This window comes from Emydura macquarii, unplaced genomic scaffold (assembly GCF_026122565.2).
Source record: "Emydura macquarii macquarii isolate MOO-44397 ecotype Brisbane River unplaced genomic scaffold, CSIRO-AGI_Emac_v2 contig_1836, whole genome shotgun sequence".
In the NCBI taxonomy this organism is placed as follows: domain Eukaryota; kingdom Metazoa; phylum Chordata; order Testudines; family Chelidae; genus Emydura; species Emydura macquarii.
The window spans coordinates 258,576-324,932 of NW_027131973.1; the positions used below are offsets into that span (position 1 = coordinate 258,576).

The 66,357-nt window shown below is 45.0% G+C and overlaps 2 protein-coding genes and 1 pseudogene across 3 annotated transcripts; 1 reads left to right on the forward strand and 2 right to left on the reverse strand.

Annotated features, from left to right (window-relative positions):
- The first annotated feature begins 25,644 nt into the window (after nt 1–25,644).
- On the forward strand, nt 25,645–31,926 carry LOC137159289 (olfactory receptor 51H1-like; annotated as a pseudogene).
- Nucleotides 31,927–35,106: 3,180 nt separating this feature from the next.
- LOC137159290 (olfactory receptor 51G2-like) lies at nt 35,107–36,042 on the reverse strand. Its single transcript, XM_067557447.1, has one exon. It carries the CDS (start codon nt 36,040–36,042, stop codon nt 35,107–35,109), a length of 936 nt encoding a protein of 311 aa, XP_067413548.1.
- Nucleotides 36,043–43,404: 7,362 nt separating this feature from the next.
- On the reverse strand, nt 43,405–49,948 carry LOC137159282 (olfactory receptor 51G2-like). Of its 2 annotated transcripts, none has more exons than XM_067557442.1 (2): nt 49,940–49,948; nt 43,405–44,346 (listed from the first exon to the last, which is right to left on the reverse strand). In XM_067557442.1, exon 2 carries the CDS (start codon nt 44,338–44,340, stop codon nt 43,405–43,407), a length of 936 nt encoding a protein of 311 aa, XP_067413543.1. In that variant the 5' UTR covers nt 44,341–44,346; nt 49,940–49,948. The 2 variants fall into 2 exon arrangements, with proteins under 2 accessions (XP_067413543.1, XP_067413542.1); XM_067557441.1 differs by lacking the exon at nt 49,940–49,948 and adding an exon at nt 44,790–44,820 and having other exon boundaries at nt 43,405–44,345.
- Nucleotides 49,949–66,357: the final 16,409 nt, after the last annotated feature.

Consider the following 66,357-nt stretch of genomic DNA (forward strand, 5'->3'; position numbering starts at 1 on the left):
TGTGCGTTGTGTGAAGAAGTACTGCCTTTTGTTTGTCTTTAACATGCTGCCTATTCATTTCATTTGGTGACCCCTAGTTCTCATTCATTTCTCTTCATGTGGAAGCAGTTCCATACCCCTAATCTTTTTAGTTGCCCTTTTCAGGACCTTTTCCAATTGCAAGGTATCTTTTTGAGAGAAGGCGACCAGATCTGCTTGCAGTATTCAAGATGTGGGTGTACCCTGAATTTATAAACAGGCAATACAATATTTTATGTCTTACTAGCTATCCCTTTCCTAGTGATTCCCAAGAGTCCGTGAGCTTTTTTGGTTGTCACTGCACACTGAGGGGATGTTTTCAGAAAACTATCCACAATGACTCCAAGATCTCTTTCTTGAATGTTAACAGCTAATTTAGATGCCATCATTTTATTTTTATAGTTGGGATTCTCTTTTCCAACGTGTATTACTTTGCTTTTATCAACATTGAATTTCATCTGCCATTTTGTGGCCCAGTCTCCCAGTTTTGTGGGATCCCTTTGTAACTCTTCACAGTCTACTTTGGAGTTAACTATTTTGAGTATTTTTTCATCATCTGCAAATTTCACATTTCACAGAACTCTTGAGTGAATCCCATCTGTTCCTGGTAAGTTATTACTGTTTAATTTATATATTTGTTTCAATACCTCCTCTAAGAACAACTCATTGTGGGAAAGTTCCTCAGATTTGTCACATAAAAAGAATGGCTTAGGTTTGGGAATCTCCCTCAGGTCCTCAGCTGTGAACACCGATGCAGAGAATTCATTTAGTTTCTCCGCCACAGTCTTATCTTCCTTGAGTACTCTTTTAGCATCTTGATCATCCAGTTTCCCCACTGTTTTTATGGCAGGTTTTTTACTTTTTGAGCCTTTGGGTAACAGTTCTTCAAATTCTTTTTTGGCCTTCCTAATTATCCAATTATCCAATAAGGAATACATCCGAGAGTGCTGAGGGAGGTGGCCTACGTGATTGCAAAGCCATTTGCCATTTTCTCTGAAAACTTGTGGTGACTGGAGGAAGTCCTGGAGAACTAGAAAAGGCAAATATAGTGCCTATCTTAAAAAAAGGAGGATCCAGGGAACTACAGACCACTCAGCATCACCTCAGTTCCCAGAAAAATCATAGAGCATGTCCTCCAGGAATCGATTTTGAGGACTTGTAAGAGAGGGAGGTCATCAGGAACAGTCAGCATGGATTCACTAAGGGCAGGTCATAGAATCATACAGTTGGAAGGGACTTCAGGAGGTCATCTAGTCCAACCCCCTGCTCAAAGCATGACTAACCTCAGCTAAATAATCCCAGCAAGGGTTTTGTCAAGCCGCAGCTTAAAAACCTCTAAAGATGGAGATTCCACCACCTCCCTAGGTAACCCATTCCAGTGCTTCACCACCCTCCTAGTGACAAACTTTTTCCTTATGTCCAACCTAGACCTCCCCCACTGCAACCCCATGTCTAGCTGGCAGCCAGTAACAAGTGGAGTGCCCCAGGGGTCAGTCACGGGGCCACTTTTGTTCAGCATCTTCATTAATGATCTGGAGGAATGGGTGGATTGCACCCTCAGCAAGTTTGCAGATGACACTAAGCTGGGGGAGTGGTAGATACCCAGGAAGGTAGGGATAGGATACAGAGTGACCTAGACAAATTGGAGGATTGGGCCAAAAGAAATGTTGATGAGGTTCAACAAGGACAAGTGAAGACTCCAGCACTTAGGATAGAAGAATCCCATCCACTGCTACAGACTAGGGACCGACTGGCTAGGCAGCAGCTCTGCAGAAAAGGACCTGGGGGTTACAGTGGACAAGAAGCTGGATATGAGTCAGCAGTGTGCTCTGGTTGCCAAGAAGGCTAACAGCATATTGGGCTGCATTAGTAGGAGGATTGCCAGCAGATCAAGGGAAGTGTTTATTCCCCTCCATTCAACACTGGTGAGGCCTCATTTGGAGTATTGCCCCTTCACTCTGGTGGACCATTGCGGAATGTGATTTCCAGAGTTTGTGGCCTGGTCACTTGCCCCTAGACATCAGGTGGACAGACTCACCAGGCACAGCAGTACGTTGGAGGGTGGGGTGTTTCGTGGGTCACTTTCTTCCCCAACCTCCCAAAGGCTTGCGAAGAACATAGTGTGGCAATGGCAGAGCCAGAGAAAGGAGCCAGTCCCAGGTATCTGCATTGTCCCTCTTTGAAACTTGATTCAATGTAAAGATGGAGAGAAATGGGGAGATGCCTCCGCGATTGCAGGGGAGGAAAGGGAGAACGGAAGGAAAAATTGCATCATGTAACAAAATGGGAAAGAGCCCTCCTGGCTCATTGAATCCAGGTCCCGGTTCTCGCAGGCAGCCCACTTTTTGAGACATTCGTGATTTGAGTGTTTTTTTATGCAACAGCCTGTAATTCCTAGTGTTGTAGTATTAGATTATAAACTGTTAGGGGAATGGTCGTCTGGTTCTGTGTGTGTACAGCACCTTACATCACAGGAGCCCAACTGCTGACTGTGCCTCTGAGCACTGCTGGAATGTAAATAATAGCCAGGGGAAGGCTGGTCAGGTTACAGGGCAGTGAGTCCAAGAGGCCAACATTCTGCCCCCAGGGCTGATGCTGCGTCATTGTAAGACATCGGGGGAGTGACTTACCTTCTCTGTGCCTCAGTTTCCCCCCATGTAAACGGAGGACAGGGCACTGCCTGGCGTGCCGGGGTCATGCTGTGAGGCCAGCCTCCCTGGGGAAAATTCAGGCTCCATAGAGGATTCAGCAAAAACTGGACTGTCGCTTTGGCTGATAGCGCTACATAGAGAGGCCAGAGCAGAAAGAGCTCACACGCCCTTTGTGAAAGGGCCTCCCCTTAGTCCATGGCTGACGGTTACAGACATTCCATTATTTGTGCACTTTCGGTGCTCATGGACTCAGTTACTTCTTTCAGTTAGCGTGAGGGATGAGGCTCAGAGGCAGGGTGCCAGGCTAGCAGTGCTGTGCTTTGTTCCTGTGCACCTCAGTGAGCCTGGAATCTGATCAGGGCAGTTTGGATCAGGATCTGACCCCAAACTTCCCCAGTGTCTGATCTGATCCAGTAGCTGAAGCACGAAGCACTTTCTGTCTCAGAGAGTCTCCATGTGCTTGCACTTATGATAGGCATAATTCCCTGACCTTATTCCAGTGTTAATAGCCATAATTGCAGCCACCTCTAGGGCAGAGCATGACCGCTGTTTAACCTGCACACAGCAACATCACAAACCAGTTTACGCTGGGGAGAGAAGAAGAATACTGTATCCCATTCAAACTGCTGGGGGAATTTAGGAAGGCTGAATATACAGAAATTCCCCAGATTGGAATCAGATGAGGACATCAGGGCTGACGCTCCCTGCCATCTGTATGTGAGACTGAACATCCGTTTCCATCCTGCCTTTCCTCTGAGCACGTGGTCATCCGAGGGTTTGAACACCGAGCGTGGAAGTCACGAGAGGGACGTAAGCCCAGCATTTACGTGCCATTGTCATTCACCAAACTCTGCTCAGCTGCCCCCTAGTCTGTAAGTGCCTAAAGTCCTTAGATGACTAACTGTTGGCAACTGGACATGTGTTCATCCCTCTAAGTCCTAACACGGCACAGATTAAAGGCATTAAAATCTGGCTAACTGATAGGTCTCAAAATGTAACTGTCAATGGGAAATCATCATTGAATGGGTGTTTCCAGAGGTGTCATAGACTCTAAGTCCAGAAAGGACCATTCCATCATCTAGTCTGGCTTCTTGTACAACACAGGACACCAGCATCACCTGCACATGAAATCCAACAAGCAAAATTAGCCCGGAGCATAACACTGGCACAGGGACCGGTTCCTGTCCCTGCGCTATTTAACATTTTTATCAATGACTTGGAAGAAAATATAAAATCATCCCAGATAAAGTTTGCAGATGTCAAAAAATATGAAGAGCGGTAAACAATGGAGAGGACAGGACACTGATACAGTGATCTGGATCATTTGGTGACATGGGGGCCAGCAAACTATATGTTTTCAATATAGCTAAATGTACATCTACGTTTAGGAAGAAAGAATGCAGGGCCCACTTACAGGGTGGGGGACTGTCTCCTGGGAAGCAGGGATGCTGAAAATGATTGGGGGTTCATGGTAGATAATCAGCTGAATGTGAGTTCCCAGGGGGACGTTGTGGCCCAAATGGCTAATTTGATCCTGGGATGCAAGGACAGAGTAATCTCAAGTAGGAGCACTGTGGGTATTTTAGCAGTGGTACAACCATTGCTGGAATCCTGTGTCCAGTTCTGGTGTCCACAATTCAAGAAGGATGTGGATACGTTGGAGAACTATGAGAATGATTAAAGGATTAGGAAGAAATGACATAGTTCTTCGCCTGCAACCCTTCAGGCAAAGCTGTAGACTCTGGCAGGCTGCTTACATTTTGCCAAGCTCTTTGATCTGCTGACGGGGTTTAGAAGACTGCAGGCTGCACCTAACAAGAGAAAGGGGAAATACTATCAGAGCTGCATGGTGCACCACCTCAGGAACCCTTGACATAGTCTGTAGCAATGTTACCCATGGTTCCTCGACCCCGTAACTTTTAGTGTCTGAGAGTTGGTGTCAGGAAATAAACCAAAGGAAACACAGTACCTCTGCCTGCTATATAGGTGAAAAAGACAAATCCAAACCACGTGCTTTTAATCTAAAGCTTTGCTTCTGGTCTCCAGCAATGCCAGTGGAAGCTTTTACCGCAGTCTTACGCACATACACATTCAATAGGTGATTAAAGTACCCCAAAACTTCCCCCCACAAGTCTGAAGCAATCTTTGGGCAGATTCGGGTGAATCACTCACAGATTTCCGGGTGGCCAGTTCTTCTGTCTGCACCTGGAACCCTTCCAAATGTGTCCATGAAGCGATCCGCTGACTCAGACTCACTACCCCCCTCTTATACCCCAACAGTTCCAGAGACATGTCAGTCAAGAAAACGTTACACAGCTGACCAAACAGATCAATCCCTGGGCAGAAGCAGGAGCTACAGACACGTTACTAAAAAAATTGTTAAGCAAGTCTAAAGCTGTAAGTCCTGCAATAATTTCCCCATCGCTGCAGTTCTGGAATATATCCAGAAGTCCTGTTTTCCAGAGACATTTGCCCCAGCACATGCAGAGAAAGAACACATAGAACCAGGCTCACCTCACATGTACCTGCCTAGTCCCCTCCCCCTCAGTTTGCCTAGTTATGCTCAGTTTCTGCAAAGGCCTGAAAATGGCTAAAAGCAGCAAGCAGAATAATTGACAGTACATTCCCATAATTGGCTGTGGCTTGGACAGCTGGCTGGTTGCTGAAATGTCCCTATACATGAGCATATGAAGAAATGTCCTCATTTGCCCACCTTTAACACATTGTTACACCACCTGAATCAGGACTGTCTTCATAGACTCCTAGAAGATGAGGGTTGGAAGGGACCTCAGGAGGTATTTAGTCCAACCCTGCTCAAACAGGGCCAACCCCAACAAAATCATCCCAGCCAGGACTTTGTCAAGCCATACCTTAAAAACCTCTAAGGATGGAGATTCTACCACCTCCCTAGGTAACCCATTCCAGTGCTACACCACCCTCCTAAGGAAAAACATTTTTCCTCATATCCAGCCTAGACTTCCCCCACTGCAACTTGAGACTGTTGCTCCTACTTCTGTCATCTGCCACCCCTGAGAACAGCTTAGATCCATCATCCCTGGAACCCCTTTTCAGGTAGTTGAAGGCTGCTATCAAATCCCCCCTCATTCTTCTCTTCTGCAGACTAAACAAGCCTAGTTTCCTCAGTCTCGCCTCATAAGTCATGTGCCCCAGCCCCATAATCATTTTCATTGTCCTCTGCTGGACTCACTCCAATTTGTCCACATCCATTCTGTGGTGGGGGGCCCCAAACTGAACACAATACTCCAAATGTAGCCTCACCAGTGCCGAATAGCGGGAAATAACCACTTTGCTCCATCTGCTGGCAATATTCCTATTAATGCTGCCGATGCCAGGGTTGCCAACCTTGCAATTTGGTGTTTACTGACATGAAGATCTGAAGTTTATTTTTTTTATTGACATCACTAAAAATACCATAAACAATACAATATGTCACAAAAGTGTTTATTCACTTTACAAACATTTTCACGACCAAATTACCTGTGGTATTATTACAAATATAAACATTGTGTTCGTGATATTCCATACACAGAGATTCGGAATTCTGCAGTTGTTTTAGCTGCAGTTAATTCATCGATCGGGTTCTTTAGGCGTGTGCAATAATACAAAACAGGAAATTGATAAAGTCATGGTCTATGTACTTTTATGAAACAAGAAGTGATTCTGAATGATGACAATAAATGTCAAAATACGGTATGTTTTATTTCTCCCAATTTCACGGACATTTCCATTTCTTTATGACCAGTGTTAATATTGTAACTTTTTTTACTGACTGTCCAGAAATTTACGGATGGTTGGCAACCAGTGTCATGCTGGGTAGATGCGGGGGAGAGCATTTGTCATATTGGTTAACATCAGTTTGTCAAAATCAGAATAATTCATGTGAGATACGCCATGTCAGGTACTATTAGAAAGGTTATAATACGCTAAGTCAGATGATGATATTTATTCCATGTGTAATATGTGAAATGGAAGTTATAGATATATTTGAAATATCTGTATTTCAAATTGTGCTGCCTGGGCAACAACCCAGATTGAATGGCGGGAGAACACTAGCCTGCTTAATGGCCCATTAAGACACTCAGGGATGCAAGGGGCCCAGGAAGAAACCAAAGGCAGACCTGAAGAGTTACCAGGATTGGCCCATGTGACTCTGGACTCCATTTTATTTCTTGTAACATTCCACAAGACAGCATGGTCAGGGCCAGAGAATATATAAGGCAAAGCCACAGAAACCATTTTGTCTTTGTTCCTGTTGAGCTACAGACACACACCTGCCTATGGATCAATTCACTTGCAACTGAACCCAAGGACTTAGACCCATGTGGATTCAGAAGCGCAGTTTGTGGCTGGTTGGGGAGCCTGACTTCAGTGTCACCCACCAGTGCTGGGAGAATCTGCTCCCTTTTAACAGCCTGCCCTGACCTTGGCATCATCAGGTGGCCGCCCTGGGCGTGGGATGGGTCAAAACCAGCTTGCAATGGAGAGAATTAAGAACTGCTAGCTGTAGAGATTGAGGAGACAGTGGGTTGGGAAGCTCTTCCGAGTTTAAAGCTATTACTAGATGCCCCCAGCACCCATATCTTTTTGGTGTTTAGCTCTTTAAAGCAGCATTAAGAACTAAATCCGCGAAGGGTGTAAATCAACATCACTCTATGGACTTCAGTAGAGCCACAGAGATTTACTCCAGCTGGGAATCTGGCCCTGAGTCATACAAGTTAGTAATGGAAACCACTTTCAGACTCCCTGTCTCTGTGAAGGCAGGACTGAGCCCATGTGAGTTTTAACAGCCTGCATTTAACAGAGCTGAGCTTTCTGCCCTTCCTTCGGGAGATTCTTTCGTTCATTAATAGAACAAAGTTCATGTAGTTCATGAAGTTGGTGCGATATCAAATCCTAATTTTGTCTCACTGAAGTTCATCCCCAGACTTTCTAGTCAAGCCCATGTGTACCTCCCTCTGCTGTTTATACCCTGCAGATAGTTGTAGAGTTTTGGGCTAACTTTGGGACATTAAGCACCTAACCCTGCTGCTAGTTTATTTTTAATGCACTTTATGCAGGGCACCCTGAAAAAAAGCCCTCTCTTGGCTATGTCTGAGTAATAGTTGCCTCTCTGCTTCCTTTAGAAAGTGAAATGACCTACAGAGATTGCTTATGTTTGTATTTTTCTCTTCTGCTGTTTGATTTTCCATCACAGGGTAGAAAGCAATCAGCTTTGAGATCTCTCCGAGGCAGACACTCTCTCTCTTATCTGCATTTGCTCTCTCCTCTACCGTACATATCACTGTTGCAGTTAAAAATGTCAACATTTGCGAGCAGAGGGTTTGGTGTATCCACGATGAGGTGGGAGGGTTGCACTGCTCTAGCCATACCAGTATCGTTAAAGCGGTATTGTTTTCATATGGACACAAACCCTTAATTTAAGTCAAAACTGTGGTCCTTTGATACTGCTGCAGGCGATCTTTTGGCAAATTCTTGACTTTTCATAACAGCCACTAAAACCATTGGTTTATTTGTGTATTTATTTATCTTTGGATTTCACAATGATCAGTGTGCTCTTTCCTACTTCACAGACATTGGGGTAAATCCTCCCTAGTCAAACAATACTGAAAACAATTGCACGTTCAGTAGGGAAAATCATAGAATCATAGAAGATTAGGGTTGGAAGAGATGCCTACTTTCTTTTTGGAATCAAGCAATGGGTCCCATTCTGACCTGATGTACAGCTGCAATGTCCTCCATTACACCACTGATATCCATCTAATTGCAGAGGTGTGACTGGGGCAGTTCCCTGATGCATGAATCAAGTTGGGCATGGTAATCAGTATTAAGAAAACAATTGTCATGTCACATGGCACTAACGTCGCACCTAAAGTCTACGTCAGTAATGAAGGTCTGGATCACTTCTGCTATCTTGGCTCAATGTTAACCACTTCACTTAGCCTTGATACAGAACTTGATGCGAGACTCAGAAAAGCCTCCATCACCTTTGGCAAACTTTAACTCACGTGTCTGGAACAATAAACTTCTACCCCTGAATAGTTTACTGACTCGTGTTCTCAGAATCCTCCTTTACAGCTGTAAAATCTGGGTCGTATATTCCAAGAAGGAGTGGAGATTGAACAACTTCCACCCTCGCTGTCTCAAAAAAATCCTTAGAGTCTCTTGGGACCAGGGGATCACTCATAACAAGATCCTTGAGAGAACCGGCCTACAGTCCATGTAGAAAAACTGAACGATTGCAGGCTTTGCTGGCTGGGACACGTGGGGCGCATGCCTCAAGCTCATCTGCCGAAGGTTGTGCTCTGTGGCCAACTCAAGGACTACCTGCGACACAGAGGAAGGCCAAAGCTCCGATACAGCGACAATGTCAAGAAGGGTCTTAAGAAATTCAGCATTCCCCGAAAACGGGAAGAGCTCAGCCCACAACTGCTCAGTCTGGAGAAGCAGGGACAAGGCTGGTGCAGTCATCACAGAGAGTCATCAGAGAGCCAAGGCTGAGGAGCATAGGCGAGCCAGGAAGCAGAATGTGCTCCAACCTCTATCTGACAAATGGACCTGTAGCCACTGTGGGAAGGTCCTGCTGCTCGTGCATTGGTCTCTTCTCCCACACTAGGCCAAGTACCACTGACTGACTTCGTCATGCTCCTTTCATCTGCCATATGAACGGGGACAGCACAGGAAGATTTCAGCCCTTCTGTTCAATTCAGTACCTTGAGAGTGAAATAAATCATATTTTAGGCCAACATTTTCTAATTGGATTTCAGGCGCCCAACATGAGACACTTTAAAGATGCAAGACTTGCAAAAGTCCTGAGGATTCACTCGCAGAAAATCAGGTGCCTTTAATGAGTTTAATTCACACTAAGCCACATCCTCAGACAGTGTGAATAGGAGTAGCCCCTTTCACATCAATGGAAGGACATCAATTTCCACCACCAGAGGATCTGGGCCACTGACATCTAACAGAGACATGAAGCTGTACTACAGCATTTTTGGCAGTCTTTACGGCTTGTGGGTCTATATGGTGAACAATATTTTTATTTCAGGGCTCTGACACCGAAAGGAACGTTACCGGGACATTATGTCGACAGTCAATAATAGCATCTTCACTCATCAGATATTCATCCACATAGGTGCCCTTGGAATATGGGAGCAGAATTCCTGGATGGCTTTCCCGCTGTGTGTCCCATACGACCTGAAAGTGGTAGGGAATGGTAACTATCCTCTTTGTTATCAGGACAGAGCAAAGCCTCCATGAGCGCTTGTACATTTTCCTTTTTTACTAGCCCTTGTCAATCTGGGCCTACCTTGCCAACAATGCTGAGTGGCATGTATAGGTTTAATGCCAGGGAAATTGCTTTTGATGCCTGCATCATCTAGATATTCTTCATCCATATCTTTGGATGAATGGCCTTTGATTGTTTCATTGCACTACATGATCCTCTGAGAGAGACCTCGCTACTCCCCAATTCAGTAATAAGGAAAATAGGAGTAGCAATTTTATTTAGGGACATCTGTGTAGTCTTCCAACTCCTCTTCCTTATTAAATGTTTTCCCTTCTGCAGATCCAATGTGCTCTCCCACTCATATGGTTTGCATCGGGATGCAATGAAACTTTCTTGTAACAGACAGGACAGTCAACAGCTTGTATGGCTTGATTATAGTCATTTGCACATTAAGATTGAACGCCATGATCATTCTTCTGTCCTATGTTCTGATCCTCAAGACAGCGATGAATCTTGCATCCCAGAAAGAGCATTTCAACACCTTGGATACCTGTGTATCCCACATTTGCCCCAGATGGATGCCGTAGATGGATATGCAAAATTCTCCATGCAAAGAACATCCAGTCATAACACTTCTTCCAAAGGAGAGATTGTTGTCAACGGAAAGGGAGAATTTCTTTTTGTAGATACTGGTCAAACAATTCACTGTCTCAAATTATTTCTGTTTGTAGTTGTTTTCTTATATTTACTAATATTTTTTCTGTGTTCTGTTGTCAATCTACCTTTCAGAAAGCATTTTCCCAGACAATTTTTGACAGGTTTTGAAGCACTCAAAGTGAGATTGTGTTTGGATCCAGAGTTTTGGTTTACATTGTTAGAGAGATGGGGGCCTGATGTGGGTTTGCATTGAGAAGACACCAACGTTTGAGGAGGATCAGAGCTGGAGTTGCCCTCTGGCATCTCTTCTCAATTACTTTCCAAAGCAGAACTATGTAATAAGATTTCTTCAGAGAATAAATTTCATTTTGGTCAGGTTGATAACATTGCACTGATATAATTTAAGGAAGTCATTGCAGAATCAGTGCTCCTTTCCCATTTCTTTGCTGTTGTTGCTAGGACATTGAACATGATTTATTGAAAATCATGCTCTAAATAGGAAGGCAGTTCTGTTTTTCCCAAGACAATGTTGAATGTAATCTCAACAGCTGTAAAGATCACTTCAGAGCAGCTATTGAAAGATATGAAGAGGGGTTTGATCGTTGACTTATTATTAAGTATCAGTATTTGTACTGCCGTAGCACCAGCTAGCTGTGGTCATGGACCAGGACCCCATTGTGTGAGGCACTGCACAAACACAGAGCAAAAACACAATCCTTGCCCCAAAGAGCTTGGAATTTCTGCACACAAAGCTCCCATTGCCTTCAATGGTGTCACATGAGGGGTAGATTTAGCCCATTGGGACTTATACTCTCACATCAGTGAAAATCGAGAAATAACCTCACTGAACTTAAAGGACCAAATTCTGTTGTCAGTGACACCAGAACAAATCCAGAGTCACTGCATTCACTTCAGTAGCATTACACTTGACTTACACTGGTGTAAAGGAGATTAGAGTCAGGCCCAAATTGTACTTTGAATCTCATGTGCATGCACAGGACACTGCTTTGCTTACACCCAGCAGGGGTCAGGAGTGTTACTCAAGGAGAGAAGGAGGGCATAAAATGAGAAATGTCTTTTTCATTACCTCTCTCCTCCAACATCTCTACTGAACCAAGATTGCTTGAAAAACTTTTAACTGGGGAGATTGGTCCCAGACTGGGAAGGAAATCCATCCTGTGTACCAAGATCTGTGAATTGCATGCACCATTCAATGGGATGAGAAAAACAGTTTGCTTCAAATCTTACTTCACTTGGTAAAGTTTAGGAATAAGACGGCGTGTTTATTTTTTATTTCTTTCCCAACCAATATTGACATTTATTTCTCATGATTTGTGATCACTTTAAATCCTTCTTGCTGTAGTTAATAAACTTGTTTCACTGCTTTATCCTAACCAGTGTGGTTGGGTCAAAGTGTGTGGGAAACTCTGCTTGAAACAGCAAAGCTGGTGCATAATTATTATCCTTTGCTGGAATAACGGATTGACATGAGCTTGCTTTGTACAGTGAATGGACTGGACAGTACAAGACACACATTTCTGAGGTGCAAGGCTGGGCCTAGAGAAGTGGCAGGTGTTGCTCTGTGTGCAGTTCATGAGGGGCTGGGAGAGCGTTCACGCAACCTTGCATGCTGAGGGCTATGAGTGACCAGAGCCTGTCGGGTTCTGTTCTTCATCAGCAAAGCAGTGCAAAAGCCACACTGAGCTGGAGAATGAAGGGGGCACAACCGTTCAAAGAGTCCAGACTGTACCTGGGGTATGTCACACTGCGGTATACATACAACCCTCCCCACCAGGTGCACACACAGCCAACCCAAGGGCCCTGTAGCCTGCAAGCGCTGGGCCCAGCTCTGGGAAAGGGGTGCCCATCCAGGGGCTCCTACCCTGTGCCAGACTCCAACCGCTTCTCCCGGCTGGGCTATGGAGGGGCGGTACTTCCTATTTTCCTGCATGGGGCTGCTCCTGGGGCCAGATCAGATCCACTTCCAGGAATCTCTCCTGGCTTCTCAAAGCTCCATTTCTGATTCCTGCCCTCATCTTCCCAGACTGCAGGGGGAAGTGTCACTGTACGGGGAGCTCCCTTCACGTAATGAGCCAGTTTCCTTAAGGACAACCCTGCATATCATCAACACAGAGCTGGATGGCTGGAGAGTGGCTCATGCCACCCTTTGTATCAGGTGGGGTGGCTATCGGAGGGGGTTAAGTCAAATTTTCAGGAGACTATATACCCTGAAGGGGCTCCCAGAGCCAACCCTAACTGATTTTTTGGTCCGGTGGCAATTCTGAAAAAAATTTAAAAGAATGTTTTAGGCTGAACCAAATCTTATTTTTTTCTGAATTTCTAGTGACTCCATTTCAGGTTTGGTCAAGCGGGGGGATTTCAGTCTGGGCCTTCCCACAACCCACATGAGTACTCTACTCACTGACCTAAAAATTATGCTGGGTGATTAGAGACAGCCCCACCACCTTCCCCCTCACCTCTTACCATTTCTGTGAATGGCCAAAACTATTTTGTCAAATTAGCAAATCATTTGAGTCAGCTGAACCTGCATTTTCCAGCAGATGAACCATTAGAGTGAAAAATTTTACCTAGCTTTGGTGTGAACCTGATTCTTTCTTCAGAGAGGATTAAATGGAATTAAAACACAGAGGAGAAGTTGCTTAAGAGTTGTTCCAGTTACTGGAAGATGTTTGTAAACTCTCATCAGACAATGGAAATAAATGCCATTTGCGGCGTAACTATTCCTAGATTTTAAGGCCAGAAGAGACCACTGTGATTATCTAGTCTCACCTTCTGTAGCACACAGTCCCTAGCAACTCACTCAGCCATTTCAACATCAAACCCAATCTTCTGGCTGAACAAGGAAAATGCACACCTGTATGCAACAGGAGCACAAAAAGGAGAAGTGTTTTCATCACTTTAAGTTCTAGGTCGTGACCCTGTGCTCCTATCCTGTGGCTGGGAAAAGATAGGAGGGTCTTGTGGGTAAGGCAGGACACCAGGATTTAGGCAACACACAAAAAATTCCAAACTCTGGCACACACATCCTGTGTGACCTGGGACCTTGACCCACAGAGCAGTGCACAAACCACAGGACCAGCCTCTCAGCCTGTGAGGCTGGATTCTCGCTTTCCCAGAGCTTCCTCCTGCAGTTTGAAGACTGGGGATAGCAAGAAGCCAGTTACAGGCGTTTGATTCTATGGAGCTGGGTGATGAACTGGCCCTTCACTTGGCGAATGCCCTGATTATCCTCACACGAATTGCTTGTGTTTTCACACTGTAAACGATTGGGTTCATCAGGGGTGGGACCAGCATATAGACATTGCCCAGGACAAGCGGAAGTATCGGAGAAGGGTTCTTCATGAATCTATATATCACAGCTGAGGCAATGTCTGGTGTGTAGAAGAGAAGGACGACGCAGACGTGGGAGACACAGGTATTCAGGGCCTTGAGGCGCTTCACGTGGCATGCAATGCTTAGCACTGATTTAAGAATCATCACATAGGACATGAGGATGAGCAGCAAGTCCAACCCATTTGAAGAGACTATTAAAAATAAACCATAGATGATGTTGACTCTGAAATCCGAACAAGCCATCGTCATGACCTCCTGGTGCAGACAGTAGGAATGGGACAGGATGCTGTCCTTACAGTATCGATGCTGTTTTAGGAGAATGGGGAGTGGTAATATTAGGGTTACCCCTCTTAGCAGAGAAACCAGTCCCATCTTAGCTATTCTCGAAGGGGTTAAGATGGAAGCATATCTCAGCGGGTTACAGATCGCCACAAAGCGGTCAAAGGCCATGGACAAGAGCACAGAGGATTCAATTAACGTAAGCGAGTGGATGAAGAACAACTGGGCAAAACAGGCATCGTGGCTGATCTCCCTAGAATGAAACCAGTAGATGCTCAGTGTCGTTGGTATGGTGGATAACGATATGCCTAGGTCTGTAACAGCCAACATGGAAAGGAAAATGTACATGGGCTCATGGAGGGATGGATCTGTTTTTATAATGAACAGAATGACTGAATTTCCTAATATGGAAATAACGTACATTAAGAAGAAGGGGATGGAAATCCAGATATGGACGTCTTCCAGCCCAGGTATTCCGGTGAGAAGGAACACTGCAGGTTGGAATTTGGTGTCATTGACAGCTGGCATGGTATCCTGTGGGTCCAAGGAGTTTTGAACTTTACTTCCTAAAAGGAAAAGTAAGAGGAGACTATATAATATTGAAGGAGACATCATTCTGCTCTCAGTGCATATCTAGAGTCAAGGAAGATCAACAAAAACATACTCTTGGATTTACACATGATGATTACCTGTTCTGTTCATTCCCTCTGAAGCATCTGGCATTGTCCCTGTGGAAGACAGGATCCTGGGCTAGATGGGCCATTGGTCTGACCCTGTGTGGCCATTCCTATATTCTCACATACACCACCGATAGGGAATCCCAGTCTGGATCAGACCTGTAGTGCATTTAGCCCCTTTTCCTGTGGCTAGGAATAGAAGTTTCAGAGGAAGGTAGAAGAAGCCGTACAATAGACAGCTGTGAGATAACCTGCTCCCAGGGGAAAATTCCTCCTGACACAGACATATTTTATGGTGTAAATCAGGAAGGTTTATGACCCTCCCAAGCTATTTGAAAAACCCCTAACTACTGTAATTGGATTTTCTTGTTCCCCATATCAACCTCCAGTCCTTCTTTGAATCCTACTAAACTCTTGGTCCCATTCATGTCTTGTGGCCGTATGTTCCACAGCCTACTTGAGCACAGTATGATTTTACAGTTGTGATCTTCGGAATGCATGGTGAATATGGTCATTTTATTTATCTGTCCTGCACTGATGCTATTTATAAATGTGTTTCATTGCCTCATTATATTTTTCTTATTTTCTCTATTCCCGAGAGCCCAAATTACACCACTGCCTCTTTGTAGTACACAGGAAAAATTCTAAGGGCTAGGTTCTGAATTCAGAAACTTTGAGTGAAAAAGCATCACTCCAGATTAACATGTGTAAATTTGATGAGTTTCGAGCTCAATTAACTTTCACTTACAAATACTCTCAGTGATACATTGTGCCCCAAAGAATCCCTCCAAAACAAACTGAATGATTTGCCTGGCCAGTGTTGACTGGATCCAGATATGTCAACCATCCTAAAAGCTTCTCTTTATCCTGATAGGACCCGCATCCTCCCTCATGCAAGGGGTCTGTAGATCTTTGGAAAGCTCCAAGCTAACACAATGAGTTACTTTATCTGGGTGGGGGAGGGATTGGAGCCCAAATGGTGAATAGTGCAAACACCAGTGTGACAGGGTGCTGAGCAAGAACTGCTTAGTCTGCCCTCTGTCATGCCAGCTCCAGTTTAGGGATGTAAATTGGAGATGGATGGAGAGAAACCTGAGCCTAATTAGAGAACCAGAGACAGCTGCCCACCCTGTTAGCTTTGGGGCTGCATTAAGTGCTGAGAGGAGGGAAGCCAGAAGAAGGAGGCAGGAGGTGGAAGTAGAGCGATAGCTCCTCCCTCCTGGGTGCAGAGGGTAGAAGGCAAGCTTGGTACGGTGAAAAGGTGGTGGGAGCACAACTTGTAATTAAAACTGCACCAGTGGTTACAAAATCCGAGGGTCTCCCACTGACTTTGTGAACACAGCAGAAGCAGAACTGGTTTTGCATTAATATCTACTTGAGAGTATAAGTTAGTTCAGACATTTTCATGTAACCGGCAATGGGTGTAAATTGCATACAACCACCTTATAATCCCTTGACTGCACCTCATCTCTACTCTTTGCTGAAACACAGACCAGTGGTTCTCTTGTTTCATGACTTTTGCGAATGTTTTGCACAATAATAGAACAATTATTGTGTGCACGATTCTGAATGAAAATGTTACAAACAGCTTCTGGTCTGTTACGAGGAGACATAATCATACAACTGCTCACTGAATGAAGAGTTAAGAGCACAAACCCATTGCAAACAGAGTTTGGAATACCTCTGAAATATTTTCTAAAGCAAAAGCCGTTAAGTAGTACAGTTACTCTTGCACCAACACCTCTGCTGCTGCCTTTCGATAGACATGCATGTAATGAAAATTCATTTTGTAGTACTCGTATCATGATTTAAAGTTTTGGCATAACATTTATACTTTTATACCATACCTTAGCTCACATATGTGAACCCATTCTTTCCCTTGGGATGTTTTTTCAGGGATGATTTCTCAGGTTAGAGGGGGACCTAAAACGTAATGTATGTCATCTTGATTTCTTGAGAACTTGAAAAGATTCTAGCCTGTCGGCCCTCATTCAATTGACTATCAGCAAACAAAAGATTGGGGAATCCTTTGCTGCTGCTACCTTCTCTATCCCTGGCTTCATAGCTGACTGGTTCTCTGCTGGTTCTGTGATGTCAATCTGCAGCCTTTATCCGCAGTGGTGCAGGCTTTGGGATCAGCATATACAATATTTATTCCCTGGGCTCCCACTTTCTAGTACACTGATTTTCAACCCTTTTTCATATCCGGACCCCTACAAAATTTCAAATGCAGGTGCGAAGAACCATATCATACATTGTACAGTCCCCCGTGTCTGGTCTAGTCCACTGTACAACCACCAAGTACAACCACTGCTCTAGTACATTGTAACCTAGCACCTGTTACTCAGCTATGATGAGGGTTTGCAGGAAGCAGGTTTCAATGTGAAATGCATGAGTATGCATGGAAATCAAACTTCATTTCACAAATGAAAGTCATCTATTGCTCTCTCTCTCTCTCTGACTGTCTGTGCACTGTATTATATAGTCCTAGTTTAATAGCAAGCTTCTGGAAAACAAAGAGGAAGAGAGACAATAGCTCAAGAAAAGCCAGCTCTCACTGCAGGGAGATTAAGAGAGAGCACCTGAGCTTCATGCTGAGACCATCCTATTTCCAGGCTCCAGCCAAGTTACACAGCTTGTTTCGCCAGTGCTAGGAGTCAGTTCAATGGTTGGGCAGCCGGTGCTGAGAAATTCTTTAAACTCTCTCTCTGTCTCTCTCTCTCACACACACACATGCACACAAAGTGTGGGGAAGTCAGAAGATGTTCGTTCTGCCTGAGTCCCAAAGGAGTGGGGGTGCTTGAGATAAGAGTCATGTACAGACTGTTGTTTTAAACCCTTTTATTCTCCCATGTGACACTTTTTTCGAACTGTTCAGATTAAAAGATAATTTGGTTTAAGAAGACCGGCTTGTCACCACAAACTCCCAAAGGGAAGAAGCAAAGTTGCACAACAAGTTTGACCTGCTGGGCAAGCCCAGTTGACCCACCCTGTTTTGTAGCCCAGGATCCAGTCTAAGGTGTGAAAATGTTGTGAATCCACCCCAGGAGAGGAAAAGGGATAAGGCTGACATCTGGCATTCGGAGACCAGAGATGGGGGCAGAGATTAAACTAGCCCTGTAACTGCGAGGGGTTTCTACAAGACAGAAATTCCCATAAGGAAATAAACTTAAGGTGGTTTGGGAAAACCTCATATTCCAGGGGTCTTCTCTTGCCCAGAGCACACGGCACCTCTGCAAATGGGACCAATTGAGAAATCCTGACTCAGGGCATTGGGGTATTCACACTCCAATCTCCATTTGAATCTGATATTTCTGTGTACCTGGAATGATCCCCCATGGACCACGGGCACATGGTGAGGAGGGTCCCCCAGCTCCCTAGTGCTTCCTGTGCCCCAGCCTCTGTCACTGAGTCACACCCACAACCCAGCACAGTCAGCTGCCGCTGCACAGAACATCTGCCCATCTCAACAGCTGGCAGCCTTTACCCTTCCCTTGGTGTTTAAAGATTTAAAGACAGAAAAACCTGCCAACGTACCCAATGCCTGCGAGAAGGGGAGCAGCTGCCAAAAGAGATCTGCACCCTAACGGAGAAGGAGTCAGCGGAGAGCTTGCACGGGCAGCAGGCAGTGTCTGCTCAGACAGGCTGCAACTGTCCTTATGAAGCATGTTTGCTCATTTCCTTGGGGCCCAGTTGGTCACCTGGGACCCTCAGCTGATTGGTTCAGTGTGTGCCAGCTTTAACCCCGTCATGGCCAATGGCAATCTGCTGGAAGCCCAATCACAGGGGATTCTCGGTGATGCCACTAAACTGGACAGCAGCGCAATCCCTGCCGCAGGCTCTATTCCTGCAATCCAGGCTGTCAGTGCTGTGCATTCGGCTCAGAGGAGTCACAGGGCTCCCTCGAAGGCAGCCGACTGTTACCGATGATTCTGTTACAGGTGTAATCTTTCTGCAAAGCAGTAAATCAGACTAATAATAGTTATGTAGGGTCATATTTCTCCACAGCAGCCCCCTTTCCTGCAAACCCAGAGTGCAGGATAGGGGAGGAAGATTCCACACTGCTCCTATCTGGAAATTTCCCTCAGATTGTTCCAGTAGGGCAGGTCCCTTCCCTTCTCCCTGAGATATAAACAGGTCAACCCAGCATCCGTGGATCCCCAAAGCTATGAACAGATCTCAGTGATCCCCTGATAGCCGGGCCCTCCCACCCACAATCTCTGTGCCACCACAACTGCTCTAGGACCCTCTCCAGCTACGTGGGAGCACAAGTTCATTGGCGATGTGCTACTGGGGCCTGTCACAGTAGCTGCTGCCCACAGGATCAGCTGAAGGGGCCATTGTAAAAGGCAGAGAGGACTGCACAGAGAGTGGAAGGCTGGTTAGCATAGATGGTGAGGAAAAAAAAACCCAGCCATAGTCTGGGCAGGAAATTTAGACCTTTCCATACCCAGAGTGCAGCCATAGACTCAAATCAGTGCAACCTTCATTGCTGTTACAATGAAAAGACAGATGAAAAGGCTCCCATTTCTCTAAGGGAGCCAGGCAGCTGCAGCTGGGGGGGCACCATGGCAATGGAGTTTTCAGTGAAAAATGATCAGTTTTCTGTGAAAACCCACCCCCAAAAGTGGATGAAGGGAAACATTTTTATTTAGGTCAAAATTTCATCCACTCCCAGCTTCTGACAGCCAGAGCTTGAGGGACCCCAGAGCATGGGGTTGCCTCCCTGAGCATCTTGGCTAATAGCCATTGATGGATCTCTCCTCCATGGACTTACCTAGTTCTTTTTTGAACCCCCATTATGGTTTTGGCCAACAATTTCCACAGGTTGGCTGTGTGTTGTGTGAAGAAGAGCTGTCCTTTGTTTATCTTTAGCATGCTGCCTATAAATTTTATTTGGTGACCCCTAGTTCTCATTCATTTCTCTTCATGTGGAAGCAGTTCCATACCCCTAATCTTTTTAGTTGCCCTTTTCAGTACCTTTTCCAATTTCAATATATCTTTTTGAGATGAAACGACCAGATCTGCTCGCAGTATTCAAGATTTGGGCGCACCCTGAATTTATAAACAGGCAATATAATATTTTCTGTCTTATTAGCTATCCCTTTCCTAGTGATTCCCAACAGTCCCTGAGCTTTTTTGGTTGCCACTGTGCACTGAGTGGATGTTTCCAGAGAACTATCCACAATGACTCCAAGACCTCTTTCTTGAATGTTAACGGCTAATTTAGATGCCATCATTTTATTTGTATAGTTGGGATTCTCTTTACCAATGTGTATTACTTTGCATTTATCAACACTGAATTTCATCTGCCATTTTGTTGCCCAGTCACCCAGTTTTGTGGGATCCCTTCGTAACTCTTAGCAATCTGCTTTGGAGTTAACTATTGTGAGTAGTTCTGCATCATCTGCAAATTCTGCCACCTCACTGTTTACCCCTTTTTCCAGATCATTTATGAATTTACTGAACAATACTGGTCCCAGGACAGACCCCTGGAGGACACCACTATTTATCTCTATCCATTCTGAAAATGGCCATTCATTCCTATCCATTTTTTCCTATCTTTTAACCAGCTACTGATCCAGGAGAGGATCTTCCCTCTTATTCCATGGCTGCTTACTTTGCTTAAGAGCCATTCGTGAGAGACCTTGTCAGAGGCTTTCTGAAAATCTAAGTACACTGCATCCACTGGATTATCCTTGTCCACATGTTGTTAACCCCATCAAATAATTCTGATAGATTGCTGTGCCATGATTTCCCCTTTGAAAAACCATCTTGGCTCTTCCCCAACAAATCATGTTCATTTATGTTTCTGGTGATTCTTTTTTTTCCTAGTTTTTCAGCCAATTTGCTTTGCACTGAAGTTTAGCTTACCCACCTCTAATTGCCAGGATTGCCTTCGGAGCCTTTTTTAATAATTGGTGTCACCTTAGCTATCCTCCAGTCATCTGGTAAAGAAGCTCATTTAAATGATAGGTTACATACCACAGTTCGTATTTCTGCAATTTCACATTTGAATTCCTTCAGAACTCTTGAGTGAATCCCATCTGGTCCTGGTGATTTATTACTGTTTAATTTATGTATTTGTTTCAATACCTCCTCTAAGAACAACACATTGTGGGACAGTTCCTCAGATTTGTCACCTAAAAAGACTGGCTCAGGCTTCGGAATCTCCATCACGTCCTCATTCGTGAACACCAATGCAGAGAATTCATTTAGTTTCTCTGCAACAGTCTTATCTTCCATGAGTACTCTTTTAGCATCTTAATCATCCAGTTTCCCCACTGTTTTTTGGACAGGTTTTTTACTTTTTGAGCCTTTGGGTAACAGTTCTTCAAATTCTTTTTTGGCCTTTCTAATTATCCAATAAGGAATACATCTGAGAGTGCTGAGGGAGTTGGCTGATCTGATTGCAAAGCCATTTGCCATTATCTCTGAAAACTTGTGGTGATTGAGAGAGGTCCTGGACAATTGGAAAAAGGCAAATATAGTGCCCACCTTCAAAAAAAAGGAGGATCCAGGGAACTACAGACCAGGCAGCAGCACCTCAGTCCCTGGAAATGTCATAGAGCATATCCTCAACAAATCAATTTTGAGCACTTGTAAGAAAGGGAGACCTGTAGGACAGTGGTCAAGTAACTCAAATTATATGGGGCCTCCAACAAGATAGACAAATTGGAGGATTAGGCCAAAAGAAATCTGATGTGGTTCAACAAGGACAAGTGAAGACCTCTGCACTTAGGATGGAAGAATCCCATCCACTACTCAGACTGGGGACCGATTGGCTAGGTATCAGTTCTGCACAAAAGGACCTGTGGGTTACAGTGGACAAGAAGCTGGACATGAGTCAACAGTGTGTCCTTATTGTCAAGAAGGCTAACTGCATATTGGGCTGCATGAGTAGGAGCATTGCCAGCAGATCACGGGAAGTGATTATTCCCCTCTATTTGGCACTGGTGAGGCCTCATTTGGATAGTGTGTCCAGTTTTGGGCCCCCCACTAGAGGAAGGATGTGGACAAATTGGAGAGAGTCCAGCGAAGGGCACCGAAAATGAATAGGGGGCTGGAGCACATGACATGAGGAGAGGCTGAGGGATCTGGGCTTCATTAGTCTGCAGAAGAGAAAAATGACAGGGGATTTGATAGCAGCCTTTAACTACCTGAAAGAGGGTTCCAGGGAGGATGGAGCGAGGCTGTTCTCAGTGGTAGTGATGACAGAACAAGGAGCAATAGTCTGAAGTTGCAGTGGGGGAGGTCTAGTTTGGATATTAGGAAAAGCTTTTTCACTAAGAGCGTGGTGAAGCACTAGAATAGGTTACCTAGGGAGGTGGTGGAATCTCCAGCTTTTGAGCCCGGGGTTGGACTAGATTAATTCCTGAGGTCACTTCCTTCCTTAATCTTCTATGAGTCAAACACCCTCACCATAGGCAGCTGCCCAGGCCTGATACTGGCCTGTTATCTGTCAGATCTATGTTCTTGGGGAGGAAGGCACTTTACCCAGCCTGTCTGACTCACAAAGGATCCCCCCCCCATCCCAGTCTCTGCTTGAACCAGAACTGATCAGAAGAAAGAGTTACACAAAGCAATGAACAAGCAGTGTTCCTAATCCCCCTGGACAGGGGTGACCGATTAAGATAACTCCACTAGCCTCATTGGCATCAAAGATGTGACAAGGGGGCATCTCCATTATCACACAGAATGAAGAACTGAGATTCCAAGGCAGGGAGCGCACTGAACTCTGGGACCAGAGAAGCAGGGAAGCATGGCATGATGGGGGATCTCTGCTCCAGGTGTTAATGATCCCACACCTGCACACCCCCAGCTCAACAGTTATCAGACCAATTCTAATCGTAGATCCTTATTGATACCCAAAATACTGAATGACCTGATTGCATTGTGAGCTCCCTCGAAGTAACATCGCCCATAGCCAGGAATGATCATATCCAAAAGTCCAGACTAAACAAAATGACTCTGGTTTACTCCCTTGAGTCATCATTCACCTATAAACAAATCGAGTTTTCTCCCTTGCACCATTGTTATTTCCCTACAAAAACCCCTACCCAAGTTCAAAACTCTGTTCTGCTTCCTGGATCCAAAAGCTGCCTCAGTTCCATGAGGACTTCACCTTTTCCTGACTGATCATGTTGGGGGCTCTGCCTGTCTCCAGCACTCCGGACCCTAAGCTGAACAGCCTGTCTCTTGGGAGCTTTCCACCGGTTCAAGCTGCACTGAGTGGTGAGACCCCAACTCTCTCTCACTCTCTCTCTCTCACTCCAGGTATAACTTTCTAAACCTGACTTGTAATCAGACTTGGTCTAGATTTCCTCAATACACCAATGGAAACCGTGTAATAGTGTAACTGTTTTGTTTATTGGTCTCTCCTTGTATGGCTATTACTCTGTAGATCTGGCAATAAAATAACTTTTACAATCAAGCCAGTTGTCAGGCTCTCTTCATGCTCTTTACTCCTTCATGTTCTCAGCTTCTCTATCTTGCTCTGCAGCAATGCTTCTTGTACCTAAGACGAAGATCCCAGTAACACCCCAAAATCCTCTGAGGTTTGCTCATTAAGGGGGGTTACTACCAGAATAATTATAGAGTGAAAGCTGGGATAGCGACGTGCTGAACCTGGGACATATAAAAGTGGCAGCTTGAAAGTGTTGCTCTGCCCAGCCTGTTGAGTCCAGGGACATATAAGGAGTCAGTTTGAGAGTGCTGATAGACCCGGTCCGCTCAGACACACTTGGTTAATCTGTGAGTGTGTGGGTGTGTACGTGAGTGTTTATTTAAGGCTGGGGCTGGAGGAACCCAGCCCTGGGAAACTTTGATCCTGCAGAATAGCTGCATTGGGAGGGGACTTGCAGAAGGGAGACGTAAAGCTCCATATGACAACACAAGTGACACAAGCAGTACATGAATAAAATCACAACACCCCCCGCCCCCAATGAAAGTAATCCTAATAAATGAGTGTAACCCACGATGACGGGTAACAGGCCCTTGGAGGGTTTGATGCATGAGGAAGCATTAAAAGAACTAATCAAAAACTAAGGGAGGGGGATGGGTGTGAGAACTGCTTATAGGTATTTGGGAGGCATAGGCACAAAAGGGGGAGAGGAATTATTTAGGCTGTTCTTGCCAGAGGGAAGAGGAGGTGTATGACTGGGCATCCTGAGAGCAAACTGCATAAAGGGAAATTCAGGCTGCTTAGAGTTCATTTGCCTCTGTTGATATTTGCCCCTGGGAGCCAGAATTGCCCGGTTGGGTCACAGGGAGGGGAAGCTGTGGAGACAACGGCAATATTACACTGACTTCAAGCAAGAGGGAAATAAACAGCAGGGCCTTCTAAACTCCTCTTTTTCTGACTTGGACAAGCAGCTCTTTTCCCCTGGTTTCTGGGGAAGGCCCAGCACACAGAAAAGTTGATCTTAAAGAAAACAGAGCATGAGTAAAACCCACCCCAGCTGGAGCTATAAACAACTGGTTTCTTTCCTCCATCTCTCCAAAGCAAAAACCATTTACATCTGTGCTCAGAGCTGTATATATGGGGCCCTGGCTCCACCACCTGACTATAATAACCACACCCAGGGGAGGGGCTCTTGTTATAAATGGCCTGCCCTCCATTTTGAATCCAGACACAGGCTGTGCTGCAGATAGTAGTGGGTGGGAGGCAAGTGTTAATGCTCTGCTGGGGGAGGAAAAGGAAGAACAGCGAGAGGGAAGATCCTGTGTTTAGTTTGCCTGTAGCTGAAGAGCAAATGTGGGGAAATTCAGAGGGCTGCTCTTGTGTGGTCTCCGGAGCAGCAGCTTCCATTGGATTTCTTAGGAAGAGAGAGGATGGTCTCATGAATAAGGCAGTTCAATGCTGCCCTGGAGAACTGGATTCTATTCTTGCCTCTGCCACAGAGTTCCTGTGTGATACTAGGCAAGTCACTTGAAGCAAACCTGTCACTAATTGTGATCCTCATATTCTGGGTGTCTCATTTGAGACCCTGCATCTGATTTGCAGAAGCGCTGAGCATTCACCACTGCCACTGGGAACTGTGTTTTGAACACATGAAGTGCTGTGTAATGCTAAGTATTCTGAAGAACCCCGTCCTCGGTGTCTCAGCTTGGCCACCCCAAAGTAGGGGATGCTCTTCGCCTCATTTCCCCATCTCTACAATGGACAGAATAGCTGACAGTCAACTCATTAATGTTTGTGAAGCACTCATAGGAAAATTAAGGCAGATACTGCAGCGATAAGCCCCATAGGAAAGCCCAGGAGGAAGTGAATTACCCTGTCTTCAGTGCAGGGTTTAAACAGAGTGCAGTGAATAAGGTCAGGGTCACATGTTGATCAAGGGGGTGAAATCAGATTTTGAATTCTATGCACTGAATGAGGCAGAGGTCCTGTGGAAAAATGATATGTGACATGTAATAAAAATTGTATCATAATGTGTACATCCAAGGAGGGCTGGCAGGCAATCTTAATTCTGTCACCTCCTAACTTTTCAGTTCTTGACCTTGTAACCTTAATAATGTTCTTTTAATGTAGCATTTTTTGTATCTGACATGCAAATGAATAATGCTGCTGTTATTGCAGGTGTTTTTTGGACCGTCAGAGGGCATTGAGTGCATGAGATGTCAGCTGTGAACCAGACTGTCCTCAGCCACTTGGCCTTCATCTTCCCAGAAATTGCTAGGCTGGCGTATGGCCCTCCCTCTGTGCTCAGTGTATGTTATAGCAATCTTGGGGTAACTACATTATCCTAGCTGAATATGGATGGATGACAGTCTGCACCTCCCTATGTACCATTTCCTTTTGATTCTGACATTGGCAGACATGGGCTGATCTGTCTCCACCCTACCCACCATGGTGAGCACCTTCTGGTTGGATTCTAGATCCATCGATTTCAATGCCTGAGTTATCCAGATGCATTTCATCCACGCCTTCTCTGCCGTGTCTGGGGTCATAGTGCCATGGTGTTTGACAGCTTCATTGCAGGAGTGACATCTGGAAGCCAAAGCACAATTGGAGCTGCAGCCAGCAAGGGACGTGAAGGGTAACAAGAAGGGTTTCTACAGATATATTAGCAACAAGAAGAAGGTCTTCACTGAATGGAGGAGGCAACGTAGTGACAGATGTTGTGGAAAAAGCTGAATTACTCAATGCTTTTTTTGCCTCTGTCTTCACAGACAAGGTCAGCTCCCAGAATACTGCACAGGGCAGCACAGTATGGGGAGAAGGTGAGCAGTGCTGCACGAACAGGTTCAGAACTATTCAGAAAGGCTGGACATGCACAAGTCCATGGGGCCGGGTGCAATGCATCTGAGGGTGCTGTAAAGCAAGAAGGATTTTTTCTCAAGAATCAGGCAACACAGACAATACTGAAGGGGTTTATTTATGACATCGGGAAGTCTGAGAAATCAGCTTCAACTTTATGGTGTTACAAAGATTACTTATATACGTTTTTTTCTCATTTAAACAATTAATTTACATTTCTCTTATCTATTTACTTACAAATACAGACCTTGTTCTTCTCAGAAAGAACAGGGGTGATAAAGAGAGAGACAGAACAGGATTTTTGACTATCCTTGGGGGGGGGAATGGGTGGAATCTTTACAGATAAGAAGGTACATCACAAGTGGGGGTGGAGCGGGGGTGTAAGAAATGTGCTGTTCTCATGGAAAGGCAGATCTTGAGGTTTTGTTATGCATGCCTGTTAATTATTGTGGATTTCAGTTGGGCTGAAAACTGCTTTCTGGTCTAACAGTGCATCTGAGGGTGCTGAGGGAGTTGTATGATGAGATTGCAGAGCCATTGGCCATTATCCTTGAAAACTCGTTGTGAACAGGGGAGGTCCTGAATTATTAGAAAAAGGCAAATATGGTACCCATTTTTAAAAAAGAGAAGGACAATCAGGGTAACTACAGACCAGTCAGCCTCACCTCAGTCCCTGGAAAAATCATGAAGCAGGTCCTCAAGGAATCCATTTTGAAGCACTTAGAGGAGAGGAAGGTGATCAGGAACAGTCAACACGGATTCACCAAGGGCAAGTCATGCCTGACCAACCTGATTGCATTCTATGATGAGATGATTGGTTCTGTGGATGTGGGGAAAGCGGAGGATGTTATATTACTTGATTTCAGCAAAGCTTTTGATACGCCTTTGCCCGCAAGTTACAGAAGTATGAGTTGGATGAATGGACTAGAAGGTGGGTAGAAAGTTGGCTATGTCATCGGGCCCAACAGGTTGTGATCAACAGCTCAGTGTCTAGTTGGCAGCCGGTCACAGTCCTGGAGCTGGTTTTGTTCAACATCTTCATTAATGATCTGAAGGATGGCATGGGGATGTTGTATGCATAATGACACTCGCGTCCTGGCATCCTGCATGAGTCTGACCCTTGTGACAGATCCTTAGCGATTCCCTCTCCTTTAAGGCTAGGATTTTCAAAGTTGCCTCAAGAAGTTGAAATCACAGTGTAAACCTGCCCAGTAGGTGCTGCATTAAAATGAAAGCTCTGGTGCGGTCAGCCAGGGCAGGCATGCAGAGACCCAGGCTGCTCTTTCACATCAGACCAAGTAAATTGTATCTGCCTCTCCCGCTCTGGTGCAGGTATGTGTCCTGCTGCACTAAGAAGGCAGAATGAAGTGAAAATGGCAGAGGTACATGGACGTTTCTGAAAAACCATATATGGTGCGATGTTACGGATCAGAGTGAGAATCTGAGAAGAGGTCAGATGGCAGTAGCAGGAAAGAGAGTGCCCTCCTTGCTGTACAGATTTACCCCCACAGATTGCAGGCCCCATGGCTGGGGAGCCACCAAGTTGCCACCAAGTATTTTCTCCAGCACAATACTCCTGTCTGAAGGTTTCCTGGTGTCACTGAAATCGGGGTGCTCCAGCTGAGTGACCTAGCACATGTTGATCACACTGTCAGATCCTCAGCTGGTGTAACTGATGTCACGCCAATGAATTCAGTGGCTTGATACCAGCTAAGGATAGTGTCGAGTAGCCCTTTAAATGACCCAGTCCATCTCTATTCTCTCTGGTACCTTTACTAGCATTTTACCCAGTTTAATATGCCAAGAGAAAGGCCCTCTGTCCTTTCTACTGCAGGGTTATCCTGCAGCCTGACCCATTTCTGTCTCATGAGATTTTCCCTGATAATTGACCTAAACTTTCCCTTTCTTTATTTCATCCCATCCCTTCCCGTTATTCCAGCTTTACTTATGCCAAGTCATTGCTCTCCTCCCTGATAAATTAGACTCAGATGACGTCTCAATGCAGGGTGTAACTGAATCTGATTTATAACCGAATGCATGTACTACTGCAGAATTGTCCCAGGGGGCTGCTGCTCCATTTGCAAACATCCGGCAATCACCAGAACCACATGCAGATGACATAGTTATTTGCTTGCAACTCTTCACGCAAAGCTGTAAGACGCTGGCAGGCTGCTTACATTTTGCCAAGCTCTTTGATCTGAAGACTGCAGGCTGCGCCTAACAAGGGAAAGGGGATATCCTATCAGAGCTGCATTGTGCACCACCTCAGGAACCCTTGACATAGTCTGTAGCAATGTTACCCACGGTTCCTCGACCCCATAACTTTTAGTATCTGCGAGTTGGTGTCAGGAAATAAACCAAAGGAAACACAGTACCTCTGCTTGCTATATAGCTGAAAAAGACAAATCCAAACCACGTGCTTTTAATTTAAAGCTTTGCTTCTGGTCTCCAGCAATTCCACTGGAAGCTTTTACGGCAGTCTTAAGCACATAAAAATTCAATAAGTGATTAAAGTGCCCCAAAACTTAAGATTCCCCCCCCAAGTCTGAAGCAATCTTTGCGCATTCTTTACGTGAATCACTCACAGATTTCCGGATGGCCAGTTCTTCCGTCTGTGCCTGAGGACCCTTCCAAATGTGTCCATGAAGCGATCCGCTGACTCAGACTCACTACCTCCCTCTTATATCCCAACAGTTCCAGAGACGTGTAAGTCAAGAAAACGTTACACAGCTGACCAAACAGATCAATCCCTGGGCAGAAGCAGGAGCTACAGACACGTTACTACAAAAAAATTATTAAGCAAGTCTAAAGCTGTAAGTCCAGCAATAATTTCCTCATCGCTGCAGTTCTGGGATATAACCAGATGTCCTGTTTTTCACAGATGTTTGCCCCAGCACATTCAGAGAGAGATAACACATAGAACCAGGCTCACTTCATGTGTACCTGTCTAGTCCCCTCCCCTCAGTTTGCCTAGTTATGCTCGGTTTCTGCAAAGGCTTGGAAATGGCTAAAAGCAGCAAGCAGAATAATTGACAGCCCATTCTGATAATTGGCCGTGGATTGGACAGTTCGCTGGTTGCTGAAATGCCCCTATACATGAGCACATGAAGAAATGTCCTCATTTGCCACCTTTAACACATTGTTACACCCCTTGAATCAGGCCTGTCTTCATAGAATCCTAGAAGATGAGGATTGGAAGGGACCTCAGGAGGTATCTAGTCCAACCCCTGCTCAAACAGGGCCAACCCCAACTAAATCATCCCATCCAGGACTTTGTCAAGCCACACCTTAAAAACCTCTAAGGATGGAGATTCCACCACCTCCCTAGGTAACCCATTCCAGTGCTTCACCACCCTCCTCGGGAAAAACGTTTTTCCTAATATGTAACCTAGACCTCCCCACTGAAACTAGAGACCATTGCTCCTACTTCTCTCATCTGCCAGCACTGAGAACAGCCTAGCTCCATCCTTCCTGAAATCCCGTTTCAGGTATTTAAAAGCTGTTATCAAATCCAACCTCATTGTTCTCTTCTGCAGCCTAAACAAGCCTAGTTCCTCAGCCTCGCCTCATAAGTCACATGCCCCAGCCCTCTAAGCATTTTTGTTGTCCTCCGCTAGACTCACTCCAATTTGTCCACATCCTTGGGGGGGGGCCCAAAACTGGACACATCACTCCAAGGGTGGCCTCACCAATGCCGAATAGAGGGGAATAATCACTTCCCTCGATCTGCTGGCAGTGTTCCTATTAATGCAGACCAGGCCAGGGTTGCCAGCCTTGCAATTTGGCTTTTACTAACATGAAGATCTAAAGATGGTTTTTTTACTGACATCACTAAAAATACCATAAACAATACAATATGTCACAAAAGTGGGTACTCACTTTACAAACATTTTCACAACCAAATTACCTACAGTGTCATTACAAATATAAACATTGTGTTCGCGATATTCCATACACAGAGATTCGGAATTCTGCAGTTGTTTTAGCTGCAGTTAATTGATCGATCGGGTTCTTTAGGCGTGTGCAATAATACAAAATAGGAAATTGAAAAAGAATTCAACAGGAAGTTTTATGATACAAGAAGAGATTCTGAATGACGACAATAAATGTCAAAATACAGTATGTTTTATTTCTACCCAATTTCAAAGACATTTTCATTTATTTACAGGTTTATGGGCAGTGTTAATATTGTAAATTTTTTTACTGACTGTCCAGAAATTTACAGACAATTGGCAACCAGCTTACAATGGAGAGAATTAAGAACTGCTATCTGCAGAGATTGTGGAGACAGGGGGTTGGGAAGGTCTTCCGAGTTTAAAGTTATAACTAGATGCACCCAGCACTCAGATCTGCTTGGTGTTTAGCTCTTCAAATCAGCATTAAGAACGAAATCCTCGACTGGCAGAAAGAGAGCCCAGGCTGAGGCCCATAAACAAGCCAGGAAGCAGAATGTGATCCAACCTCTGACGAGTGGACCTGTAGCCACTGTGGGAAGGTCTGCCACTCACATATTGGTCTCTTCTCCCACACTAGGCCAAACTTTGTCATGTTCCTTTCATCTGCCAAGATGTTGGATGGCCATATGAACAGGGGACAGTACAGGAAGATTTCAGACCTTTTATTCTATTCAGTACCTTGAGAGTGAAATAAATCATGTTTTAGGCCAACATTTTCTAAATGGATTTCAGGTGCCCAACATGAGACATTTTAAAGAGGCAAGACTTACAAAAGTCCTGAGGATTCACCCGCTGAAAATCAGGTGCCTTTACTGAGTTTAATTCACACTAAGTCACATCCTCAGTCAGTGTGAATAGGAGTAGCCACTTTGGCATCAATGGAAGGACATCAATTTCCACCACCAGAGGATCTGGGCCATTAACATCTAACAGAGGCATGAAGCTGTACTACAGCATTTTTGGCAGTGTTTATGGTCTCTGGGTCTATACAGTGAACAATGTTTTTATTTCAGGGCTCTGACACCGATAGGATGTTACCGGGACATTATGTCAACAGTCAATAATAGCATCCTCAATCATCTGATATTCATCCACATAGGTGCCCTTTGAATGCGGGAGCAGAACTCCTGGATGGCCTCCTCACTGTGTGTCCCATGCCTCTGACAGTGGTAGGGAACAGTAACTATCCTCTTTGTTATCAGGACAGAACAAAGCCTCCATGAGCGCTTGTACATTTTCCTTTTTTTACTAGCGCTCGTCAATCTGGGCCTACATTGCCAACCATGCTGAGTGGCATGCATAGGTTTAATGCCAGGGAAATTGCTTTTGACTCCTGCATCATCCAGATATTCTTAATCCATACCTTTGGATAAATGGCCTTTGATTCTTTCATTGCAATACATGATCCTCTAAGAGAGACCTCGTACTCCCAAATTCAATAATAGGAAAAATAGGAGTAGCAATTTTATTTAGGGGCATCTGTGTAGTCTTCCAACCCCTCTTCCTTATGAAACGCTTCCCCTTCTGCAGATCCACTGTGCTCTCCCACTCATATGGTTTGCATCAGGATGCGAAGAAACTGGCTTATGCAGACAAGAGGGTCAACAGCTTGTATGGCTTGATTATAGTCATTTGCAAATTAAGGTTGGACGCCATGATCATTCTTCTGTCCTACGTTCTGATCCTCAAGACAGCGATGAATCTTGCATCCCAGAAAAAGCATTTCAAGACCTTGGATACCTGTGTATCCCACATTTGCCCCAAACCAAACAGTTCCGTAGATAGATATGCAAAATTCTCCATCCAAAGAACAGCCCAGTCATAACACTTCTTCCAAAGGAGAGATTGTTCTCAAGAGAAAGGGAGAATTTCTCTTTGTAGATACTGGTCAAACAATTCACTGTCTCGAATCATTTCTCCATTTGTAGTTGTTTTCTTATATTTAATAATATTTTTTCTGTGTTCTGTTGTCAATGTATCTTTCAGAAACCATTTTCCCAGACAATTTTTGACAGGTTTTGAACCACTCAAAGTGAGATTGTGTTTGGATCCAGAGTTTTGGTTCACACTGTTAGAGAGATGGAGGCGAGATGCGGGTTTGCATTCAGAATACACCAAAGTTTGAGGATGATCAGAGCTGGAGTTGCCCTCTGGCATCTCTTCTCAATTATTTTACAAAGCAGAACTTGTAATAAGATTTGTTCAGAGGCCAAATTTCATTTTGGTCAGGTTGATAACATTGCACTGATATAATTTAAGGAAGTCATTGTGGAATCAGTGTTTCTTTCCCATTTCCTTGCTGTCGTTGCTAGGACATTGAACATGATTTATTGAAAATAATGTTATAAATATGAAGGCAGTTCTGTTTTTCCCAAGGCAATGTTGAATGTAATCTCAACAGCTGTAAAGATCACTTCAGAGCAGCTACTGAAAGATATGAAGAGGGGCTTGATCGTTGACTTATTATTAAGTATCAATATATGTACTGCCGTAGCACCAGCTAGCTGTGCTCATGGACCAGGACCCCATTGTGTGATGCACTGCACAAACACAGAGCAAAAACACAATCCTTGCCCCAAAGAGCTTGGAATCTCTACACACAGAGCTCCGATTGCCTTTAATGGTGTCACATGAGGGGTAGATTTAGCCCATTGGGACTTATACTCTTACTCCAGTGAAAACTGGGAAATAAACCACTGAACTCAAAGGACCAAATTCTGTTGTCAGTGACACCAGCACAAATCCAGAGTCACTGCATTCACTTCAGTAGCATTACACTTGACTTACACTGGTGTAAAGGAGATCAGAGTCAGGCCCAAATTACACTTTGAATCTCACGTGCATGCACAGGACAATGCTTTGCTTACACCCAGCAGGGCAGGAGGTGTTACTCAAGGAGAAAAGGAGGGCTCAAAATGAGAAACAATGGCTTTTTCATTACTTCTCTCCTCCAACATCTCTGCTGAACCAATATTGCTTGAAAGACTTTGAACTGGGGAGATTGGTCCCAGGCTGGGAAGGAAATCCATCCTGTGTACCAAGATCTGTGAACTGCCTGCAATATTCAATGGGGTGAGAAAAACTGTTTGTTTCAAATCTTACCTCGCCTGGTAAAGTTTAGGAATAAGACAGCATGTTTATTTTTTATTTCTTTCGCAATCAATTTTGATCTTTATGCCTCATGACTTGTGATCACTTTAAATCCTTCTTGCTGTAGTTAATAAACTTGTTTCACTGCTTTATCCTAACCACTGTGTTTGTGTCAAAATGTGTGGGAAACTCTGTTTGAAATAGCAAAGCTGGTGCATAATTATTATCCTCTGCTGGAAAAACGGATTGACATGAGCTTGCTTTGTACAGTGAATAGACCGGACAGTACAATACACATATTTCTCGGGTGCACGGCTGGGCCTAGAGAAGTGGCAGGTGTTGCCCCATGTGTAGTTCATGAGGGGCTGGGAGAGCATTCACGCAACGTTGCATGCTGAGGGCTATGAGTGACCAGAGCCTGGCAGGTTGTGTTGTTCATCAGCAAAGCAGTGCAAAAGCCACCCTGAGGTGGAGAATGAAGGGGGCACAACCATTCAAAGGGTCCATATTGTACCCTGGTGTATGTCACACTGCGCTATACATACAACCCTCCCTCTGCACAGATACACACACAGCCAACCCAAAGCCCCTGTAGTCGCAAGCGCTTGGCCCACCTCTGGCTCCTACCCTTTGCCAGACTCCAACTGCTGCTCCTGGGGCCAGGTCAGATCCACTTCCGGGAATCTCCCCTGGCTGCACAAAGCTCCATTCCTGGTTCCTGCCCTCATCCTACCAGCCTGCAGGGAGAGGGGTCACTGTAAGGGGAGCTCCCTTTACCTAGTGAGCCATTTTCCTTAAGAACAACCCTGCATATCGTCAACATTCAGAGCAGGATGGCAGGAGAGTGGCGCATGCCACCCTTTGCACCAGTTGGGGTGACTACCGGGGGCTAAAGCAAATTTTGCGATGCCTATATCCCCTGAAAGGCCTCGCAGGGCTTCCCTAAGTGATTTTTTGGTCTGGTGGCAATGCTGAAAAAATGAAAAAAATATGGTTTAGGCTGAATCAAATCTTAAATTTTTCTGAATTTCTAGTGACTCCATTTCACGTTTGGTCAAGTGGGGGGATTTGAATCTGGGCCTTCCCACAACCCACATGAGTACTCTAATCACTGACCTGAAGATTATGCTGGGTGATGAGAGACAGCCCCACCACCTTCCCCATCACCTCTGACCATTTATGTGAATGGCCAAAACTATTTTGTCAAATTTGGGAACCGTTTTGGGTCAGCTGAACCTGCATTTTTCCAGCAAATGAACAATCTGTCTGAATAATCTCACCTAGCTTTAGCGTGAACCTGGTTCTTTCTTCAGAGAGGACTAAATGGACTTAAAACACAGAGGAGAAGTTGCGTAAGGTTTGTTCCAGTTATTGGAAGATGTTTGTGAACTCTCATCAGACAATGGAAATAAATGCCATTTGCGGTGTAACTATTCTTAGATTTTAAGGCCAGAAGAGACCACTGTGTTTATCTAGTCTCACCTTCTATATCACACAGCACATAGAAACTCACCCAACAATTTCAACATCAAATGCAATTTCTGGATGAACTAGGAAAACACACAGCTGTGTGCAACAGGAGCACAAAAAGGAGAAGAATTTTCATCACTTTAAATTCTAGGGCATGACCCTGTGCTCCTATCCTGTGGCTGGGAAAAGAAAGGAGGGTCTTGTGGGTAAGGGAGGGCACCAGATTTAGGCAACACACAAAAAATTTCAAACTCTGGCGCAGACTCCCTGTGTGACCTGGGACCTTGACCCGCAGAGCATTGCACAAACCACAGGACCAGCTTCCCAACTGATCAGGCTGGATTCTCACTGTCCCAGAGCTTCTCCCTGCACAGTGGAGACTGGGGATATGAAGAAGCCAGTTACAGGGGATTGATTCTCTGGAGCTGAGTGATGAACTGACCCTTCACTTGACAAATACCCGGATTATCCTCACACGAATTGCTTGTATTTTCACGCTGTACACGATTGGGTTCATCAGGGGTGGGACCAGCATATAGATGTTGCCTAGGACAATCTGAAATATCGGAGAAAAGTTCTTCACGAATCCATATAACACAGCTAAAGCAATATGTGGTGTGTAGAAGAGAAGGACGACACAGACGTGGGAGACACAGGTATTCAGGGCCTTCAGGTGCTTCACGTTGCATGCAATGCTAAACACTGATTTAAAGATCATCACATAGGATAAGAGGATGAGAAGCAAGTCCAACAGCCGTGAAGAGAATGTCAAAAAGAAGCCATAGATGATGTTGACTCTGAAATCTGAACAAGCCATCGTCATGACCTCCTGGTGCAGGCAGAACGAATGGGACAGGATGCTGTCCTTACAGTATCGATGCTGTTTTAGGAGAATGGGGAGTGGTAATATTAGGGTTACCCCTCTAAGTATAGACACTAGTCCCATTTTAGCTATTCTCGGAGGGGTTAAGATGGAAGCATATTTCAGCGGATTACAGATCGCCACAAAGCGGTCAAAGGCCATGCACAAGAGCAAAGAGGATTGAGTTAATGTAAGCGAGTGGATGAAGAACAGCTGGGCAAAACAGGCATCGTGGCTGATCTCCCTAGAGTGAAACCAGTATATGCCCAGTGTCGTTGGTATGGTGGATAACGATATGCCTAGGTCTGTAACGGCCAACATGGAAAGGAAAATGTACATGGGCTCATGGAGGGATGGATCTGTTTTTATAATGAACAGAATGCCTGAATTTCCTAATATGGAAATAACATACGTTAAGAAGAAGGGGATGGAAATCCAGACATGGACATCTTCCAGCCCAGGTATTCCGGTGAGAATGAACACTGCAGGATGGAATTTGGTGTCATTGCCAGCTGACATGGTGTACTGTGTTGGTCCAAGGAGTGTTGAACTTTACTTCCTGAAAGGTAAAGTAACAGGAGACTAGATAATATTGAAGGAGACATCATTCTGCTTTCAGTGCATGTCTAGAGTCTTCCAGAAGGTCAAGGAAGATCAACAAAAACATACTCTTGGATTTACACATGATGACTACCTGTTCTGTTCATTCCCTCTGAAGCATCTGGCATTGTCTCTGTGGAAGACAGGATCCTGGGCTAGATGGACCATTGGTCTGACCCTGTGTGGCCGTTCCTATATTCTCATGTACACCACCGATAGGGAATGCCAGACTGGATCAGACCTGTAGTGCATTTAGTCCCTTTTCCTGTGGCTAGGAATAGAAGTTTCAGAGGAAGTTGGAAGAAGCTGTACAATAGACAGCTGTGAGATAACCTGCACCCAGGGGAAAATTCCTCCTTACACAGACATATTTTATGGTGTAAATCAAGAAGGTTTATGACCCTCTGAAGCTATTTGAAAAACCTCTCACTACTGTAATTGAATTTTCTGGTTCCCCATATCAACCTCCAGTCCCTCTTTGAATCCTACTAAACTCTTGTCCCCATAGCTTACTTCAGTACTGCGTGATTTTACAGCTGTGACCTTGAGAGTGCATGGTGAATACGGTCATTGTATTTATTTGTCCTGCACTGATGCTATATATAAATGTGTTTCATTTCCTCATTATATATTTTTTTTATTTTCTCTATTCCTGAGAGCCCAAATTACACCTCTTTGTACTGCCTCTTTGCAGTACACAGGAAAAATTCTAAGGGCCAGGTTCTGAATGCAGAAACTTTGACTGCAACCGCATTACTCCTGATTAAAATGTGTAAATTCGATGAGAATTGGGCTCTATTAACTTTGATTTACCAAATACTCTCAGTGATACATTGTGCCCCAAAGAATCCCTCTAGAACAAGCTGAATGATTTGCCCGGCCAATGTTGACTGGATCCAGACATGTCAACAATCCTAAAAGCTTCTCTTTATCCTGATAGGACCCGCATCCTCCCTCATGCAAGGGGTCTGTAGATCTTTGGAAAGCTCCAAGCTAACACAATGAGTTACTTTAACTGGGTGGGGGAGGGATTGGAGCCCAAATGGTGAATAGTTCAAACACCAGTGTGACAGGGTGCTGAGCAAGAACTGCTTAGTCTGCCCTCTGTCATGCCAGCTCCAGTTTAGGGAGGTAAATTGGAGATGGCTGGAGATAAATCTGCGCCTAATTAGAGAACCAGAGACAGCTGCCCACGCTCTTAGCCTTAGTGTTGCATTAAGTGCTGAAAGGACGGAAGCCAGAGGAGGGAGGCAGGAGATGGAAGTAGAGCGATAGCTCCCCCACTCCTGGGTGCAGAGGGTAGAAGGCCAGCTTGGTACAGTGAAAAGGTGGTGGGAGCCCAACCTGTAAATAAAACTGCACCAGTGGTTACTGAACCTGAGGGTCTCCCACTGACTTTGTGAATGCAGCAGAAGCAGAAGCAGGGCAGGCACTGCTACACCCTGCTACAACTGGTTTTGCACGAATATCCAGTTGAGCGTGCAAGTTACTTCACACGTGTTCATGTAACCAGTGATGGTTGTAAAGTACATACAACCACTATATGATCCCTTAACTGCACCTCATCTCTACTCTTTGCTAAAACACAGACCAGCAGTTCCTACCAGGAGACATAATCATACAACTGCTCATTGAACAAAGAGTTAATAGCACAAACCCATTGCAAACAGAATTTGAAATACCTCTGAAATATTTTCTAAACCAAAAGCCATTAATTAGTAAAGTTACTCCTGCTGCAACGCCTCTGCTGTTGCATGTAATGAAAATTTGTTTTGTAGATGAAAAGTTTTGGCATAATGTTTATAGATCCATACTTTAGAACACACGTGAACCCATTCTTTCCCCTCGGATCTTCATTCAGGGATGATTTGTCAGGTTAGAGGGGGACCTACAACGTAGCGTGTGTCATCTGGATTTCTTCAGAACTTTAAAAGATTGCAGCCTCTCTGCCCTCATTTCATTGCCTGTCAGCAAAAAAAAGTCTATGGATTCTTCTGCAGCTAGTAGCTTCACTAACCTGTGGTTAATAGTTGACTGGTTCTCCTCAGGTTCTATTATGTCAATCTGCAGCCTTTATCTGGAGTGGTGCAGGCTTTGGGATCAGCATATACAATATTTATTCCCTGGGCTCCCACTTTCTAGTACACTGGTTTTCAACCCTTTTTCATATCTGGACCCCTACAAAATTTCAAATGCAGGTGCGAATAACTTTGGAAATCTAACACATAGTCTGCAGACCCCCAGGCTCTGGTCTAGTCCATTGTACAACTACCAGGTACACCCACTGCTCTAGTACATTGTAATGCAGCACCTATTTCTCAGCTATGATGAAGGTTTGTAGGAAGCAGGTTTCAAAGTGAAATGCATGAGTATTCATGGAAATCAAACTTCATTTCACAGATGAAAGTCATCTATTGCTCTTTCTTTCTCTGACTGTCTGTGCACTGTATTATATAGTCCTAGTTTAATAGCAGGCTGCTGGAAAACAAGGAGGAAGGGAAACGATAGCTGAAGAAAAGCCAGCTCTCACTGCAGGGAGATTAAGAGAGAGCGCCTGAGCTTCACGCTGAGACGAACCTATTTCTGAGCTCCAGTCAAATTACACAGCTTGTTTCGCCAGTGCTCGAAGTCAGTTCAATGGTTGGGCAGCTGGTGCTGTGAAATTCTTTAAACTGACATACACACACACACACAGCACGGGGAATTCACAAGATTCTCATTCTCCTGTGCAGCAAAGGAGTGGGGGTGCTTGAGATAAGAGTCACATACAGACTGTTGTTTTAAAACCTTTTTATTTTCCCATGTGACACATTTTTTCCTACTGTTCAGATTAAACAACAATTTGGTTCAATAAGACTGGCTGGGCACCACAGGTCACAGACTCCCAAAAGGAAGAACCAAAGTTGCAGAACAAGTTTGACCTGCTGGGCAAGCCCAGTTGACCAACCTTGTGCTGTAGACCATGATCCAATCTGAGGGTGGGAGAATGGTGGGAATCCACCCCAGGAGAGGAAAAGGGATGAGACTGACATATGGCTTTTCGAGACCAGAGAGGGGGCAGACATGCAGGATGCCCTGTAACTGTGCGGGGTTTCTACAGGACAAAAATTCCCATAAGCAAATAAACTTGAGGTGGTTTGGGAGCTACCCACTGATATTCCATGGGGTCTTCTCTGGCTCAGAGCACAAAGCACCAATGCAAATGGGACCCATTGAGAAATCCTGACTCAGGTCATCGGGGTTTTCACACTCCCAGCTCACTCTGAATCTGGGGTTTCTGTGTACCTGGAATGATCCCCATAGACCACGGGCACATGGAGTGGAGGGTCCACCAGCTACCTAGTGCTGCTTGCTCTCAAGCTCCTGTCACTGACTCACACCCACAGCCCAGCAGAGTCAGCTGCCGCTGCACAGAACATCTGCCCAATTCAACAGCTGGCAGCTTTTACCCTTCCCTTGGCGTGTGAAAGATTTAAAGACACAGAAACCTGCCAACGTACCCAATGCCTGCGAGAAGGGGAGCAGCTGCCAACAGAGATCTGCACCCTAACGGAGAAGGAATCAGCGGAAAGCTTGCAGGGGCAGCAAGCAGTGTCTGCTCAGACAGGCTGCAACTGTACTTATGAAGTATGTTTGACCATTTCCTTGGGGGCCATGTGACCACCTGGGACCCTCCGCGGATTGGTTCAGTGTGTGCCAGCTTTAACCCCGTCATGCCCAATGGCAAACTGCTGGAAGTCCAATCACAGGGGAAGCTTGGTGATGCCACCGGCCTGGACAGCAGCACAAACCCTGCTGCAGGCTCTATTCCTGCTTTATGCGTACAGCTCAGAGGAATGAAAAGGCTCCCTCGAGTGCAGCCGACTGTTACCAGTGATGCTGTAACAGCTGTAATCTTGCTGCAATACAGTAAATCAGACTGATAATAGTTATGTAGGGTCAGATTTATCCCCGGCAACCCCCTCTCCTGCATTACAAACTCAGGGTGCAGGCTGGGGGAGGACGATTCCACACAGCTTCTACCTGCAAATTTCTCTCAGATTGTTCCAGTAGGGCAGCTCCTTCCTTTCTTCCTCATATATCAACAAAGCAATCCAGCATGCTTGGATCCGCAAGCTAAGCACAGATCTCAGTGATCTCCTGATAGGGAGGCCCTTCCACCCACAATCTCTGTTCCTCCACAACTGCTCTGGGACCCTCTCCAGCTCCCTGGGAGCACAGGTTCATTGGTGATGTGCTACCAGGGCCTGTGGCAGTACCCAGTGCACATAGGATCTGCTTAGGGGCCGTTGTAGAGGTTGGAGGCGGCTGGTTATGGTAGCTGGTGAGGAACAAAGCCCAAGCCACACACTGGCAGGAGGTTTAAACCTTTCCCTACCCAGAGTGCAGTCAGAGACTCAGTCAGTGGCACCTCCATTGCTCTTAGGAGGAACAGGCAGACCACAAAGGTCCAATTTCTCTTGGGGACCCAGGCAGCTGTGGGCTGTAATTGCATCTGAATGTTCAGCAAAGAATTATCAGTTTTCTATGAATACCACTCCCAAAAATGGATAAAAAGGAAATAGTTTACTTTGGGTCACAATTTATCGAATCGCAGCTTCTGGCACCAGAAGGTTTAGGGACACTAGAACATGGGGTTGCTTCCCTGACCACCTTGGCTAATAGCCATTGATGGATATATCCTCCATCAATTGATCTAGTTCTTTTTGGAACCTCATTATAATCTTGGCTTTCACAGCATCCTCAGGCAAGGAGTTCCACAGGTTGACTATGAGTTGTGTGAAGAAATATTTCCTTTTGCTTGTTTTAAAACTGCTGCCTCTTCATTTCACTTGGTGACCCCTTTTTTTGGTGTTATGAGAAGAAGTAAATAACACTTCCTTATTTACTTTCTCCACACCAGTCATGATTTTATAGACCTCTATCATGTAAGTCCTTAGTCATCTCATTTCCATGCAGAAAAGCTCCAGCCTCATTAATCTCTCCTCATATGGAAGCTGTTCTATACCCCTAACCATTTTAGTGGCCCTTTTCAATACTTTTTCCATTTGCAATATATCTTTTTTGAGATGAGGTGATCAGACCTACACATAATATTCAAGATGTAGGTGCACCATGGATTTATAAAGAGGCAATAAAATATTTTCTCTTATTTTTATCCCTTTCTCAATGACTCCCAACATTCTGTTAGCTTTTATGGCTGCTGCTGCACTTGAGCGAATGTTTTCAGAGAACTATCCACAATAAGTACAAAATCTCTGTCTGGAGTGGTCACAGCTTATTTATTGTATATGTATAGTTTGGATTCTGTTTTCCAATGTGCATTACTGTGCATTTATCAACATTGAATTGCATTTGGCATTTTGTTGCCCAATCACGCAGTTTTGTGAGATTCCTTTGTAACTTTTCGCAGTCTGCTTTGGACTTAACTATCTTGAGTAATTTTGTATCATCTGCAAACTTTGCCACCTCACTGTTTACCCCTTTTTCCAGATCATTTATGAGTATGTTGAACAGGACTGGTCCCTTTACAGACCCTTGGGGGACACCACTATTTATCGCTCTCCATTCTGAAAACGGGCTATTCATTCCTACCCTTTGTTTCCTATCTTTTAAGCAGTTACTGATCCAGGAGAGACCTTCCTTCTTATACCATGACATATCAGTTTCCTTATGTGCTTTTGGTGGGGGACCTTGTCAAGGATTTCTGAAAATCTAAATACACTATATCCACTGCATCATCCTTGTCCACATGCATGTTGAACTCTCGTAGGTTGGTGAGACGTGATTTCTCTTACATAAACACATTTACTCTTACCCAACAAATCGTGTTCATTGAAATGTCTGATAATTCTGTTCTTTACTACAGTTTCAACCAATTTGCCTGTCCTAAAAATCAGCTTGGGGGGGGCCTGTAAATGCCGGGTCACCTCTGGAGCCTTCTTTATAAGTTGGCGTCACATTAGCTATCCCCCAGTCATCTGGTACAAAAGCTGATTTAAATGATTTGTAACTTTCCACAGTTAGTAGTTCTGCAATTTCACATTTGCGTTCCTTCAGAACTCTTGGGTCAATCCCAACTGGTCCTGTGCTCACATATTACTGTTTAATTTACTAATCTCATGGTAACACTTGCTATGTAAGCACTAGGGTTTGTTATTAACCCCTGGGTGAAGAATCGCTGTATTGCCAGCTGCTGGGTCCCATCCCACGGCAGACCCCTTGTCCTGGGCCAAGGCTTTGGTGCTGCTAAATGCATCAGATACCAGATCCAAGTGCGTATTTTAACCTGTAGGTGCCCAGGGATCATGCCCTGCTTTGTGCGCTTCACGTCCACAGGCAAATGCCTGGTTCTGGCAGAGACTGAAAAATAATAATAAATTCTATTCTAAATCCAAACCCCATAATAATAAAGTGAGCTTTATCTTTTCGTATTTTATTTAAATTACGCATAATTAACGCAGGAAAATCCCAGAGGGGATGGGGAAAAAATGCGTAATTAATGCGTGAAAAACCTGAAGGGGATGGGGAAGGCATCTGGGCCTGAGTGTCTTGCCAGGACTCCTGTGTGTGCAACCTTCAGTCACACACACAGCTCTGCTCTGCCTGGAGACAGAAAGATTGTTTGGGGGGGGCACAGCAGGTGTGCTGTGTGCAGAGCTATGCATGGGGCGGGGGGCTGCCTGAATGGCTTCTCTTGGGGCTTCTGCTTTAATCCTGTCTCTGACAAACTCAGTCAGAAGTGCCTGGGTGAGGGTGCCAGGTTCAGGTAGGCAACCGTGCCCCTGGAATAGCTCCTCTCACAGTTGGTGACGCTCTCATGGATCACGCAGCAGCCAGAGTGCTCAGGAAGGGCCAGGACTGCAATTGGAAAACAGCTCTGCAGCTTTTCTCATGGCCCCTGCGTGTTCAACAAGAGACGGGACAGTGACAGGTCATGGACAATGGGTCAAAACATCCACTTTCCTTCTCTGTACTGACTGTATCCACAGCAATTCTGCGATAACATCCCACCCATCCCCTGGCTCTACACAAACACAGTCACTTTGTAAATGCTGCTTCCTGTCTTGGTTCCATTCCCCCAGTGTTCTGTCCTCCGTTAGCAGCTGCTGAGGACAGCCCTAGTCCCTTTACTCCAGGTATCAATCGAGTCTGAACCTCTCTGTAAAGAGATGAGATCTGTAGTGCATGTCCTCATGTAAGAGTCTAGGATGGAATAGGTGGCACTTGTTTTTCATCTCCTCTGTCACCAGCACAGTAGCCGGGTGATGAACTGACCTTTTATTTGACGAACATCCTGATAATCCTCACACGAATTTGTTTGCTTTTCACGCTGTAGACGATTGGGTTCATCAGGGGTGGGACCATCATGTAGACATAGCCCATGACAATCTGAATGAAGGAAAAAGAATTCTTCCCGAATCTGTGTATCACTGACAATCCGATCAGTGCCGTGTAGAAGAGGAGAACAGCACAGACATGGGAGACGCACGTGTTCAGGGCCTTGATGCGCTCTGCATGGGAAGCAATGCTCCGCACAGTTTTGAGGATCATAACATAAGATAGGAGAATGAATAGCGAGTCCAAGCCCACTGTGGAGACTATAACAAACAAGCCGTAGACGCTGTTCACTCTGATATCTGAACAAGCCATCTTCATGACATCCTGGTGCAGGCAGTAGGAATGGGAGAGGATGTTGACTTGACAGTATCGGAACCGTTTCAGGAGAATAGGGAGTGGGAATATTAGGACCACCCCTCTTAGCAGAGACACCAGTCCCATCTTGGCTACTCTCAGTGGGGTTAAAATGGAAGCATATCTCAGCGGATTATAGATTGCAACAAAGCGGTCAAAGGCCATAAACAAGAGCATCGTGGATTCAATGCCGGAAAGGAAGTGGATGAAGAACAGCTGGGCAAAACAGGCATCAAAGCTGATCTCCCTAGAGTTAAACCAGTATATACCCAGTATTGTTGGCATGGTGGATATTGATATGCCGAGGTCTGTGATGGCCAACATGGAAAGGAAAATGTACATGGGCTCATGGAGGGTTGGATCTGTTTTTATAATGAACAGAATGACTGAATTTCCTAATATGGAAATAATGTACATTAAACAGAAGGGGATAGAAATCCAGACGTGGATGTCTTCCAGCCCAGGTATTCCGGTGAGAAGGAACACTGCATGTTGTAATATGGTGTCATTGATAGTTGACATAATGTTCTGGGCAGGTCAGAGGAGTTTTGAAAGATATTTCCTGAAAGGAAAAATAAGAGGAGACTAGATGATATTTAAAGAGACGTCTTTCTGCTCTCAGTGCAAGTCTAGTGTCTTCGAAGAGGTCAAGAAAGATAAGCGAAAACATAGTCAGAATTGGGCTCGATTAACTTTCACTTACCAAATGCTCTCGGTGATACACTTTGACCTCCAACAATCCCTCTAAGGGAATCTGAATGTTTTTTCCCAGCACTGTTGACTGGGTCCAGAGATGTCGATCATCCCACAGGATTCTCTTTATCCTCACAGGACCCTCATCCTCTCCTCATGCAAGGGATCTGTAGATATTTGGCAAGTTCCAAGCTAACACAATGAGTTACTTCAGCTGGGTGGGGGGGATTGATGGTCCAACTGATGAATAGTGCAAACACCAGTGTGAGAGGGTGCTGAGCAAGAACTGCTTAGTCTGCTCTCTGTCATGCCAGCTCCAGTTTAGGGAGGTAAATTAGAGCTTTCTGGAGAGAAACCTGTGCATAGTTAGAGAACCGGAGACAGTTGCCTGCCTAGTTAGCCTTGGGGCTGCATGAAGAGCTGAGAGGAGGGAAGCCAGGGGAGGGAGGCAGGGAGTGGAAGTAGAGCGATAGCTCCTCCATTCTGGGTGCAGACGCTACAAGGCAATGTTGATACGGTGAAAAGGTGGTGAGAACACAATCTGTAAATAAAATTGCACCAGTGGTTCCTGAACCTGAAGGTCTCCCACTGACTTTGTGAAAGCAGCAGAGGCAGGGCAGGCACTGCAACACCCTCCCACAACTGGTTTTATACTAATATCAGTTACTGCAAATTACTGCAGCGATGCTTATGTAACCAGTGAGAGACTTAAATTACATACTACCACTGTATAATCGCCTTGACTGCACTTCACCTCTACTCTTTGCTGAAACACAGACCAGTGGTTCTCTTGTTTCATGACTTTTTGGAATGCCTTGCACAATAATAGGAGAATTGTTGTGTGCATGATTCTGAATGTCAGTGTTACAAACAGCTTCTGGTCTCTTACCAGGAGACAGAATCATACAACTGCTCACTGAACAAAGCATTAATAGCACAAATCCATTGCAAACAGTGTTTGGAATACCTCTGAAATATTTTCTAAAACAAAAGCCGTTAAGTAGTAAAGTTACTCCTGCTCCAACACCTCTGCTGCTGACTTTTGATAGACATGCATGTAATGAACATTTGTTAAATAGTACTTGTATTACGATGAAAAGTTTTGGCATAACATTTATAGAACCATACTTTAGCGCACACATGTGAACCCATTCTTTCCCATCGGATCTTCTTTCAGGGATGTTTTCTCAGGTTAGAGGGGGACCTAAAAAATAATGTGTGTTATCTTGATTTCTTGAGAACTTGAAAAGATTGTAGCCTGTCAGCCCTCATTCAATCATCTGTGAGCAAACAAAAGCCTGGGCAATCCTTTGCAGCTGCTACATTCCCTATCCCTGGGTTCATAGCTGACTGGTTCTCCGCTGGTTCTCTGATGTCAATCTGCAGCCTTTATCCGGAGTGGTGCAGGCTTTGGGATCAGCATATACAATATTTATTCCCTGGGCTCTCACTTTTTGAACACTGGTTTTCAACTCTTTTTTATATCTGGACCCCTACAATATTTCAAATCCAACACATAGTCTCCAGACCCCCGGGGTCTAGTCGAATCCATTGTTCAACCACCAAGTACAACCACTGCTCTAGTACATTGTAACACAGCACCTGTTTCTCAGCTATGATGAGAGTTTGCAGGAAGCAGGTGTCAATGTGAAATGCATGAGTATCTGTGAGTATTTTACAGATGAAAGTCATCTATTACTCTTTCTCTCTCTGACTGTCTGTGCACTGTATTATTTAGTCCTAGTTTAATAGAAGGCTGCTGGAAAGTAAAGAGGAAGGGAAACAATAGCTCAAGAAAAGCCAGCTCTCACTTCAGGGAGATTAAGAAAGACCACCTGAGCTTCACGCTGAGACAAGCTACACAGCTTGTTTCGCCAGTGCTAGGAGTCTTTTCAATGGTTGGGCAGCTGGTGCTGAGAAACTCTTTAGACACACACACACACACACAGCTTGGGGAAGTCAGAAGATGCTCATTCTGCCTGAGTCCCAAAGGAGTGGGGGTGCTTGAGGTAAGGGACTTGTACAGACTGTTATTTTAAAACCCTTTTATTCTCCCATGTGATATTTTTTTCCTACTGTTCAGATTAAACAACAATTTGGTTCAATAAGACTGGCTGGTCACCGCAGGTCACAGACTCCCAAAGTGATGAACCAAAGTTGCAGAACAAGTTTGACCTGCTGGACAAGCCCAGTTGACCTCCCTTGTTCTGTACCAGGGTCCAGTCTGAGGGTGGGGGAATGGTGGGATTCCCCCACAGGAGAGGGAAAGCGATGAGGCTGATATCTGGCATTCGGAGATCGGAGAGGGGCAGAGATGTAGGATGCCCAGTAATTTTGGGAGGTTTCTACAGGACAGAAATTTCCATAAGCAAATGAACTTGAAGTGGTTTGCGAAATACTCATATTCTATGGGCTCTTCTCTGTCCCAAAGCACACAGCGCCTCTGGAAATGGGACCCATTGAGAAATTCTGACTCGGCTCATTGGGGTTTTCACAGTCCGAGCTCCCTTTGAATCCATGGTTTCTGTGTACCTGGAGGGATCCCCAATGGAACATAGGCACATGGAGTGGGGGATCCCCCAGCTACCTCATGCTGCCTGCTCTCCAGTCCCTGTCACTGCATCACACCCAGAGCCCAGCAGAATCAGCTGCCATTGCACAGAACATCTGCCCATGTCAACAGCTGGCAGCCTTTACCCTTCCCTTGGTGTTTGAAAGGTTTAAAGACACAGAAACCTGCCAACGTACCCAATGCCTGCGAGAAGAGGAGCAGCTGCTAACAGAGGTCTGCACCCTAACGGAGAAGGAGTCAGCGGAGAGCGTGCACGGGCAGCACGCAGTGTCTGCTCAGTCAGGCTGCAACTGTCCTTATAAATTGTATTTGTCCATTTCCTTGGGGGCCACTTTGCCACCTGGGACCCTCAGCTGATTGGTTGAGCGTGTGCCAGCTTTAAGCCTGTCATGGCTAATGGCAAATTGAAGGAAGCCCAATCCCAGGGGATGCCCAGTAATGCCATGAAACTGGACAGCAGGACAAGCCCTCTCGCAGTCTCTGTTCCTGTAATCCAGGCTGTCAACGCTGTGTATATGGCTCAGAGGAGTCACAGGGCTCCTTCGAGGGTGGTGGAGTGGTACCAGTGATGCTTTTACAGCTGTAATCTCTCTGCAATACAGTAAAATACTCTAATAATAGTTATGTAGGGTCAGATTTCTCCCCGGCAACCCCCTTTCCTGCATTATAAACCCATGGTGCAGGCTGGGGAAGGAAAATTCCACACAGTTCTTACCTAAATATTTCCCTCAGATTGTTTCAGTATGGCAGGTTCCTTCCCTTCTGCCTCAGAACAGGGTGACCCAGCATCCATGGATCCCCAAGGTTATTATATAACAAAACACAGTCTTCACTTCTATTTGGATGAGCAAGGAAAAGATATTTATTAACAAGATAATTACCTGGGGCAACACCTTCACCTGAACTGAGCCCCCGATCTGCGTTGAATGCGGGTTTTTATACAGACTTATTACCAAGTCATTGTTATACAGCAAAATGCATTAAGTATGCATAATACAAAGAAGAAATAATGGTGAGTTGCACAAACAGTGTCACGTATACAGCTGCACAAGGGACTTCCCTTATTTGGTTACATTCCCGTATTTGGTTACAAAAGAAGGCATGCACATAGCTTTTTGCTAAATTGGAAAAATACAAATTCAGTCAAAAGAAAGAGACAGTCAGCAGTTTGCTACCTTATTTAGCTTCAGAGAAAATTTCGCCCACGCATAGCTGACCATGCTTATTGGTTAACACATTCCTAACTTCCTCTTGGCCTTCAGCTAGATGCTCAAACAGTCTTTGTGACAAACTTCATGTTTCCACATTCCCCCTTTTTTGCTATGAAGCACAACAAGCTGTATCTCAAGTTTGTCACAACTCTTTAATTTCCCTTATCAACTTCAATATGCATGATATCCTGCACCTCTTCATATTCCTCCATTTGTTCCTTTAAAATCCTTGTATACATTAGCTGAATAGCTCTGCGTTCTGTAGTTTGAGCCTGGGTAGTCATTTGATACGTGGCACAGGTACAGCAAAATTTGATAAGCATAAAGAAGACATAAATACGCACAATTATGCCAAGGAGAAACAACAGACCTTGGATAATGGTGGAGCCTAAGTTTCCAATCTGGGAACTAAACCAGCTCCAGAGGTCCCAACTATCTGACTGGTGTAATTTCTCGGTAGCTTCTTGTATTTTTTGCAATGCTTTAGAAATACCCCCCTCATTATCTGGGATGTAAGTGCAGCACTCCTGGCCAATAATTCCTCAAGCTCCTCCTTTCTCAGCCATAATGAGATCAAGGGCTATGCGGTTTTGAAGAGACATCAGCCTAATAGCACTTACTTCCTCAGTGAGAGAGGCAATAGAAATGATGGTATTGTTTGCTACCTCTCCTAGGACTGAAGACACCCTTCTTATTTCTCGGAGGGCCAGTCCTACCCCATATTGAGAAAGGGTAATAACCCAATATTGTTGGGTTTCAGTGATGGCTCTTTTGGCCCATGTTGGAAAGAGTGTGGAGGCCATGGGTGGTATGACAGATGGCAGGCTGCAGATAGTCAGGATAACAAACCCATTCCATTCCACTGGCCTATGCTTATATGCATTTTTCCTGCATACCCAATATTCCCTTGGCCTGGCTGTGGTTCCATAGTCACATTGCTTAATTCAGAACCCAGAAAGCCAATATGGACCTTTCAAATAAATTGTGGGTGTCCTTACTGCATGATCATATACTGCTTGGGAACAATTTTGGGCTATGCCTAAAGATCTCCAGCCAGTAGAATTACAAACATAACATACCCTGTCCTCTTTATTTGGATAGTCTGTGACCTTTGAGTATTCAGTCACATTTCTACCAACATATTGCCAGGTGGCATTTTCACCAAAGGCAAGTTCCTCCCAAGAGATATCGTTTTGAGATACTGCAATAGGAACCAGTGGAATCCCTCCTCTGGCGTGGATGGGTAGGTGCCCACAAACCCAACAGTTAGTAATGTTAAGGTCCCGTGTGTATTGTAATAGAATACGCAGGAATGTGTTGGAGCCAATAACACAGGGAGTCAAGAGTGCCAATGACACATACATAAAGCTATTCATGATCCTTACTTAACAGTGAATACAGACTTAACCTTACACTGTTCTTCAGAGCAGCCTTAGTTGTGGCAAATCTCCTTCATGTGCTGGAGTCAATTTTCTTCAAGTAGAGGAGAGGTTGCCAGCACTTCACCCTACTAGTTGGTGTTTGGAGTCTGTTTTAAGGCTATGTAATTGGTTAGTCTTACATGAGCGCAGGTTGTAGTCCTGGCACAGTGTGTTGCGTCCGTTGAGGCCGGAGTTTGATACTGGGGCCTTGGTGGTTATCGCACTGTCTTCAACAGGAGCTGTTAATGAGGATTCCTTTGGCGAGAGGACTTTTCTGCAACGCGATGCGTGGATCCAGATGCTTTTCCCTTCACATTTGACAACTGTGTGGGTAGTGAGTAGGCCTTGAAATGGGCCGGTCCACTGAGCGTCAAGTGCATTCTTCCGCTTGTGGTTCTTTATCAGAACCCAATCTACGGGCTGGAGGCCATGGCACGACTCCGTTGGTGAGGGCTGCTGGGCTTCCTTAACCTGTGAATGAAATTGCTGTACACATGCAATTAACTTCTTACAATAGTCTATCACCAGCTCATCTGCAAAGTGTAAGTCCCAGCGTTTTAAGGACAAGGCAGTTACCAGGGTTCGCATAGGGCGACCTGTCAAAATCTCATGGGGTGAAAGTCCAGTGATTCTGCTTGGAGTGGAACACATCGTCATTAAAGCCAATGGCAAGGCATCCACCCATGTAAAGTTGGTTTCTAAGCAAAGTTTCAACAAATTTAATTTCAGCACCCCATTCAGTCTCTCCACTAGCCCAGCTGACTGTGGATGATAGGGGCAATGAAGGTTGTGTTTCACCTGCAGGGCTTTTTGGATCTCCTGGAAAACTTGTCCTGTGAAATGTGTCCCTCTTTCACTATTGATGGAACATGGTATACCATAGCGAGGGATAATACCCTTGAGCAAAATTCTAACAGCAGTTCATGCATCATTCTTAACACAAAGAAAGGCTTCAACCCACTTTGAGAAGGCATCAGCAATAACAAGTACATATTCATATCTGTTGACATGTGGTAATTGTATAAAGTCAACCTGTATATTTACCAATGGGCCCCAAGGCGGGGGATGATTACCTAGTTTGGTTTTTTCAACCTTTCCCACATTAAAATGTGGGCAAATGGGACAAGAGACGCAAATTTGTTGTACCATCATAGAAATACCTGGGGCAAACTAATGTTTTTTGATTTGTACCAACATCCTCCCTTTGCTTGTGTGTGCCATACCATGGTGCAGACAAGCAATAAACGGCAGGGATGCGCATGGAACTGCTATCCTGTTCAGGGGGTCAACCCACAGACCCGAGGAATTGAGAATACATCTCACCATCTGCCAAGCAGACAATTCTTAGGTGTTGCTGCCAACTGCATTTGAGGGACATCTGGATCGGACGGATGAAGATCATGCAAAAGTGGGAAAAGCATAAGTTGGCGGGCCAGGGAGGAAAAGGAACTGTATGATTGGGAGGCCGCCCATTTAGCAGAAAAGTCAGCCAACTAATTTCCTTTGGCCACCAGGTCTGTGGAAGTTGTATGAGCCTGGCATTTAACTATAGCAAGTTTGGAAGGTAGTTGAATGGCATCTAGTAGTTTGGACACAAAGGGGCCATTTTTGATAGGATTGCCTGCGGAAGTAAGAAACCCACGCTGTTTCCATAGGGCTGCAAAGTCCTGTGCAACACCATAGGCGTAGCGGGAGTCAGTATAAATGATTGCAGTTTTATTACAGGCCAACTGGCAAGCGCGAGTGAAAGTAATCAACTCTGCCACTTGGGCTGATGTATTTTCTGAAAGTGGGGAAGATTCGAGGGCTTTAAAGTGAGTGCAGATTGCATAACCAGCAACGACGATACCTTGGTCATTGCGATAGAATGAGCCATCAACGAAGAAAATAAAATCAGGGTTTGGAAAAGGGATAGACAGAATATCAGGTCTGGGTTTAGTGAGTAAATCAATTAGAGCCATACAGTCATGAGGCTCTGCCTCCGAAGGGGTAGGAAAAAGGGTGGAGGGGTTAAGTGGAGAGAATCGGTGGATGGTAATGTTGGTGGAGGAAATGAGAAGGACCTCATATTTGGAGGACTGAGCTGCAGACAAGTGTTGAGTCTGAGTGCGCAGCAGGATGGTGGAACAAACAATTTAAGTGGGTTGCCCAGAAAAAGGGAGGAGGAGGAGTCCACGGTCAAAGTGGCTGCTGCCTGCGCGGAGGCAGGGTGGCAGGGCTGCTGCAAACGGGTCAAGGGCTTTGGAAAAAAAAGCGATGGGGTGATTTCCGCTTCCGTGTTTCTGAGCAAGAACCGCTTGAGAGAACCGCCCCCCCTTTTCATGTGAAAAAAGAAGAAAGGGTTTGGTGTAATCGGGGTGGCCTAAGGCTGGGGCGGTGGCCAGGGTTTGTTTTAATGACACAAAGCAGGCTTCTGCCTCCAGTGTCCAAGCAAAAGGTTGTGAGGATTCTGAAAGAAGAACTTGTAAGGGTTTTGAAATAAGGGCATAATCAGGAATCCACTGTCAGGAATATCCATCCATTCCCAGAAAGGGTTTAACTTGAAACACAGAGTGGGTCAAAGGACCGAGAGAAGCACTTTAATGTGGCTGGGACAAATTTTTCTAGAATTCGGGCCAATAACCTTCCCTAAGTAAATGACCTCCTGTCGGCAAAATTGGAGTGTGTCCTTGGACACCTTGTGTCCCTTATGAGCCAATGCCGAGAGGAGGTAAATTGAGTATGAAAGAGTGGCTTCCTTCGAAGGAGAGGCTAAAAGTAAATCATCGACATTCTGTATTAAAACAGAATTTCCAGGGAAGGAGAGGTCAGCCAAATTTTGTTTAAGAGCTTGTGAGAAAAGGGAGGGTGATTCGGTGTAACCCTGGGGCAAATCTGTCCAAATGAATTGCTTGCCTTTGTGAGTAAAAGCAAATAGAAATTGGGACTCAGGGGAAATGGGGACTGAGAAAAAGGCGGAACAAAGATCAACCACAGTAAAATGGGTGGCTGATGGGCATATTGAGGACAAAATCATAGTTGGGTTAGGTACTATAGGGAAGCTGGGAATTATGACCTGATTTATGGGTTGGAGAATTGGACAAATCTCCATGCATTTTTCTTGGGTTTCTTAATGGGCAGTATAGGGGAATTGCAAGGACTGGTGGTATTGTCAAGGAAAAGATCACGCAGCTTCTCTCTTAGGGTTGAATCGAGCAGATCTTTAATTGTGGCACATACACAGGAAGCTATAGCTATAGAGGAAGCCCAGACACCATGTCCCTGTGCTGATCTCTGGAACTTCGCCTTGGTACAGAATACAGATGGCTTATATAGGTTTTTAAGATTCCTTTTTACATATAGATCGTATAGTGGAGCTTCTGATACTTAAGAGGTCATTTACCGCACATAGAGTATTTATAACACACCATGGGGGTCTCACAGTGCCAGCATGCTCCGTTGATTCTCCCGGTGCCAGTGAGTCCCGAGTCACATATAGTCACTTGTTATCTATTTGACAGGGTATGGCTGAGTGCAGTTACAAAGGTAGTTAACGTCTTACAACATAAACCAATGATTTTGCATTTCTATTGTAGTTCTAAGACATCCTGCCCGAATTTAGCATTTCTATCACAGTTTCAGTCTAAGGCATCCTGTCTGAATTTTTGTGATTCCACATTCCCCCCCTTTTATACTTTTAGTACCACTTCGGGAGTTACATTCTCACAAAGATTTTGGCTAGACAGGGTGTAGTTATCTGTTGCTTCTTACACAATTCACTATAAGAGAGGGAATCACAGCAGTATTAAAATTTCTAGCTAAAAATTCTGCTAAATACACTCTTAGTTTGCCTGTACCACTACAATTTCCTGTAATCTAGGTTCAAATACTTATCTAACTATATGTTATACTTTTCCACAGTCCCTCACTCTCATCCAAAGAGAGGTCCAGGCACCTACCCTTCCTGTACATTGGCCAGTGGGGCACAAGTCCAGGAGGCCCTGGCTCCAGATTGGTCCAATACCTTATCCGCTGGACATTCTATAGGGAGCCAAAGGAGGCGGTTCACTGCTTGGACAATTATACCTAAAACTACAGGCACGGTCTTCGAGGAGAGACTAGGGTAGTATATGGTTAAACATTCCTAAAAGACAGAATAAAAAAACTTCAAAAACTTATTCAAATACACAGGTTACATTAAGACAAACGTAATTAACAGGCAATTAGGGGCTGGCTGGAATGCATGGGTTCCTTGAAGGGTTTGGACTTTTACAGCAAAATGGAAATGTCCATTAGTTGCTGGATTTCTTTGTTGTTCTCCTCTTCCCTTTGGAACAGTTCAGAATACAGCAGGTACATTCCTTTTCTGGTCTCGGAATTCAATCTCATTTTAGAGGTTCGGGTAAACTGTTTCAAACATAACTTAAACAATATCGTAAGAGTACTATACCAACATATATAACAATCATGACTATTAAGATTGAAAAGACACCATACATAATTGTCTTTCCTAAAGTTCCTATGTCAGGTAGCTACAATTTTGGGTAGTGACTTGAGACAGTTGGGAAACTTCCTCTTATAAGGTTTGAATAGCGTCCATAGTAGCATTCCCCATTGCTACTATGGTGGTAGAAAGGTTGACTACTGCCTTTTCCAACTCGGTTACGCCTAGCAAAGGAAAAAGGGCTCGCACAAATTGATGAAAGCCAGAGTGGTGAGTTGCCAGGGGATTCTCTAATTTTTTAATGCGGTGGACTAGATTTCAGACCTGGAGACTATACAACTCATGTGATTCTCAAACCCTGGGATGACTTGTCCAATAGTATACGCCCATTTCCCACACAGCTAGTACATTCCTGGGGCATCTATGGCGGGATAGGTGGAATGGGTGCCGTTCTTGACTTGACACCTTCTGGCTAGATACATTGTATATGATGGAGTGGTCTGAATGACCTCGGAGTGTTTTTGCATTGGGAGCTATTGGGAGGGAGGAAAACTCCTGAATCCCGCAAGGTATAGTTAGAGTTGCCCTGGGCAATGGAGTAGTCTGTTCGGTTGGGACTAGTACAATGGTTAGGAATCGCATTCCCTAAAAAAATTCTGTGATTAGCTTCGGGCTTATAATCTAACATATATTGGCAAAATGGGTAGTGACCGATAAGGGTACCATTGCCATGGGTATCATTATGGCCATAACAAAGGGTAGCTTCAACCCGGAAGGCTGTTTTCCATCTAAGAATACGGATGGGGGCTCATCCTAATGCCGACAGGTTCTTGAGCTGTAATATAAGGTGGGTGCTGCCGTCATCTGAGGCCCATTTGTCTAGTGATGCGGGTATAGCCACTAATGGAATACCTTGCTTTAGGTGTGCTGGTCCGTGAGTGCAGATTCAGCAATTACTGTGATTATTCTGGTTGGCAATAGATTGGGACAGTTTCACGAGGAGGTTAGAGTCCCAGTCAGACAAGAAAAATGAAAGGGTTATAGGGATAAGATAAATGCTAAGGTTTTCATTTCACCGTCGCCAGAGTCTCTTACGGTTTTTGTGGTCTTAGATTGTATTGATGCTTTGGAGTTTCGTCGGTATTGGTCGAGAACAGATGGTCGGAGGAGGGGCTTTCTCTTCGATCTTTCAAAGTCTCAGGGTTCATCGAGTTGAGGTTTTGGAAACATGAAGTTTGTCACAAAGACAGTTTGAGCATGTAGCTGAAAGCTAAGAGGAAGTTAGGAATGTGCTGACTGATAAGTGTAGTCAGCAAGCCGTGGGCGAAATTTTCTCTGAGGCTAAATAAAATAAGTAAACTGCACGACTGTCTCTTTCATTTAACTGAAGTTGTACTTTTTCATTTTAACAATAAGCTATGTGCATGCCTTCCTTTGTAGCCAAATACGGAAAGTTCCTTGTATATGTGACACTGTTTGTGCAAACTCACCATTATGTCTTCTTTTTACGCATGCTTAGTGCATTTTGCTGTATAACAATGACTTGGTAATAAGTCTTTATAAAAACCCTCACACGATGCAGATCGAGGGTGCAGTTCAGCTAAAGCTGTTGCCCCAGGTAATTACCTTGTAATAAAGGTATTTTCCTTGCCCATCCAAACAGAAGTGAAGACTGTGTTTTCTTCCACAGGGTTTACCAACGGGGACCGGAATTCTATTGCCCCTAGGTCAAACAGCAGTGGAGTCTTTTTGCAATGTGAAGCGTGAACCCAGTTAGGGTATCCTTGACATTGCACAGCGGTATTAGTGGTTACCAACACAAAATAAGTTCCTTTCCACTGAGGCTGCAATACATTCTGTCGTTGGTGGATTTTTACACAGACCCAATCTCCAGGTTGGAGGGAGTGGCACGGTTCCATTGCAGGTGCTGGAAGGGCTTCTTGAACCTGTAGGTAGATAGACTTGATACACTTCATTAATAATTTACAATAGTTCAGTATCACATCATCAGTTAAATGTAGATCATCAGTTAAATGTAGGGTTTGGCGGTGGGGTGTGTGGCAATCTCATGGATCTGGCCATAAGGATCTCATGTGGAGATAGTCCATGTTTTCTGTTGACAGTGTTTCTAATATACATGAGAGCTATGGGTAAGGCATCTGGCCACTTCAAGCTGATTTCTGCACATATTTTGGCTAATCTAGTTTTCAAGTCCGAATTCTTTCTTTCTTCAGCTCCGCTAGACTGGGGTTGATATGCACAGTGCAGGTGTTGTTGAATTCCTAAGGCTTGACATATGTTTTGAATGACGTATCCTGTGAAGTGGGTTCCTCTCTGGTTCTCCAGAATGAGGAGCAACCCAAACCTAGGTATGAATTCTCTCAACAGTTTCTTGGGAACAGTTACTACATCTGCTCGCTTACAAGGATATGCTTCTACCCATCCTGAAAACACATCAATTATGACTAACACATATTCAAAGTTACAACATTTAGGCATTTGAATGAAATCCATTTGCAAGTTCACAAAGGGACCCCATGAAAGGGGGTGTGCTGAGGGTTTGGTCTTTTCCCTCTGGCCTATGTTATGGGCTAGACAAATAGGGCAGGTGCTGTAGTACTGCTGTGCTATAGAAGAAACATTTGGGACAAACCAATTGCGCTAAACTGCTGTGATCATCCCTCCTTTGCTCGTGTGAGCCACAGAGTGATCACACGAGCAAGGTAGGGCAGGAGAGCCTTGGGCACCACCAGACAGCCATCCAGGGAGCGTCACAAGATATCCGGGTGCAATTGACACCCATGTCTCTGCCAGTCATCCTTCTCCTGCTCTGGGGTCTGATCTTGCAGTCTGGCCTGAGCAGTGAGGCTGGCTAGGGGTGACTGGTCTGTGGAAAGGAAAAGATGAATGAAGTCTGGTTCTGGGGAACCGGAAAGGGCAGCTACCCTACCTGCATAATCAGCCAGAGCACTGCCACACGTAACATCGTCATAAGGGGTAAGGTGGGCTTGACATTTAATGATAGCTAGGGTGGAGGGTGATTGCAGAGCTTGTCATAATGCATCAACATATTGTCCATTTCGAATGGGACTTCCAATAGAAGTGAGGAATCCACACTGTTTCCAGAGTTGTCCAAAATCATGGATGACCCCAAAGGCATAACGAGAATCTGTGTAAATGGTCACAGATTGTTTCTCAGCCAATATATATATGCGAGTGAGGGCTACTAGCTCAGCAACCTGGGCAGACAAAACATGTTGTAAATTATATGCCTCTAATACTTGGTTCTGGGTGCATACAGCATATCCAGAGACAAGGTTGCCCAAGCTGTCTCTGAGACAAGAACCATCAACAAATAATACTAATTCAGTGTTTAACAAAGAGACTTCTTGAAGATCCAGTTGGCGAGTAAGGAGGTGTTCGGTAACTACCAGGCAATCATGGTGTTCTCCATCAGAAAGAGTGGGGGGAAGTGAGGCAGGATTTAACACAGAGCGTAGGTCAACATGATGTTAGAGCCTGAAAGGAGGAGTCTCTCATATTTAATTAGCCTAGAGTTGGATAGATGCTGGGTTTTGCTTTTTAAAAGTAAGGCTGAGCAGCAGCATGTGGAATGGCTTCAGTCAAGGGGCATTCTGAAACTAGAGTCTCAGCTTTTTCAACTAAAAAGGGCTCCTGCAGCAACTGAGTGAAGACAGGGAGGGAGACCAGCTGCTACTGGGTCTAATTCAGTGCTGTAATACGCAAGAGGGCATTTTAATCTCCGTGGAGTTGAGTTAGGACCCCCTGGGCAAACCCATCCTTCTTGTGGCAAAAAAGGGTAAAGGTTTCTGGTATTCTGAGATAAGGCTTGTTTGAGAGATATAAAGGACTGTTCAGCCTCGGTGGACCACACAAGCGGCTCAGTGACTGAATCTGAGGTTAGGTCCTGCAGGGGTTTTTCGAGTGAAGCAAATCCCAGGATCCATTGTCTGCAATATCCTGACATTCCCAAAAGGCTTCTCATTTGTTTGCGAGAGGTAGGCTTAAATATTTGTAAGATGGCATTGATCCTGAAGGAAGATAAGTGTCTTTCCCCTGCAGAAATATCGTGACCTAGATAATGTACTCGAGGGAGACAAAGCTGCAATTTTGATTTAGACACCTTGTGACCCTTGAGGGCAAGGGCGGTTAACAGGGTAAGTGAATCTTGTTTACAGGCTTCCAGGGAGGGGGAAGCTAGCATTATATCGTCTACATTCTGGATTAAGGTGGAACCCCCATCAAAGGTTATGGGGTCCAGGTCTTTCTTCAAAATTTGCATGAAAAGAGTGGGGGCTTCTGTATATCCCATTGGGAGCTGACACCAGGTGTACTGGAGCCCTTGGTGAGTAAAGGCAAACAAAAATCTGCTATCTAGGTGGATTGGGATAGAAAAGAAAGCAGAACAGAGATCCACAACAGTAAAGTAGGTAGCAGTTGCGGGAATACATGTCAAGATAGTTGCAGGATTAGGAACAACGTGAAAAGAAGGTAAGACCGCAGCATTAACTGCCCGGAGGTCTTGCACAGATCGGTAAGTGTCTTTCCCGGGTTTTTTTATTGGGAGGATAGGAGTGTTACATGGGCTGCGGGTGGGAAAAATAATTTCTTGTTTTAAGAGTGAGGTTATAACTGGCTGGATACCCTCTTTGGCCTCTTTGGATATAGGGTACTGCGGAACACAAGGGAGAGGCTTTGTAGCGTTTAAAATGACCTGTATGGGTTCAGTGCTTAACATGTAGCCTACTTCGTTTGAATGGGTTGACCACAATTGCGGAGGCACTTGTGCTAACAATTCCTGTTGCAACGAGGAAGTGTCAGGTTCGGTGTCTCTTAAGTCAGAATCTTGTAATAATGTTAATATTGCATCTCCTCTGGCATCGATAAATACCATCCGGGGTACAATAGATAACACAGCCTAGGTTACACAATAAGTACAGGTACAGAAGGACTGAGCAAGAAAGCATGTTGTTCAGAGATATGCCCGATAGTGACAGAGAGAGGTCGAGACACCGGGTGGGGAATAGGCTGTCTGATGATGCCTATGGTATTTATAGTTTCAGCAGACACAAGGACATGGGGAAATTCTGAAGCCCTTAGTGTGGAGCGAGAAGCACCGGTATCGACGAGGCAAGACACAATTTGTCCATTTACAAGACACTTCAGGCTGAGGCCAGACTGATCTAGGGGAATTAAGGGAGCAATGATGTCATGACCCCTCATGTTGTCCTATGCAGGGTTACTATGGTTATTTAAATTCCGCGTTTGGAAGGGAAGAGCGGGAGAGAAAATAGCAGGGTTTCCTGAACCAATGTGGTTTCTTTCTACTGGGTTTCCGGTCTGATCTGGTCAGTTGCGACATTGGGATTTCCAGTGGCCAGGTAGTCTGCAATAGTGGCACAGGTTGCCGTAGGATATCTCCCCTTGTCCCGTATTAGGTTGCCCTCCCCTTCGGTTCCAACCTCTTTCCCTGTCTCTTCCCCTCTGGCTACCTGTCCGATTTTGTATTTGGTGAATCTGAAGAGCCATAAGCTTGATTTCGTTATCTTCCTTTGACTTTCTACTTTCTTATGGAAACGTTATGCGGCAGCAAAGAGTTCTGGCAGGGGTTTCCCTTTCCAGCCGATAATAATATGTTGAATTTCGCTGGAAACCTTAGATAAAAGTCCTTGAACAAAGGCAGCAGCCACGGCTTGTGGCATGTCTTGCTCAGGATTTTTCATACCTGAGTGGCGTTCAAACACCTGTTTCAGTCTCTGGAGGTAATCGGCTGGTTCTTCCCCCTTGTTCTGTTTGCATGTATTAATGTTAATCCAATCGATCTTTTTAGGACAGATTGTAAGCACCGGGCTAACTAGCTGATTACGGACAGTGACTAAAACTTGGTCAGTACCAGGGTCTAGGTCTGGCCATTGGGCTGTGTCATGGAGCCTTAGAAGGGTTTCTCGGAGCAGAATGTCTCGCAAGAGTTGATTAAAATGTGCCCAAGATTATAATGGTTTGCAGTTTTTCTTGAAATTTCCCTGGATCTTCCCTGATTTTAGGAAATGCTTGAGCTAAGTTAAATAAATCAGACGAGGACCACGGGACATGCATGGTTACTAAATCTGTCCCCTGTCCTGGAAGCTGCTGGAGCGGCATTATTCCTGCTGATTTTGTATGGGTTTGACTCTGGATGTAGTGTTTGCTGTAGTCGGATATAGTTTGGGGTTGATCAGTGATCGGGGCAGGACCATGAACAACAAGATCGGCAGACTGACTTGGTTCAGGGTTGGTAGTAGAGTCTGCCTGAGCCCTTTTTTTCGTATAAGGTGGGACAGGGGTTGAGGTAGATTAGGACTAGCTGGCTGAACCGGGGGTGCAGAAGAGGCTGAGGACCAAAAGTCTAACAGGTCCTCGGTAGGGTCTTGAGGACAGGGTATTGTCTCTAATGCTAGATACAGATGACTAGGGACCGAATTTGGGGGAGCGACCAATTTCTCCGTTACTTCTTTCAATTGCAGTTTTAATTTTTCCTGGGAGTCTTTTAGACTCCAAGTTTGTGACTCATAGCGTCTTTTTGAAGCTTCATCATACCAATTAAAAAATGCATCCCGTTTTGGCTGGGATACTTTGGATCCACGAGACTCTAGAGCTTTTCTCAAATGCATTATTTTATCCAAATCATACGTTCCCACCTAGGGGAATTGCCTGGCCGGGTCACTCTTGGTATAAGAGTGCCATTTCACCAGAAACTTGCAAGTCCTGGGAGAGTAATGCATACTCAGATAATACGCTGGGGTTCCTTTCGGGAGACCTGACACTTGCCTAGATTGTCCTGTCCCCATTATCATTCATACACAGAGAGAAATGGCTTATTGAGGAATCTGCACTGCTTCAATTCAGCCAGCAATACTGCCGAGGTTAATGAATCCGATAACAGAACACTTATTTAGCGGGAGGGGGTTGGGAAGGAGACAAGACACAAAAGGGGTCCTCCAAAGTTACAGGAGTCCTCACCCTAGGCCTGTCTAGTGACTGAAGCTAAGATGTCTTGGAGAACAGATCTAAGGAGGCTCATGAATTAGAGAAGGGGGAGCCTTGCGGCTGTGAACACACCGCCTGTCCGTTGGGTCACTGGGTTCAGGAAAGCCCCCCTTGAGGTTTACTCACATCGGTCGTCGCCAACAAGGCTCGCGGTGGAATCAGGGAGGCTGGAACTTGCCTTATTCCAGGACCTGGTCAACGGCTCATTTTGTCAAACACAATCATTCGGGACTCACTCATTTGCCTTAGCACCCCTTCATGTGCTGCTGGGCGTAATGCTTTAAACTGCTGAGGTGAGGACCCGATCCTCAGCCCGCAAAACTGCTGAGGTGAGGACCCGATAGCGTCCTCAGCCCGCAATATGGACCCCCAGACTCTCCCTGCATGCTTTTCAGAGACAGACAGAAAGACAGTTTTAAAGCTCACCTCGACCCTTCGCAAAGTTCAGATATTGCTTGGCTATTCTCGAATAGAAAGCCTATGGGCAGTCCTCCTCTGAAACCCTGAATAGAGTTTTAAAAGGTCTCTTATCTTTGAGTGACGCCTGGGGTTCAGCGGGGAGCAGTCCGCGATGTTTCCTGGATGATAGCAGCGGTTGGAGATCCGAGTCACAGCACCAAATTGTCGTGGAAAAGCTCACGCAGCTTCTCTTTTAGGGTTGGATTCAGTAGAACTTTAATTGTGAGACACACATAGGGAGCTACAGTTATAGGGAAGCCCAGACAGCACGTCCGTGTGCTGGTCTCTGGAACTTCGCCTTGGTAGAAAATACAGATGGCTTATATAGGTTTTTAAGATTCCTTTTTACATATAGCTCATATAGTGGAGTTTCTGATACTTAAGAGGTCATTTACCACACACAGGGTACTTATAACACACCATTGGAGTGTCATGGTGCCAGCATGTTCTGGTGATTCTCCCGGTGCCAATGAATCCCGAATCACATACAGTCACTTGTTATCTATCTGACAGGGTATGGCTGAGTGCGGTTACAAAGGTAGTTAACGTCTTACAACATAGACCAACGATTTTGCATTCCTATTGTAGTTCTAAGACATCCTGCCTGAATTTAGTATTTCTATCACAGTTTCAGTCTAAGGCATCCTGTCTGAATTTTTGTGATTCCACAGTATGAATGATAATGCCCTGTTGTAAAAGAGAGGAAATAACTGGGACAATGCCTTGCTCTGCTTCTTTACTGAGAGGATACTGAGGCCTGCGGGAAAGGGGTTTAGAGGGTGCAGAGTAATAACAACAGGTTTAGCAATTAAAATACGTCCTACCTCATTCGAATGTGCCGACCATAAGGAAGGTGGGAGGGAAGATACTGCTGCTTCCTCCAAAAGGTTTTCAAGGGGATCAGGAGAGGTCTTTGTGTCCATTGGTTCAGCAGAAGTGGATAGAAGAAGCAGTGCAGTAGGATCCTCAGTGGAAGCTAAATCAAGCTTAAGACCTTCTTGGGAACAGTACAACACACAGTTATGCTTATTAAGAAAGTCCCTACGCAACAGGTTCACCGGAGACACAGAGCTATAGGGAAAGGCATGTTCATCAGTGAGAGAACCTATAGAAATAGACAAGGACTTTGTGATGGGATGAGGAATAGGAGAATTTTAAATCCCAGCCGCCGTAACAGCTTCCTGAGACAAAGGGAACCTTGGGAAAGTCCGCCTGCTTGAGAGTAGATCAGGAAGCGCCGGTGTCTACAAGAAAAAGTGAAGAAATGCCATTAACAGTGCACAGAATAAAGGGGTAAACCAGGGGTTTTGCCCAGCAGAGGGAATAGTATTCCTTCCCTTCTCTCTTCTTATGCCTGAGGAGGACCGTTCGAATCAAGATGCTGGGAGAAAGGTGGGTAGAATTCTGAATGCCCTTGCGGGGGAAAAGGAAGATAAAGTTTGCCATGGGGATGATGAGGACATTCGTTCTTCCAATGGCCCTGAAGACCGCAGTTGTGGCAAGGTCCCATGGATGAGGGAGAGTGATAGGAGCCAGTCTGGATTGAAGGTCGTGGAGTAAATATTTCTCTACCCCGACCCTTCCTGACCATATACCCTGTGGGGCCGGCCTCAACCCCGTCCCCTTGGGATTTGGGAATTATACTGCAAATTTTGGAACTACAGGGCCATTAATTTAGTTTCTATGCCCTCCCTCTTTTGAGTGACATTCGTGGTGCAATGTTTTGCAATGGCCGCTAATTCAGAAGGGGTTTTAGTTTGCCATCCCATAGTTTTGAGTTGGGTTTGGATTTTAGGGTATAAACCTTGTACAAATGCCACGGAAAGGGCTTCCGGCGCATGTGTAAAGGGTTCTTGAATGCCAGAATGCTGTTCAAAGACAAGTTGTAATCGGTTTAAATAGTCATATGATTCTTCACCCAGTTTTTGTTTACAACTATGAATGCGTATCCAGTCAGTTTTTTCGAGGAAAAACTTCTGGGATAGCCCGGAGTAATTGTCTCCAAGAATCTATGAGGGTTTTGTCCACACCTGGTCCATGATTGGCCACGCAGCCTGCCTAAAAAGTTTATTTTTATCCCCAGTAGGGACCACTAACCTAAGGAGGTGGTTCTAATCCTGGTATGTGGGGTTGTAACAATTAATCGATATTTCTAATTCTTCTTTAAACTTTTGAGGGCTATCCCTGGGGTTTGGGAAATCCTTAACTATGTTTCTAAGTTAAGTGGCTGTCCCATGGTTGATACACTTCCATAATATGATCCCCAGCCCCCGGAACTTGTCGCAATGGGGCAATAAGCTCTGTTGCTTCATCCTGCCTATTATACTACTACGAGTTCTATCCCTAATTGGTGTCTCATATTGTGTATTATTGGGCCATTGGTAAGCTATCAGGAATTTATCCGGGTCTTGCGGTGCCTTATAAGAGGGAGGTGGGGTTCAACAAAAGGACTGGATGTTTTTTACATCTGTCAGGAACACACACAGCTGCGTGCAACAAGAGCAGAAAAGTAGAAAAGTTTTGATATCTTTTATTTAGAGGTCGTTACCTTCTGCTCCTGTCCTGTGTCTGGGAAAAGGAAAGAGGGTCTTGTGAGTAAGGCAGGGCACCAGGAATAAGGCAACTCACATTGAATTCCGAACTCTTCCACAGATTCCCTGTGTGATGTTGGACCTTGAGTTGCAGAGTAGTGTCCAAATCATAGGACCAACATGTGAGCTGTACTAGTTGGATTCTCTACTACCCAATGGCTCCCCATGAGCTGTGGAGAGTCGGGATAGCAAAGAGCCAATTACAGGGGGTTGATTTTCCGGAGTGCCTGATGAATTGAACCTTCATTTAATGAACACCCTGATTATCCTTGCACAAATGGGTTTGGTTTTTATGTTGTACATGATTGATTTAATCAGGGGCGAGATCAGCCAGGAGAAGTTGCCCAGGACATTCTGAACCAAGGGAGAAGACATATTCATGAATCTGTATATCACAGACAAGCCAATCCCTGGCATGTAGAAGAGCAGGATGATGCAGACCTGGGAGATGCAGGTGTTCAGGGCCTTGAGGTGTGCCGTGTGGGAAATGATGCTCAGCACTGTTTTGAGGATCATCACATAGGATAGGAGGATGAGCAGAAAGTCCAATCCCAGAGAAGAGACTGTTAAAAAGAACCCATAGGTGATGTTGACACAGAAATCTGAACAAGCCATTGTCATGAGCTCCTGGTTCAGGTAGTAGGAATGGGAGAGTCTGTTAGCCTGATAGTATCGATGCTGTTTCAGGAGAATGGGGAATGGGAATATTAGGACCATCCCTCTGAACAGAGACACCAGTCCCATCTTGGCTATTCTTGGGGGATTAAGATGGAATCATATCTCAGTGGGATACAGATTGCAACAAAGCGGTCAAAGACCATGGACAAGAGCACAGAGGATTCAGTGTACAATAAGCAAGTGGATGAAGAACAGCTGCGCAAAACAGGCATTGTGGCTGATCTCCATAGAGTTAAACAAATATATGCCTAGCAGTGTTGTTGGTAGGGTGGATATTGATAAACCAAGGTCTGTGATGGCCAGCATAGAAAGGAAAATATACATGGGCTCATGGAGTGTCGGATCTGTTTTTATAATGAACAGAAAGAATGAATTTCCTAATATCAAAATAACGTACATAAAACAGAAGGGGATAGAAATCCAGACATGGACGTCTTCCAGCCCAGGTGAGAAGGAACACTGCAGGTTGGAATTTGAATTTGATGTCATTGACAACTGACATGATGCATTTAGTGCCAGGTTCTGAATTCAGAAACCTCGCCTGCAATGGCAACAGCATCACTCCAGATTTCCATGTGTAAATTTGACTAGAATCGAGCTCTATTAACTTTCACTTACCAAATTATCTCGGTCTTACACTCTGAAGCCCAAGAATCTCTCCAAGAGAATGTGAATGCTTTGCCTCACCAGTGTTGATTGGGTGAAGAGAGCTCGATCATCCCAGAGGCTTCTCTTTATCTTCACAGAACCCGCATCCTCATGCGAAGGATCTGTAGGTCATTGGAAAGTTCCAAGGTAACACAGTGAGTTACTTCAGCTGGGTGGAGTGATCCAAATGGTGAATGGTGAAATGGTGAAACACCAGTGTGACAGTGTAATGAGCAAGAACTGCTCTGTCTGCTCTCTGTCATGCCAGCTCCAGTTTAGGGAGGTAAATTGGAGTTGGATGGAGAGAAACCTGTCCCTAATAAGAGAAGCAGGACAGTTGCCTGCCCATTTAGCCTGGGGGCTGCATTAAGTGCTGAGACGACGGAATCCAGGGGAGGGAGGCAGGAAGTGGAAATAGAGCGATAGGTCCTCCCTGCTGGGTGCAGATGCTAAAAGGGAATCTTTGTATGGTGAAATGGTGGTGAGAGCACAACCTGTAATTAAAATTGCACCAGTGGTTCCTGAATCCGGATGTTTCCAACTGACTTTGTAAATGCAGCACAGGCAGGACAGGCACTGCAACACCCTGCTACAACTGGTTTTATACTAATATCAATTACTGCAAATTACAGCAGCAATGATCGTGTAACCAGTGAGGGGCTTAAATTACAGACTACCACTGTATTATCGCCTTGACTGCACCTCATCTCTACTCTTTGCTGAAACACAGACCAGCGGTTCTGTTGTTTCATGACCTTTTGGAACTTTTTGCACAAGTGTAGTAGAATTGTTGCGC

Coding starts and splice junctions, on each gene's coding strand:
- LOC137159282 (XM_067557441.1), bottom strand. CDS start 44,820: ATGACAGAGAGCAGACTAAGCAGTTCTTGCT. Junction 44,346..44,789: donor CAGACTAAGCAGTTCTTGCT/CAGCACCCTCTC, acceptor GACCTGCCCAGA/ACATTATGTCAACTATCAAT.
- LOC137159290 (XM_067557447.1), bottom strand. CDS start 36,042: ATGTCAGCTGGCAATGACACCAAATTCCATCCTGCAGTGTTCATTCTC.